This window comes from Rutidosis leptorrhynchoides, unplaced genomic scaffold (genome assembly GCF_046630445.1).
Source record: "Rutidosis leptorrhynchoides isolate AG116_Rl617_1_P2 unplaced genomic scaffold, CSIRO_AGI_Rlap_v1 contig229, whole genome shotgun sequence".
Classification (NCBI taxonomy): domain Eukaryota; kingdom Viridiplantae; phylum Streptophyta; class Magnoliopsida; order Asterales; family Asteraceae; genus Rutidosis; species Rutidosis leptorrhynchoides.
The window spans coordinates 1-71233 of NW_027266478.1; the positions used below are offsets into that span (position 1 = coordinate 1).

General features: G+C 35.3%; 11 protein-coding genes across 11 annotated transcripts; 6 read left to right on the forward strand and 5 right to left on the reverse strand.

The window, feature by feature from the left end:
* The first annotated feature begins 817 nt into the window (after positions 1-817).
* LOC139882109 (calcium-dependent protein kinase 21-like) lies at positions 818-3629 on the forward strand. The gene is made up of 7 exons (XM_071866481.1): positions 818-1553; positions 1881-2024; positions 2108-2260; positions 2719-2825; positions 2985-3152; positions 3238-3465; positions 3546-3629. Exons 1-7 carry the CDS (start codon positions 818-820, stop codon positions 3627-3629), a joined length of 1620 nt encoding a protein of 539 aa, XP_071722582.1.
* A 6302-nt stretch (positions 3630-9931) lies between these two features.
* LOC139882116 (peroxidase 42) lies at positions 9932-11568 on the reverse strand. Its single transcript, XM_071866487.1, has 4 exons — positions 11338-11568; positions 11050-11238; positions 10453-10618; positions 9932-10341 (listed from the first exon to the last, which is right to left on the reverse strand). The coding sequence occupies exons 1-4, from the start codon at positions 11566-11568 to the stop codon at positions 9932-9934; spliced, it is 996 nt and encodes a 331-aa protein (XP_071722588.1).
* A 1906-nt stretch (positions 11569-13474) lies between these two features.
* LOC139882120 (tRNA wybutosine-synthesizing protein 2/3/4-like) lies at positions 13475-17770 on the reverse strand. Its single transcript, XM_071866491.1, is given in 10 exon segments — positions 13475-13575; positions 13657-13763; positions 13896-13972; positions 14056-14191; positions 14359-14594; positions 14701-14830; positions 15039-15819; positions 15822-16219; positions 16453-16852; positions 17032-17770. Coding segments are annotated over 10 exon segments (3105 nt in total).
* Positions 17771-19674: 1904 nt separating this feature from the next.
* LOC139882110 (soluble starch synthase 3, chloroplastic/amyloplastic-like) lies at positions 19675-23963 on the forward strand. Its single transcript, XM_071866482.1, is given in 14 exon segments — positions 19675-20614; positions 20698-20912; positions 21092-21362; positions 21449-21613; positions 21616-21731; positions 21988-22097; positions 22216-22321; positions 22403-22573; positions 22669-22797; positions 22874-23056; positions 23193-23324; positions 23425-23536; positions 23627-23750; positions 23840-23963. Coding segments are annotated over 14 exon segments (2898 nt in total).
* A 1275-nt stretch (positions 23964-25238) lies between these two features.
* Positions 25239-30130, forward strand: LOC139882111 (uncharacterized). The gene is made up of 2 exons (XM_071866483.1): positions 25239-25244; positions 29603-30130. The coding sequence occupies exons 1-2, from the start codon at positions 25239-25241 to the stop codon at positions 30128-30130; spliced, it is 534 nt and encodes a 177-aa protein (XP_071722584.1).
* A 4226-nt stretch (positions 30131-34356) lies between these two features.
* On the forward strand, positions 34357-35973 carry LOC139882115 (autophagy-related protein 8C-like). Its single transcript, XM_071866486.1, has 5 exons — positions 34357-34438; positions 35256-35311; positions 35402-35454; positions 35670-35788; positions 35879-35973. The coding sequence occupies exons 1-5, from the start codon at positions 34402-34404 to the stop codon at positions 35971-35973; spliced, it is 360 nt and encodes a 119-aa protein (XP_071722587.1). The 5' UTR covers positions 34357-34401.
* A 2005-nt stretch (positions 35974-37978) lies between these two features.
* LOC139882112 (RING-H2 finger protein ATL43-like) lies at positions 37979-39272 on the forward strand. The gene is given in 2 exon segments (XM_071866484.1): positions 37979-38962; positions 38964-39272. Coding segments are annotated over 2 exon segments (1293 nt in total).
* An 8145-nt stretch (positions 39273-47417) lies between these two features.
* Positions 47418-50258, reverse strand: LOC139882113 (uncharacterized GPI-anchored protein At1g61900-like). The gene is given in 9 exon segments (XM_071866485.1): positions 47418-47488; positions 47627-47671; positions 47800-47845; positions 47847-47944; positions 48145-48153; positions 48300-48545; positions 48737-49342; positions 49440-49610; positions 50048-50258. Coding segments are annotated over 9 exon segments (1503 nt in total).
* Positions 50259-52312: 2054 nt separating this feature from the next.
* On the forward strand, positions 52313-54978 carry LOC139882118 (metal tolerance protein 11-like). The gene is given in 11 exon segments (XM_071866489.1): positions 52313-52345; positions 52348-52416; positions 52419-52488; positions 53444-53553; positions 53652-53897; positions 54161-54209; positions 54212-54253; positions 54333-54470; positions 54473-54564; positions 54635-54680; positions 54683-54978. Coding segments are annotated over 11 exon segments (1191 nt in total).
* Positions 54789-65061, reverse strand: LOC139882117 (homeobox-leucine zipper protein PROTODERMAL FACTOR 2-like). Its single transcript, XM_071866488.1, has 11 exons — positions 64832-65061; positions 64599-64716; positions 64035-64223; positions 63489-63959; positions 63258-63359; positions 62949-63149; positions 62671-62845; positions 62306-62577; positions 62113-62208; positions 61509-61891; positions 54789-54807 (listed from the first exon to the last, which is right to left on the reverse strand). Exons 1-11 carry the CDS (start codon positions 65059-65061, stop codon positions 54789-54791), a joined length of 2256 nt encoding a protein of 751 aa, XP_071722589.1.
* On the reverse strand, positions 55968-57540 carry LOC139882119 (glucose-6-phosphate/phosphate translocator 2, chloroplastic-like). The gene is given in 5 exon segments (XM_071866490.1): positions 55968-56108; positions 56111-56219; positions 56360-56582; positions 56669-56894; positions 57037-57540. Coding segments are annotated over 5 exon segments (1203 nt in total).
* Positions 65062-71233: the final 6172 nt, after the last annotated feature.

Below are 71233 nucleotides of genomic sequence, written 5' to 3' on the forward strand. Positions count from 1 at the left end.
ACTAAACTTTGATACAAAGTCATTGGAAGTCATTTACATTAATGCAAATACCGATGCAGAAAAACGGAATTCGTATTTTATTCAATGTAGGAAAACGGAATTCATAGTCTATAGAATTCGTAGTTTATCCAATTACTTAAACCTAAAAAGAAGAAAAAAACTTTAAGAAAAGGTCTAACATTTTTTGTTGAAAGAAATTTTGGACTACATAAAATCCTCGTCCGGTCATTCCAAGCAATTTTTTTTATCTAGAACGAGAGCCCACTAGGATAATCACATTATTTTTTCATAAATTTTGTATTATTGTAGTTGACCTTGAAAGTGTCAAGTCAAGCCAATTATTCTCAGCTTATTTCGACTGAAATGTCCAAATCAGTCCCTGTACTCTGATATTTTCCAAATCTGTCCCTGTTTCCGTTCTCATTTATTCCATGCTGTACCTAGTTCAGGAAATAAATATGGTTACGGAAGCATGCAAAAAGGGCAAGATTGGAATCTTAATCCCCAAGGAAAAAAATAAAAATAAATAGAAATTAGCTGAATGAACAGCTTTTTAAGTGAACAGAAAACAACACGGAAACAAATACTGTTAAACCCTCCAATCCAACTACATTTGATTATATATACATTTGATTATATATATACATACACATGATTCCTCTGATAAATTAAAAAAAAAAAAGAATAAAAAAAATCCAAACTTTATCAGGGATTCGTCATCACCACGCAAGTTTTCAGATTCAAACAGGAAGAATCCAATCGGAAAGTCGAGTCCTTTTTCTGAATTCAATCATCTGGGGAACAAAAATTTCAACAAATGGGTTGTTTTAGCAGCAAACACAGGAACGCTCAGTCGGAAGCTAGTAATGGCTACCGATCAACTGGCCCACCTAGACAAATCCAACAACAACAACAACAGCAATACCAAGTTTCGTATACTCCAAAAGTATCAGCTCCCCCGCCTCAAACCAAGCCGCCGCCGCCTCCGCCAGCGCAACAACAAAACCCTACACCGGCAGTTGCTAGACCAGCTCCGCCGGCGCCGGATACAATTCTGGGAAAGCCTTTTGAGGACATCAGACAACATTACAAGCTAGGTAAGGAATTGGGTAGGGGCCAATTCGGTATTACTTATTTGTGTTCGGAGAATTCGACTGGACATACTTATGCTTGTAAGTCTATATTGAAGAGGAAGTTGGTTAGTAAGCAAGATAGAGAGGATGTGAAGAGGGAGATTCATATTATGCAACACTTGTCTGGGCAACAAAATATTGTTGAGTTTAGGGGTGTTTATGAGGATAGGCAATCTGTGCATCTGGTTATGGAGTTGTGTGCTGGTGGAGAGCTTTTCGATAGAATAATTGCACAAGGGCATTACTCGGAGAAAGCTGCTGCTGGGATTTGCAGGGCGATTGTTAGTGTCGTGCATCATTGTCACTTCATGGGTGTGATGCATAGAGATCTTAAACCAGAGAATTTCTTGTTGTCGAGTAAGGATGAAGGGGCAATGTTAAAGGCGACTGATTTTGGACTGTCTGTGTTCATTGAAGAAGGTAATTTCTTATATCTGTATAGTGTGATGATTGAATCTTTGAATGATTGGCTGCTTTTAGTTGGTTAGCTGTGTAGCTGTTGACTCGATTCACCGATTATGAGTCCAATTTTAAGAAGCATTTATTGGTTAATGTTCATGTCGCTTTGAAAAGATCGGCTTACGTGGTTTTAGTTCCTGTAAATCCACATCATGGTATTACAAAAAGAGCCGCACTTTCCATATAGATGCAGTCTCTCTTATATTTTCCTTTATTAATTCACTATGTTGCTCATTATTCAAGTTCTCATACAGATTTTGCTCACTGACGCTGTCCTAATATTTTCAGGAAAGGTATACCGTGATATAGTTGGCAGTGCTTACTATGTCGCTCCTGAAGTGCTCCGACGTAGTTATGGCAAGGAAATAGACATTTGGAGTGCAGGCGTGATTTTGTATATTCTACTGAGTGGCGTGCCTCCATTTTGGGCTGGTGAGGGATTAATTTATAGCTATGTGCTAAAATTTCCAGTATTGACAGGATTCAGTGATAATTCTATTTATATGGTCTTACAGAGAACGAGAAAGGAATATTTGATGCTGTTTTGAAAGGACAGATTGATTTTGAGAGTGATCCATGGCCATCAATCTCAGGTAGTGCGAAGGATCTAGTCAGCAAGATGCTAACACAAGACCCCAAAAAGCGAATTACTCCTGCTGAAGTTCTTGGTATTAAAACTATACTTTTTTCTCTGATAATATGAAATGCTAGTTGATAAGAACATCAAACTAATGTTATGTGAACTAGTCAAAATCATTATTTTGAGTGGACTAGTCCATGGCGTATAACATAGTGCCATAGTTTCTTTATTGTTAGCCTGGAAATTGAACTGCACATAAAGAAAATGTTTTTTTGGACTATGCAATAATTCTGCTAGTCTAGCTCGTTGGATTAATTTTCCTCAAGAGCCCACTCCTTATCCTATCATCACTCACATTCTGTGGCTGACTTGCTTACCGTTTTTCCCCAAAAAATTCTAACGTATCCACCAATTTCCAGATCCTCATAATATCTTACTGTTAATTCAAGGATGAAATTGTACAGTTAATCACGTCTTTGATTTGCACCGGTTCATGGTATATTGGTATATCCTTAGGAAAGTAACATATTATATGTGTGTGAACAGAACATCCATGGATGAAGGTAGCATCAGACAAGCCTATTAATAGTGCAGTTATGTCTAGAATGAAGCAGTTCAGGGCAATGAACAAACTCAAGCAACTAGCACTGAAGGTAAACTGTTACTATTTATAAATAAGCTTGTTGGTTATTATGATTTTTCCAAATTGTCGCTGCCAAACAAAAACGGCGTTGCAATTTTGCTGCTTTTTTTTTTTTTTTTTTTTTTGTTTCTTTCCTTTCTCGTTGCTCAACATATTGCTGTTTTTGCAGGTTATTGCCGAAAATTTGTCTGAAGAAGAAATTAAAGGTCTTAAAGCAATGTTTGCAAACATGGATACTGATAACAGTGGTACAATCACCTACGATGAGCTGAAGAGCGGTTTGGCTCGGCTTGGGTCAAAGCTGTCAGAAACTGAAGTCAAGCAACTTATGGAAGCCGTAAGTAACTGTGGGCCACCAATACCTATTGATCATATCATATGCCTTGCACATCATACTCAATTTATTTTCGTTGATTTTTCAGGCTGATGTGGATGGAAATGGATCAATTGACTACATTGAATTCATCTCTGCTACCATGAACCGACACAGAATAGAGAGAGATGAGTACCTATTCAAAGCATTTAGATATTTTGACAAAGATAACAGCGGACACATCACTATGGATGAATTAGAGACTGCAATGAAAGATTACGGAATGGGAGATGAAGCCACTATCAAGGAAATCATTTCTGAAGTCGACACCGACAATGTAAGTTACCTATAAAACTAACTTGCATTCATCTTTCGTTGATTATAGATAAAGGGACTGATGTTTAATTGAACAAATAGGATGGAAAGATCAACTATGAAGAATTCTGTGCAATGATGAGAAGTGGAACACAACCTGGTGGTCATGCTGGAAAGCTTTTATAGAGTAGCATATCAAGGCAGGAACGGCATAGAGTACTATATCATTGCCTTTTTTCTCTATATTCTTTTGAATTCTCGAGTTAGATTGATGGAATGCTGTTTCGGCAAGAATCTTTTAAGCGCTTTTCCCCATGTAATTCCCGAGTGTATATTGGAAACCAGGAGAGATGATACATCATTTTTTTTCCCATTATAATTTTGGTAAATCTTGTTTTCCCTTGTAATCTAGAGATGGAGGATTTGATTGCGTTAAAGGTGTGTGCCCTTCTTTGTGAAAAAAGTTGCTTTGAGAAAAACCAGGAACCATGTGAACCAAAGCTCTAATGAATCTGTGAAAAACATCAGAAAAGCTATAACTTTTGAAAGGACCTAGACAAAACAAAGCCATAATATTTAAGTGCAACTTGCAATTTCTTCTTAAGCTCTAATGAACGTTTTATGTTTCACCTCAACAAATCCATGTTCCTGCAACGCAATGCTGCCGTTGTCAGCGACTACTTATGAGCATCGGTCTCGTAAAGAAAACGAAGAATGAGATCATCAAGAAATTAATGGCAGGGTCCAATTTGATGCTGGAAGAAAACATCAAGGCTGACTAAGATTACAAAAGAACGTTTGGATCTATCGAAGCAAAACATAGAAACATCGAGGGGGCAAATCGTACGTTTTCCCTGTTTCATTGTCTGACCAGGACAGACAATTAATAGGAAAACTTCATTTCTCTTTTAATACTAAAATTTGAATCCAAGGCAATTGATTTGCAGGTTTCAATTTTCATACATATTCTTTGAAAAACGTATACTTTCGTTCCTCACGTTTCACGTGTAATATTTTTCAGCCCCTCACGTATCTCCGTTAACCTAACAATTTCTCACGTTTCCGAAAATCAGCCAAAAATACCCCACGTTAACTTTGCACATGTGGTACCTAGTAGCACTTAGTCAACTAACGGACCAATATATTTAGGCATATGCACGTGAGGTTGTTCTATAGAAAGTAGTGTTACTGTTAATATATAAATATAAAATGCACGTGTGCATACTCTCTCTTCTCTTGGGAAGAAAGACTTGACAGTGAAGTAATGACTACCACCATAACTCTTCTCTTCTTCGTAGTCATCACTCTTTTTCAAGTAATCTTGTTTATAACCGAGGCTTGTTGGCCAAGCGGTTGGGGTGGGGTATCATCCTGGAGGTCATGGATCGACCCTTCATGGATGCGCACGGGGACTACCTCCTCATGTAGTCCAAAACCAATCAAAAAAGTTATCTTGTTTATAGGATTTAATAATTATGTTTTGTATAACCTAGGATGCTCTTAAAAATAGGGCACATTCCTATACAGCAAGAGGATTCCAAATGCAAGCTATATGTGGTTTGTCATTAGTTAATTAATTAAGCAGTTAGTTGACAATATTAAACCATTTGATAGTATGAGAAATGACAAAGCGTAATGGGTTCTGAAAGGTAATTAACTATATCTTGTGGTTTACTTAAATTGCATTGGCACTAATTCCAATTGTCATTGAAATTAGAATTTTGGTGCCCTCAACTTCAACAACAGAGATGTGCACGTGCTGCTGCATTCCTTTTATTCGTTTTGTATCCCGATAGGCTCCGCCTTGCTCCAAACACCTGTTTGTTTTTTTAACTCTCGTCTCGCCCCTCTCCTTTTTTACTTTACAAGAACAGAAAACCAAACTCTAATTAGCTAGAATCAAAATCTCAGCACTCTTCTCTGATCAGTCTATCTCTAGCTAGAAATTTCAGTTTGAACTGAAGCTGAAGCTCTCTAATATTTCTAAGGTTGTCGTTTTAGCTTTCATAGTGCTGATCACTCGAAAGGATATGAAATGCTAATTAATACTACATGTAATGGCATATTATATCAACTTCTAGTGCAATGTTTGATTTCAATAAGGGCTTTGAATTTGAATGGCGTGCTTTATCCAAAACAAGGCAAACCAAATAAAAAGGACTACATTTTCTTTTTTTTAATCCAAGACTATTCATCTTGTCAATCTTTTCAATTAGCTATTTTTATCATTTTTGTTGTTTCAGATATAAGTATCATATTTCAATGGCGGAAGTTCAATCCGGTGGAAGTGCGATGGGGCATCAAGTAGTGATCGGAGAAGAGAATAGTGTGAATTTGATCCAACAGATATCAGCTGAGTTGCAGAGAGAAAGAGCGAAAAGTGAAACGCTTTCGCAGAGAATATCATTACTTGAAGCTCAACTTCAAGAAAGAGATAACAGAGATTCACTCCTAATCCTTGAAAGTACACAACAAGTATGCTATTTTCTTCATTTTCTTTGTGTATAGCAAAACTCATATCATGTCAGCTTCAACGAAAGTATGCTATTTTCTTCACTTGTTTTCAACCAGTGTTCAATATTGAATGATTTTTTAAACTTGAACTCTTCCAGGGCAGCTATATTCTTAATACATCAGGGACGAAAGTTAAAAAAAAGGAAAGTTGAAACAAGTGGAGATAGAACTGCTGGCAACGTAAATGAAATTGAATATAACGTGTCTGGAAAGCTAAAGCATGATTCCGAGAGCAGACCTGTTACGGATGAAATTCAAAAAGACCGCTTGGTCAACTGGATGAGCATGGATAAATCACTGATTCCGCTTTTCGAAAAAATGAAAGATGGTGACCCTGATAAAGATGCAGATTATAGTGAAGAAGAGTTTCCTGATTATGAGGACAAAGATAAATCATCAAGTCCTGATGAGCTAAAAGAACATATTAACGAAGAATGTGATTTTGACGAGAAGATACTTGTGCCTTGTTTGGAAAGGTTTTCAGGTGGTCCAAATCAGGTAACAGATGAAGATAGCAAGAAAGATTCCATGCTACGTGATACACAGCCAGATTACGATGACAAGATTGATCCACAAAAAGAGGAAAATAGGGAAACAGAAAAGATTGAAGAAATCAAAGCAGCAACGGAGTTTCCTACATCTGGAAACATATTAATGCAGAAAAAGCCAAGAAAGGTGCCTTTCTGTCCAAAAGAAGTAGGAAGAATGCTGGATTCAAAAACCCTGTTCTTGAAGAATGCACAGACTCTTACCATTAGGAAAATCCTAGTTTTCGCTTCTCTCGGTATACGACATGGATGTGAGGATATGTATGAGTTAGACTTTAACCACTTCAGAATCATTAGTAAGGGGAACCATATGTGTCTTCAGAGGATCCCGGGGTAAGCTGTTTAGTTATAAACATATTCCGAATATAATGGAATCTTAGGCTAGAACCAATAAGGCTAAGTTTTGATATTTCATCAGGAACATGTGTTGTATGAGAATCCAGGTGTCCAAAGGAAGGTTTTCTATCCAAACAGACATAATCCAATCTTATGTCCTGTGAAAATACTTGAGGAGGAGAAAGCGATGCGACCATCTGATATCAGCAGCCCACCTTGCTTGTTTTTGTGTATCAAATATGGTGGAAGGACAAGAAATGTACCGCAAAATGAGTAAGAGCTGTTTATCGAACCTATCTCATGTTTTTACTTGTATCTGAAATGTAAGTATTTCAGAATCGTATTTTGCAATCTAATCTGTGTACAGATATGTAAGGCAGCGGATGGGAAGGAATAAGCTAAAGTCATTTGGTCCAGTGATTTGTGAAATGGCAGGGCTTGTTCATATTCGCAGCGGAAGTTTCTTCTTCAAGGCATTGGGCATCACTCTTTTATTCATGGCTGGTTTCCCTGACAGTATGGTTCAAATGGAAACCAAATACAGGAATTTATGCTTGCTACAGAAATATTACAGGTTTGAACTTGTAGAATAGAAAATGCACATGAAACTCGGAAAAGCTCGATAACCAGTCATTTGTAATTTGCAGGAAAAATGAGGATGCTGAAGGGGAGGAACTATTTCTTCCACATCAGATCAGTAGAATGAGTTTTCCGGCGTTGACCGGCAAGACAAGTGAAGCTAAATCAAAGAGTAAGAAACAAGTTAACTGCACAAGTACTAATCTCGATAACCAGCCACAACCTGCAATTCAGCACGCTGCTCAATCTGGACTGAAAGATTATCAAACTCATGGAATGACATCATTTCATTCCTTACAATCTCCTCCAACTTCATCAGATACTCAAAACCCATATTGGCACATGTTCGGACAGGCATCAGCAACAACATGTTTTGTGCCTGTAATGTATTGGCCTTACCAATCATTTCCACATACAATGTCCACTTATTTGCCAATCCAATATCCACAGCAACACCAATTCTACACTAGTAATCATCGTTCTGCTACTTCTCCTACCAAGAACAATGATGTTGCATTGGAGGAAGCTCGTATCGATACTGATAGTAGTTCTAGCAGTACTACTGAGACAAGAAAGGGATAAGCAATCAGGGAACAACAACACACGACACTTCATTTGTATGCAATGTAATGTTTTGGTCACTGTCCAAATAAACTTTGATGAAATAAATACTCCCTCCTTCTCAAATACATGATGTTTTGAGACGGAGGTAGTAATAATTTGTTGCTAGCAGTGCATTTTGAGCCTCCTACAGTTAAGTTTGTTGGATTGTTGGATTGCTTAATCTTTTCTAGTCTGAAGAGGTTTGCATAGAGATATGTAGAAGCGACGACATGATGAGCAAGATAAAGAAAAATACCCAAACCACACATTTCGTCCCTCATGTTTTACTTAGAAGCTCTTTGGTCCCTGTAGTCGTGTTATATTCAGACTTGTGGCCTTGTTTAAGAGTTCCCGAGTTGTAAGCTTATTTAAGTGCTTATTAAAACCGAGTTGTAGTCTTGTTCAAGTGCTTAAAATTTTCACCGACTTGTAGGTTTCTTTAAGATCACCAGAGTTGTAAGCTTGTTTAAGTGCTTACGATCGCCGACTTCTAGCCTTTAAAGAGCTCCGACTTGTAGCCTTATCTAAGAGCTGCCGAGTTATAGGGCTGTTTATCGCTTACCGTCACCGAGTTGTAGCTTTGTTTAAGTTCTGCCAAGTTGTAGTATTGTATAAGTCTTCACCGGTTTGTAGCGTTGTTTAAGTTATCCCGAGTTGTAGTGTTGTTTAACTTCTTACCGACTTGTAGCTTTGTTTATGTGCAGGACTACTATATCCCGAAATTTTATTTCTTCTTGTATATATCAATCCAAACTTCATAGGATTCAGTTAATTTTCGTAATTGATCACCCGGATAATGATCAGCAGTGATAAAGGGACTCATTACTCACTGAACTCATCCTTCCTACTGGTTAGGAAAAATATACCGATGAGTTCAGGAGTCCAAGGAAAAATGAGTTCAAAAATCATGCATCGATAATGATTGTATGAAATTTCCTTGTATTTCGTCCCTTCATTTTAATGATCCATCATCTCTTTTGGCATCATAATCACTTCACGTGCTGTCGGATTGAGAACCAGTGGGGTGCCCTACAAATTAAAAAGCTTTTGTAGGGAAGGTGAAAGAAATACAATAGGACAATGCAAAAAACTAAACTTTAGGGTGGACCACGTTCACTGCACTACACTCCATTGTTTCTTGTCTCAATACATTTAGTTCGGTTCCGTCTCGTCAGTTCAATACAATCGATTTTCAAACTTGGAAATTTTGAATTGTTCGATTTGATTCGGTTTGGTTTGTCGATTTACGCCTCTGCTGGTTTAGGTCCCTGAAAGAAATATCACATTCACGTGAGCTTTAAATCGCTGGATTGTGGTCCTAGTTTGGGTAAGTGGTGAATTTGGTTCGGTTTTCCATTATTTCCACAGAAACCTAACCGGTTTCATTCTAAATTGAAAGTGAGGGAATCTTATCCTTTTTCATTTAAATATCCTTGGCCAGGCAGCCAGCTTTGCATTATTGATATCTTATGTTGGAGCTAACACTGGGGACCAAGAAAGACTTTAGACAAGGACATCGCTATCTTCAAACTGTATTATGAATACATATGAGTAGGGATCGCTCTATCAACTATGTCGAAGAAAGCACAAGTTACTCAAGAATGACTAAAAACTAAGAGCATTTCCAATTAACGGAACATACATACATACACTTTCTCGACCATTCGTACACACATCCATCCCACCATCCACGATGCATAACTGATACAAGATAGAAACATCTGGATAATTCACAAACTTCTCCCACTAGCACTTATTATTACTTCTACCCATTCCATGAAAAGTAATAAAAACATGCAAAACACAACACCATCTTGACTGTCTTTCTGCTATTCTCTTCACAAAGATGAGAGATCGAAAAGAAAAGGCAAGTTGTGCTAGTAGTTGAGCTAAGCTAATGTGTGTTTTCTAGTTGAGCTTGTTGGAGAGATTGCACTGCTTCCTGATCTCTCCCTTAGTGCCAGTGAGAGGGTTGTTCTCAGAGAGTATGGTGATGGCTCTAGAAAACTCCTTAAAGAAGTAATCTTGGCTTTTCGCCATTTTCTTGACGATAGGCCTAGTTCTCTTGTCATGGGCGAGTTGGTGATCGACGAGCAATAAGCCCTTGTCGTCTAATATGTTCCTGTAGTAGTTGTTGTCGAGAATCATGGGCGTGCCTCTGTCGTTTCTCACGTACTGTACAGCTTTAGGGTCTGGAATAGCATCGGGGCATTTGTGGAGCATGTGTGGAATGTGCGCAGGGTTCAGCTTTGGGTCTACCTCAGGGTATAAACGGTGTACCAGCTTCACACAGTGGGTTCTGCCGACACTGTGAGATCCTGTTTAAAAAAATGAACATGAAAACAAAAGCCAGATCAATAAACAGAGAATGTATTGTTGATTGACGATCATGCAGTAAAAGTTTTAACTTGATGGTAAATGGGGATTACCTAACAAGGCAACCAGTCCAGGAGTGTCGATTCCCATGGCTGCGAACTTGTCGAGGACAACAGAGATGCTCTCATTGTGGTCGGGAAGGTATTGCTCCAGAATATCAGCCCTGCTTCTCCTACCGTCTCTTCTTCCGGTTTTCAGAGGGATGTAAGGACCTCCTAGCTGAAAAGAAGAAAAGTTATCCATTGTTATCTTGTTGAAATAAGAAAGAAGAGGAAACTCTATTGCCAATGGATATCGGCTAATTTGCTCCAAACCATAAGTGTGCATTTTCTCTCTTTAATTAACATTATGTGTGTGTTTGGTTTGGATCGGTTGATTTCTCAACAGGATCTGACACTTCAAACTAGTAATAATGACTAAGCGGTAAAGGGTTTTACAGATTCTCAACCAAGCAGTGTTTTGAACTCAATCAAGAGGATCTTTTACTAACGATTATAGAATTAAACTAAACAGGCAAAACAAGACTACAGATTCTCAACCAAGCAGTGTTTGAACTCAAACAAGAGGATCTTTTACTAACGATTATAGAATTAAACTAAACAGGCAAAACAAGACTAGAACGTAAAAGAGCAGCTAGATTTAGAAAGTACCGAAGTGATGCCTTCTCTAGCTGAGAGGACAAGAATATCAGCGCAGGAGACAACACCAGGGCATTCTCTCTCGACAGCCTCTTTGATTGTCTCAATGTACCGAAAATTCCTCAGTCCAAAACTCCTGTCGGTCTCTTTCTCAGACAGAGACCTCCTAGTTGAATCCAAAAGCAGAGAAGCATCACATGACTGCAAACAAACAAACCAACATTAAAAATCACAAATTTAACAGAAACAGAAAAAAGTTACAACATTCACGTTTTTTCACAGAGGTAAAAAGTCGAATACCTCGACTGCACAGTCATGGAAGATGTTTCTAAGCCAAGAGAAAGCAGTGTTCTTGTGGCGCTTGTAAAGAAGCCTGACTTGTTCCTTGATGATATCTTCAGCTTGAGGGCATGAATCTTTGTAAAAGTTCATAACAAGACCTGGGTCTTGTTCTTGTTCATCTGCAAAAGCAATTGCAGAGAATGATACTAAAGCTAGGAAGAAGAAAAAGAAGAGAGCTTTGACCTCCATTTTTTTTCTCTCTCTCTGTAAGTAAAGAAGAGAGCTTGCATTCACTCAATCTGTTGAATGTATCTATAAATAGAAAATAAAGAGTAATGCACACTTGTCCTTCGCCATTATTGTGAAAACAGGATTCCTGCTCACCTTCTTTTGACTACTGTAAAAAAAAATAAAAAATACACTAAATTTCAAGCAGTGGAATTTATTAAATATGAAAATTGACCGTTATTGTCTGCTTCTTAGAATAATTAACTATATATGGGTATCCCTATGTAAAGAGTTATGAAATTAAGATATTGAGATTACAAATTTAGTAATTTACCATACTCAATTTTAACTTCTCTAACATTTATTCAAAAAAAAAAACCTTCTCTAACATTGTTTAAATATAATATAAAAAAAATTGTTTTAAAAAAAGTTTTTAACTTTAAAGTTTAGAGTTAAAATAAAGTTGTTAACTTTATACCACAAAATAAAAAAATAAAAATTGAGACTTTTATTTATTTGTTACTCACTCAAGCTAAACTCAATTTAACTTCTCTAACATTGTTTTAAAAAAAATTTAAACTTTAAAGTTTAGATTTAAAATAAAGTTGTTAACTTTATACCATTTAAAAAAAAAAAAAAAGAGAGACTTCTTTCTCACTCCACTTCTCAATTATCAATTGCAAAAAGAAAAAAACATCATTTTTAAATTGCATAACATTAAGATCCCCTTCTCCTAATATAATAAGCTTACATTCATAATTAATCGCACTGCTAAAGCCTATGTAATTATGTTTAATAAAGCTTATACGTATTAAATTCAAATCACTTTAAATTGGAAGCCAAGTTGATTAATATAGCTTGTCTTGACGCAATGAGCAACAAAATCCATCCACCGACACTTTCAGATTCACAAAATAAAAGGATATTAAAATAAAATAATTGCAAATGGGTCCCTCCGAGTGATGACTCACTCACTTAATTGGTAGCAGTGACAAGTGACACTGACGAAGACTTTTCTCAACCCGAGTTAGAGTTTGGGTTACTTCTTAGTGACGCTCCTTGATTATCGATAAGGGTTTATTTGAAAAACCATCTTGATATTAAAAAATTGTGTAATTATACAGTTTAATGTGTTTGGACACCCATATAATTATATGAAATTATGTAATTACGTGTAATTCGAAAAGTATAATTATACAATTTCAATTACGACATTTCCACAGAAATAGAAATTGGTATAATTACACGATATAATTACACAATTAAAATTTTTTTTCTTATTATATTATTTATATTTTATAATTATAAATATCAACTATACAACCAAACATAACATTTAAAATTACAACGTAATTGTACAATATTAACCAAACAACATAAAAAAAAATTACTTCAAAGAAACCTCAAGTGAAGAGCTATGCTTGGAGTACAATCTATATTATACGTAGAGGGTACAACGTCCGGGAATTGACGGTCGAGCCCTTTTCCTTGTTAAAAATTACATTTGGTTTGAACTCCAAGTTCCTATCTTTTTTTTTTTTATTATTATTATTATTATTATTATTATTTTCTTATAATAGTTCCTATCCATTTTAATTCCTAATTCAATCCTAGAATCATCCAAATCGAATCATTTTTCGAACCAATAATTTTCAGTTAACTAATCCTATCACTAAAATTAAACAAAATATTTTATGTTTATGTTCAGTGGTGGATGCATCATGCATGCATGTCTATCTATGTTGTAGAAAGTCATAGTCAGAAAGAACTATAAGAAGATTACAAGTTGATGAATTTGTTCTATCTATAGTAGCCTTAGTTCAATCATATAAGAGGAGAACACTAAACATTTCAGAGCAACAATTCAGCAACAAAAGAATGTCACACACTCACCAAACAACAGATTGAGCCCAACAGAATTTCATCTCTAAATTTGTCGACATCTAACATCGGCAACAAGATGGCGGATATGTGGGGCATACCATTTTACTCTCTCTATATGTTGTACTGAAACTTCCCAACAGTGGCCTGCAAAGAACAAACATAGTGCGATAAGATTATCCTGGCCTAGCATGGCCTATGTATTCTCGAAATTTAAGGACAAGGTACCTTCTGATTTAGCTATTTCTTGAAATGATTTCGAGACGTGCTCTCTCCAGGCATCCTCCTCTGCATCTTTAACATTTCCATGCACATGCAACATTCCACCTTCACCCCTGAATCATTCCCACACCAAAAATTTATAAGACAACAGTAGAGATGATTATTGAAGATTGGTATCAGTTAAAGAATCATTAAAAGAAAGTCAAGGCCATGTAAAATTTTTTATTGGTGTTCAGATAAAGTACCTTAACGCTCTAATGGCTGTAACCCAGCTCCCTTCACTTGTTGGGATTAAACCGAGACACACTCGATTGGCTACTCCCTGTCAGAATAAATAGAGTAGGTAAACTACAGTACTTTTCTGTTCAAAGAAAAGGAGGGAAATACAGAAGCATGCTACTGTACTTTAGGTGCCATGACTCGATTATCTCCTTCCAGTACGATACACTTATCAGAAACAGAATTTGCCTGAAGATTATGGCGGAGTGCTGCAACAGCATGAGGATTCCATTCACAAGCATAAACCAATTTTGCTTTTGCCCTGATCCATTAAAAAACCAATTACAAACCAGAACCAACAGAAAACATACTAGAAACGCAACCCAGCTGGACAAGAAACGTTAATCACAAGTACTTGAGACCACTATGTACATAGTATTATTAAGAAATATATACAAAAGAGAACAAAGTGAGATAAATATAACATACCCCACGAGAAATGGCAACACAAAGTATCCAATCCCTGCAAACAAATCCACCACAACCTCATCTGTACAATCCATATTGGACATTCGAAGCTTTTCAGAAAGATTGCCCCAGGAAAACATGCACTTAGTTGAATCGAAAGAATATAGAATTCCATTCTCACGATGATAAACCCAACCATCATCTCCTACAAGAATCTCCAGAGTACTATCTCTTGTACCAGTTGGTGCAACTCGGCCCTAAAATAGCACAACACTCGTGTAAGGAAGACACCACTAACAAAATGCATTATAAACCTCACTATCAAGTATCACCAGAAACTACATAACTGCATGTATGGCTGACCTGACGAGCAAGGCGGCGAGTATTCAGTGCTCTAGCTACAGCAGGCCAAAGCTCCTTCTGAATAAGGTCCCATTCTGGATCCTTGAAAGAAGTCACTGGGAGCACAGTAATATCCCCTAGTTTATCCCATCTGAAGTAACCATAAGAGAATGTCACTTTGAAAACAGCCAAATATAAAGGATCATTTGCATCCACACATAAATGTTTTAGACCGAAATTGTACATAATCTCTAGATGAATACATTATCATCACACTCACATTGCAGAAACAGCCAAGTACAAACCAAACGCTGAAAAGTAAAACCAATCTAATATCTAAAGACATTCAAAGCGCACACCTGGTAGGTAATTGCTCCAAAAGCTTTGAAGGCAGGCCTCTACTTTCGATCAAGGCAGCTACGGCTTCTGTCATCATGAGTAAGGGAGATTTAGCCGTTTTTCTGACTTCAGCAATCTCATCTACAATTTTGGTAGCACCCCGCTCTTTTAGAAGACTTAAGGCTGTTGAATAGGATATTTCATTTATGGGAATTCCTTCTACGGTCACAGGTTTTGCAACATCATTATCATCCTGGCTAACAGATGCATCTCCCAATTGATGGCAGAAAACGTCACAAAATTTCCGAGTCACTGGGAAACAAATATGCATTCCATCTTCACGTGAATACACCTTCCTTCCAAGATCCAACCATCCAAACTTCTTCAGTATGTCCTTCCCTAATTTTGCGTATTTTCTTTCAAGTTGTAATACCCAATGAGAAGATACATGATGTCCAGTTACACCTGGTGTTTCAGCCTGAAAATTGATGTCAGGACTCTGAACTGAAGAATTTGAGCATTCACATCGTGGAACTAGGATATTTTCATTGTTTTTTCCATTCATCTTTTCACATTGCTGAGAAACAATCCTTTCTCCATTTTGCAGTGACATACAACTGCTTTCTGAAGAAACTAATGGTGCCAGGTTGATCTTCAATGGCTCACTGAACTTTGTTCCAAATGCATAACAAGCTGCTCCTCCACCGAGCATAACTAGATCATCATGAATCACACTGGATGTAGAACGCACAAATAATTCTTTACCTATAAAGCTAAGTGTTACATGCTTCCACACAGAAGCTGTATGTCAAGTAAAGCCAACTCTTGCAAATTGTGTCTCACAGGACAACCCCCAATGACTCCAAGATAGTTTTTGTAAACAAACATCGAATGGGAGAACCTTGCATGTGGACATCTTCCCGCTGGATTCTCCTTCTTCCAAAGTAGTGTTTTGACATCGAAACTATACAAATCCCCAAGTGTCATCTCCTCGTTATAGCCCCCGAACAGATATAAACGAGACCCATATGCCACCATTGAGTGAGAATGTCGAGCACATGGCCATTCCCCCATTGCCGAAAACTCTTTCCAATACAGATTGTCTGTGTTGAGGACAAGCAAAGATGAAAGTATCATATCATTGTTAAGTCCACCAAATACAAAGATGTCTTTATTTATGGTCGCCGCTGCATGTCGATGTCTGTGCAGAAAACATATGGGTTTAGCAATAAGTTGCCATCAGTTAACTCTCTCAAGAGAGCTATGAAAGTAAAAACACAAAAGGAATGCTGGAACAACCAAAATGAGCGACATAAAACACGATGAGTGAAAGATGATGTGATTTAGCTGTTTTAAAGTATAGTAGCTAGGTGAAAAAATAATGAAAAATAATACAATTACAATGGTAAAAGCATAGATGCACACTAACATTACCTGTTAAGAAAACCACTACCAGAACATTCTGCTAACTTCCATTCATTCTTGGAAGTACTGAGGATCCACACGTCACTCAGGATGTTCAAAGGATCAGTTCTACCGCCGATCACAAATATACTATCTCCAACCAAAGAAGATGTGTGGCCCAAGCGTGGAGATGGGGCGCTCTTAGTGCAGATCACTTTTAATGTTCCAAGTGATGGATCAAGAAGGAAAGAATCATTTCTTCGTTCATGTCTTCCCATTCCCCCAAAACCACCAAAAACAAAAATTTCATTGCGCTCAGTGTCATCCAGTGTGCAGGCCGAGTGACCCCAAAGGAAAAGCTTCTCCACTGGTTCACCAGCAATCACCAATGGCGTAATAGATAGACTGCAAACAGAAAGTCCCTTAGGCCCTGCCAACGATTTAAAGACTCAAACTTGCTGTGAATGTGATATTAAAGGGAAATTACCCTGCAATTGCACATGAAAATGCAGGCTAGGCTGCAATTATTTGAGAACATTTCTTACGCAAATGTGAAACTTAACCCAGCAAGTGTAATCTATAAATAATAGACTGGTCAAGGAAAATTACCACAATGGTCAGCTCTATCTCCGTTCAAATTGCCATTAGCGTCGCCTGATTTGGGATTATCATCATGGGTGCACACTGAATCTTCATTTTCAGCAATCATGGGCGGGGGCCCTGCACATTGAGGCTTCGCTCTTATCAAAGTCTGATGAAACCCCTCAGTTCGCAGCCTATTCGCCTCCATCTTCTGATTAGCAGTATTTACGAGAAACCTCATATACTCCTTCGACACAAGCACATTTCCCCTATCCCCCAATGGCACCTCTAATCGAATGGAGCACCGTACCCCAACAATTACTCTTTTCCCATTAGCACTTGTAATCCCCGACTCTCTAAACCCGCAAGAAATCGCCAAAGCCACCAGACTCTGCGCCGAATCCAAGTCCCTACACTCTACGGCCACAATAAGCGGCTCGAAACGGAACACCAATTCACCATCATCGTCAACAGAGGAAGACTCGAACAGAAGGGAAATCACCGAGTCAACATCAGCAGGGTCGTGAGTGATGTAGAGCCAGGAACCACCTCTAGCTTTCTTTTTAGATTTAGGGTTAAGGTTTTTGGGTTGGGAAAGGATAGAGACGCGACCTGAGCAGGAACTGGTTGTGAAGTAATTAGGGTTTTGATTAATTGTGTTGATTAGAGGGATTATGGGTTCGTCCAATGAGCCTTTTGGTGATTTGTCAGTTACAGATGATGACAATGATAATAGCGTCGCTGATTTTCTCTTGTCGAACTCCATTTTTGAGTGAGTTCGAGCTCAGCTATGGCCGCTGGTATAAAGCCCTTATTAAAACCTCACCCCAACTATGGAGGGAAATCTGATTTTGGGTAAAAAGGACTTTAGGTATTTAAACTTTTGTAACATTGATGCTTAGGTCCCTGAACTTCTTTTCTTCACGCTCAGGTCTTTGAACATTATAATAGCTTTCATAATCCTGAGTTGTAGCCTTGATTAATATCTTTCATAAGCCCGGGTTCTAGGCTTGTTCATGTGATCCCGAGTTGTAGACTTGCTTATGTGATCCCGAGTTGTAGCCTTGTTTAATAGCTTTCATAATCCCTAGTTGTAGCCTTGTTTAATAGCATTTTAATCCCGAGTTGCAGGCTTGTTCAAGTTATTCCGCGTTGTAGGCTTGTTTATCTTCTCCCGAGTTGTAGGCTCGTTTAAGAGCTTTTATATTCCCGAGTTGTAGGCTTGTTTATATGATCCCGAGTTGTAGGCTTGTTTAAGAGCATTCTGAATCCCTAGTTGTAGGCTTGTTTATGTAATCCCTTGTAAGCTTGTTTAAGAGCTTTCCGAACCCGAGTTATAGGCTTGTTTAAATTTTCACCGACTTGTAGGCTTGTTTAAATGCTCAGTTGTCCACCTACTTGTAGGCTTGTTTAACTCAGTTGCTTGCGGACTTTGTAGACTTCAGATCATACTCATCATCATGGACAAGCAGAACCAACGATTGAAATTTGACGATCTCATATACGCTCAATTAAGGAGCGGAAACGCTAACGTCTCTGAACTCTGAATCCAAACATTAGACACTATAATATTTAAGGGGCCAAAATGATACTTTTACTATATTTTTACAATAATAATGTTGGAAACAGCCGGCTAAAATACCTATTCTTCCTGAATCAAATCATGGTCAATTCAGCATTCTTCCTTACATCTAGCTTAGATAACAAACTAACTGCCTTTTAAAATCCTATTTTCCATGTATTCTAATAAAAATATCTGGGTGTCAAATATTCCGTGTCAGCAAAATTGAATTATTCAATAAACTTTGACTCCTGGACTTGGAACTTGGAAGTTTGCTGTTCTATTATTAAGCTTCTGATCTGATCAATGAACTTGTAGTTGATGTTGAAGAAATCCCATAAAACGAAATAAAACCTAGAGATTCGTGAAGCGAGGAAAGAACGAAAATAAATGGAGGTCTCTTTGAAAATGCAGAAACCTCTGATGAGTTGCAGAGATTCCTTCAATCTTAAACCTCATCAATTTCTGGGTTCTTTTCCTTTTCCTAAAACTTCATTTGTAAGTTTCTACAAATCCTGACACAATGAGTCTAACATTATTTGTAATCATCTCTAACTTTATGTGTTTGCTTTCAGTTTAAGTCTCCGACTCGTGGGGTTTTGCTGACAGTCAATGCAGGCACAGGTTGGTTAATTTAATTGCTTGTAATGTACTCCTCAGATTAGGACTTAGTCAGATTTTTAGTTTTTATTCTTGTTTTCTTCGTTCGGGAAATCATATTTTGAAGGATTTTCAAAGAGGAAACAAAGAACGCGGATTTCCAGTCCTAAGAGAAGTAGACCAAAAGGTTTTTCACCAAAAGTACCTCGGAAGAGAGATCAAACAAGGAAAAGTGAATCTACTGGGACTGACAAGAAACAACTTCTCTTGGAGTTTCCAGAAAATGAATTTAAAGAAGAACGAGTTGATGAAGAAAATGAAGATAAGTTGACTACTACTAATACCGTAAAAAGTCTGATGGTGGGAAATACTACCTCCGTCCCAAAATAGATGCAACTTTTTACATATAATTTGCATTGAAAAAATTGTATTTATTTTGGGACGGAGGAAGTACATAACAACAACAACAACAACAACCAGCCTTAATTCCACTCGGTGGAGTCGGCTATATGAATGGTAGGGTAAATTATGAGGAAGCGTCTTTTCAGGAGGTAGGCTCGGCTCCTAATAGTAATATAATTATGGATTCTAAACAAGGATTCGTGACATTAGAGGAAAATACCACATTGGGAATCATAGATAAAAGCATTAAGGAGGATGATGAGAAGAAAAAGGAGATGGAAGCAAACTTGCGTAAACAAGAAATTGAAAGACTTGCTGCAGAGAATTCCTCAAAGGGTAACAAATTGTTTTTTCATCCTCCAACAGTAAAACCTGACGGAGACATACAACTTTTTGTTAATAGGAATGTAACCACCCTCCAAAATGAACCAGATGTTTTAATCATGGGAGCATTTAATGGCTGGCGATGGAAATCTTTTACTATTAGTTTAAACAAGTCCAATCTGATCAATGGAGATTGGTGGTCTTGTCAGCTTGTTCCCAAGGAAGTATTTCATATAGACTTTGTATTCTACAACGGAAGGACTTTATATGAAATCAATGATGAGAATGATTTCTTCATACTCGTTGAAGAGGGGATGACCTTGTCTGAATTCGTGGTGGAAGAAAAATGTAGGGAACACGATAGACTTATTACGGAGCAAAGTGAAAGAAGAAGACAAGAAGAAGAGTTAAGGAAACTAGAAGCAGAGAAAGCATCAATAGAAGCTGATAAAGCACAAGCAAAAGTTGATATTCAAAGGAGAAAACAGATGTCTGAACAGATTCTGAAACATGCTGTAAGGTCTGTTGAATGTGTTTAGCACATTGAACCAAAAGAGTTTAAAGGGGCTGGCTCGGTTCGGCTATACTATATCAAAAGTTCTGGCCCTCTTTCTCAAGCCAAGGAAATTTGGTTTCATGGAGGCTATAATAATTGGAAAGATAGATTGTCCATGGCTATAAGGCTTTTTCAATCAGATAATGGTGATTGGTGGTATGCTAATGGTATATCTCAACTTTATAATTCATTTCCTTGATTTGATTTGATGTGTCATTTGGTAAGTATGGGATTTTTGTGCAATGTACAGATGTTGTGTCTGATGAAGCCATTGTACTGGATTGGGTATTTGCCGATGGACCACCTCAGAGCGCTATTGTATATGACAACAATAACCACCAAGATTTTCATGCTATTGTCCCACTAAGCATGCCTAAAGAAATATACTGGGTCGAGGAAGAAGATCGGATATATCAAAAACTCCAGGAGGATAGAAGATCGAGAGATGTAGCTATACGTGCCAAGGTCGGTTAATTTGCTGTAAATTTTACGCGTGCGATAAGGCTCCCCACCTCTAGGCCACAAAGGAGAAACCTTAATCGGTCGCTCCAAGGCTCGCCCTCACATAGGAACAACCATCTACAAAATAGAAGTGGATTAACTCAAGTTCTGTTACTTGAAAACTTTTTCTTGTTTGGTTACAGGCTGAAAAGACAGCAATAATGAAAGCTGAGACAAAAGAGAAAACCTTGGAAGCTTTTCTGCTATCTCAAAGGGATATTGTATATACCGATCCTCTTGATGTCAAAGCAGGCAGCAGTGCGACGATTTTCTATAAACCTGCAAACACAATTCTGAAAGGAAAATCTCAAATTTGGTTGAGATGTTCATTTAACCGGTGGACTCACAGCAAGGGCCCATTACCACCGCAAAAGATGTTCCGTGCAGAGAAAGCTTCTCATTTTACAACTACCGGTATGTTATATTAGACGCCTAATGATTGTTTGGTCGGAACTGTTGACTGTACTCTGACTTTGTTATATGCGTGCCTGGCTTTGCAGTGGAGGTTCCATTAGATGCATACATGCTAGACTTTGTATTCTCTGAGAGAGAAGAAGATGGTGTATTTGATAACAGGAATGGGATGGACTACCATTTGCCGGTCTCTGGAGGACTCGAAAAGGAGTCGCCTTTGCATATCGTGCATATTGCCGTCGAAATGGCTCCATTGCGAAGGTTGGAGGCATGGCTGATGTTGTTACTAGTCTGTCTCGTGCTGTTCAAGAATTAAACCATAAAGTTGACATCATCCTTCCAAAGTATAATTCTATGGACCTTACTAATGTAAGTTTCATAGCTCCTTAAACCATACTTAATAAATTTGACATGTTGCATTAAAAAAGAAAAGATCACGACCAATCTGTCAAAACAGATAAACTTTAGGGACTAAAGTGCTAATTCCGAATTCCGAATTTAGGCTCTAATTCGAATTTACAGCAAATCAGCAATTGTGAACCCCTAATCAAGAACCCTAAAATTGAATTGGGGATTCTCGCTCTTTGATGAACTTTAAATTGCTGATCCGGGTGTTTTTGAACAGGCGAAAGACTTCCATTTTCAGAGATCCTATTCCTGGAGTGGAACTGAAATAAAAGTTTGGTTTGGAAAAGTGGAAGGACTTTCAGTCTACTTTCTAGAACCTCTGAACGGGTAAAGGTCCTGCCTTTTTGTCTGCCTGCTGCGAATCTGAAAAAATCATATTAGGGTTGTGGAAGAATTCTCTGTGAAAGTATTTCCAGAGCTTTTGCTAAAAAATCAATTTTTGCAGATTCTGTTCGACAGGATGCATATATGGCTGTAGGAATGATGGACAGAGATTTGGTTTCTTCTGCCATGCTGCACTCGAATTCCTTTTCCAGAGTGGATTTCAGCCTGTAAGTTGACTATTTTACCCTATCTTACACAATATATTTCTTGAACTGATGCTTACATTACATATACATACAACTGGGCAGGATATTCTCCATTGTCATGATTGGTCTAGTGCTCCTGTTACATGGCTGTTTAAGGATCATTGCATGCATCATAGTCTTAGTGAAACCCGAGTTGTCTCCACAATTCATAACCTTGAATTTGGGGCGAACGAAATCGGAAAAGCGATGGCATACACAGACAAGGCTTCAACTGTACGTGTTTTTAATTTTGAATTCTTGGTCAAGCTGGAAAATGATCTTGGTGATGTTTTCGCTTATTAATGGTTCTTGGTTATGTATGTATGTAGTTATCTCCCAAGTATGCGAATGAGGTTTCTTCAAATCCTGCGATTGCTCCTCATTTATCCAAGTTTCATGGCATTCTTAATGGAATTGACCCAGATATATGGGATCCGTATAATGATAACTTCATTCCCGTGAGTATTAGTTACATCGTATGAAATGGATTACTGCATTCTATCCATTTTCTGATTTTTTTTTTTCTTCGTCCAGGTATCTTATACAGCTGAAAATGTAGTTGACGGCAAGCGAGCTGCAAAGGAAGCTTTGCAAGACAAACTTTTTTTGGAAAAGGCAGATATTCCTTTGGTAGGAATTATCACTCGTTTGACACAACAAAAAGGCATCCATCTGATCAAGCATGCCATTTGGCGCACTTTAGAATGCAATGGACAGGTAAAGTTTCTTCCACATTTACCAACAATTTTTTTCTTTCTTTCTAACATCTTGACTTGCATGCGAATAATATTTTGTGACTTATATACGGCAATCTTCACTGCTAAGTGCTAACTGATGGAATTTTGGATGGTAGGTTGTTTTGCTTGGTTCGGCTCCCGATCCTCGTATCCAAAATGATTTTGTAAACTTAGCCAACGAGTTGCATTCTTCTCATGCTGATCGTTCCCGTCTTTGCTTAAATTATGACGAGCCTCTTTCACATCTGGTATGTCCTTGAGAAAACTTGGAAATTTTCTTCAGAATGTTTATGTATGTATGACTAGCTAGCAATTCGATCCATATTTGACTCGGTTTAATTCTTATAGATATATGCTGGTGCTGATTTCATCCTGATCCCTTCCATTTTTGAGCCATGTGGATTGACACAACTTACAGCAATGAGATACGGTTCAATACCTGTTGTTCGAAAAACTGGAGGTACACTCATACCTTCTGAATTCTAGCATAGACTATGAAGTATGAATTCAATGGACCTTTCATTTTGTTATGGTTTGTTTGATTGTTTAGGACTCTTTGACGCAGTATTTGATGCTGACCATGATAAAGAGAGAGCTAAAGTGCAGGGTCTTGAACCAAATGGTTTTAACTTCGACGTTGCTGATACAGCTGGTCTCGATTATCCTCTAAACAGGTGAATTATCCTAAATGTACTGCATTATGTTTTTCCTAAACAATCTTCGTTTGTTTATAACTTATTTGAGAGTGGGGTTTTCGACTCAGGGTAATCTCTGCTTGGTATGATGCTCGGGAATGGTTTAACACTTTATGCAAGAAGGTGATGGAACAAGACTGGTTTTGGAACAAGACTGCTCTTGACTGCATAGAACTTTACCATGCTGCATGAAAGTAAACAGTTAAAAGTTAGAATTCACATTCACGCGGCTTGTACACGTTATCGTTTCACTTCGAGTTAAGTCCTTAGGACCAGTTTTGCGTGGCTTGTAACTTAGGTCCATTTTTTATCGATATTTTCTAGTAAAGTATCTAACTTTCCATTGATCGGAAACATAATTTATGTTGTTTGGATGTGATGTGACAGACATTTACCAAGTACTGAGTTACAAAAGAATATGCCATCTTTGTCCAAGTTGGACGATTCTATTTTTCGCTAACAAACCATTGCAAGTTGCTAGAACTGAAGAAAGAGATCAGCAACTTGTTTGAATATTTTTTTATTTTTTTTAGGTTGTTTGAATAATATTTCTTCTAATACATATTTTTTTAATTTTTTTCATACCTTTAAAAGAATATTTCATCCGTCTCAAATTAGATGTTAATATAAACATAATTTTTAATCTCAAATTAGAACAAAAATTTGACAAATTTAAGGAACATTAATTATGTTTATCCATTATACTTTTACCAACTTCACCTTCATGTACTCCATGCACTATTTCTCACAAACTTCACCATTTTATCCTGGTTTTTTAGTATATATAATCATAATTATGTTAGAAAATGAATTTATAAATTTTTTTTTTTTTTGAAATCACAAATATTAACATTTAATTTGGGACAAAAAATATATATTTAATTAATATTAATATATATGTATATTTTTTTGAATATATTTAAAAAATTAAAAAAATATGTATTTGTAGATGGAGATAATATTTTTAAGTTTTGAAACCGAAAGCTACATTATTTGGTGGTGGGTGCTTCATATATAGTACTCCCCACTAATTTTTGCTACAGATCTTCTTACTATAGTATACTACTCGTACTTCAAACTATTTCTGCTTTTGGATGGAAACTGTTAAAGTAGGTTTTCATTTATCCAATGATTAAAGTTAATTAAAAAGTACTCAGTGGATTTCAAAAAAAAAAAGTACTCAGTTCATTAGTAACACTTCTTTCTTATAAAATTTCAAGACCCCCACATCATTATTTCGGAAAGGAAGTGTGTTTATCTCATAGTTGGAAAATACTCGAGTATTATGTTCCAAATTATTTTAAAAATTATATTTTTTTTGTTAATTTTAATAGAAATATTTTTTTAAGACGGTTTAAAAATATGCTCGAATATCTCCCAAATCATGGAACGAATACACTGGAAGTAGTATTGAGTAATCGAAAATTTTAAAAGGTAAATAAACACACATGCCCAAGAAATAACAAAATGGCTGTAATTTAGTAGTGAGAATTCCACGTGGCCGTGGAGAGCTGGCTCGGATCCCAGCAGCCACACTTTTTTTTTTCAAATTGATTTACAACATCTCCTTTTAAAAAAATGGCAATAACTAATTCGGAAAATGCTTAAGAATTCTAATTTTCTTTTTTTGGAAGATTATAATAAGTTAACTTTATCTCGAAATAGAAAAATTAATAAGTACTAGAGCTGTAGAAGTAACAAAATTCTTTTCAATCACGCATACCATCATTGAAGTTTGTAGTATTCGTGTAAAAATACAGTAATAAAGACGTCATAAATAAAGAAGAACTAAAAGGAAATAATTTTGCATTAGTTATGATATATGCACGCTAATGTTTTATATTTACACTCCAAATTAGGATATGATCGCATCTCTGACTAGACTTTGAAAAGCAAAAGCGTTGACCCACACTGAGCACTTCGCCTTTCCTTCTTCTCTCAATCAACTTGGAGGTTATTGAAAAGCTCCCATCGCCACCCCACTTTCTACTAACTGCACTCTTGACAGGACGGGGAGCGACCCTTTCTGTGAGCTTGCATTTCAATGGGCGACGACATTTGTTTAATTTATCTTATTTTAGGTAAAATATTTTAGTAGTAGTCATCTTTTTTTTAAGCAAGCAGTCGATATCAATCTCGATAATTTTTTTTCGAAAAATTATTTTATTCCAAAGTTGTCATTCTCAATAAATATTACCGTCAAAGTATAGATTTTCCGAAATCTTCTATAATGTAACATGTTTATATGGACACATCCAATATCATATAGTTTTATACATATAGAAATCATCATAAGGACTACTAAATTCAATACAAAATTAAGATATAATCCTAAAAAAAATTCAAAACAAAATTAAAATACAATATATTTTTTTATATTCGATTTTAAATAGATGTAATTTTTTCTTTAAGTTCATTAAAAGTTTATGAATCTAGGTGTAGATACATAAATTTTTAGATGAAATTTGAAAAAGACAAAAAAAAATTATGAGGTTAGAAGACATAAACGATAGTATTCATGAAAATTACATTTTAATCTCTAATTCCTACTGAACACAACACATTTCATAAAAACTCATCAACAACACATGCCATCATTTCTCAAGAACAATTAAATCCTAATTGGATCATATAGATTGATTCAATAACCTACTTTTAATATGATATGATCCCCAAACACAGGAAGACAAAAACATTGAAGAAAGGGAAGTAAGTAAGTAAAAACGAATAGTAGAAAAGTTTGCAGTGCGAGTTTAAATCAAATCTAAATGCAAAGATATGTGTGTATAAGTTGTATTGATAAATGGCCAATCTCCAATGTCTGGTTTAATAGTAATTAGTCCAATGTCAGGATCGAGGATGGTCACCCTATCCTAAGAAAAAAAATTAAAGGGCTGTTTAGTTGGGGAAAACTTTTTATTTTTTCGGAAAATTTTCTTCAATTTTCTTTTTTTCGTTAAAATTCGTTTAGTTGAATAAAATTTTCAATGAGAAACGGAAAAGTTTCAAATTGGAGTTTTCCAAATTAGGAAAAAGGAAAATTAGGCATGCGGGGACAATTTTGTCCCTGAATATATAAAGCCATTATCAGTTGAACTTGTCTTTCTCTCCGAATGAACTCGACTTCTCTCCTTCTTCTCCTTCTTTTTTCTGTTCATTGAGATTTATGTGTGCATATATGAGTAACGATAAATTAAAGCTTGAAATTTCCATAATTTTCTACTTCTGAAACTATCTGGAAGTTTGAATTGAATTGATTCACTCTGCATTTAAAAGCCCCAAATCGATTTCTACATATATTTCAAGAACCCTAACTTCAGTTCTTCAATTTCAATTCGTCTTCTAAGCTAGCTGCAGAAGTATCAGCGAAATAGCTGCGATGGTAGTGCATATGTGATATTAAGGAGCGATTAATTAAAAAAATCCCCTTTTTCCTTCTTTTGAGTCTACGCACTTCTGCTTTCTCTTCTCTGCAATTTTTTTTTGGTCGAAGGAGACCTCTTCTCTTCTCTTCTCTTCTCTTCTCTTCAATTCAATTTGATTACTAGAGTTTGAGTTAATTAATCTAAACTTTGGTGATTTGTGTGGGTATCGAAATTTCTGGTTGATTCGAATGTTTGACCTAAGAAATTAGGGATTTTGGTTTAGAAAAAGGCAAAAGAAAAGGCTACTAAACAGCATTTTTTTGTTTTTTTTTCTAAAAAACCTTTCAGTGGAACAACTGCGAATTTTCCGTGAAAATTTTCCCACACTAAACTGGGCCTAAATTATCTTACCGATATCAACGTTCTTTGTTTCTTTTTTTTTTTATAATCGTTCTTTGTTTCTTTACTGTCAACATCCAGCAATCGTTTTAATCCACCCTTTACCCTTATTTAATTAATGAAATTTTAACGTAAATTTCTTTTCTATTAAAATATTAATTGTATGTGTGTAAAGTTAGTTGAGCGATAAAAATAAAAATATTGATATTTTCAAAACGTCGATTATTTAAAGATAAAAGAATCTTCAAAAACGTCATCTATTTATATACGGAGGGAGTAGTAAATTTCAAGAAAATCAATCCCCCGTCAATAATCAACTCCATTATACTTTGTTAGTTGATTAGATTTGGATATATTCATGGTGTATCAGGAATAAGACGAAATATGCTCTAAATATACAGTAAAGCGTGTTTTTAAATTAAAAAAAATATTTTTTCCGTTTATTATATATTTTTTATTTTTTTTCCATACATTAAAAAAAGATGTATTTAATCGTGAATATATACATATTTTTTAAATGTATCTAAAAAAATTTTAAAATATATATATTAACAGACAAAAAAAATAAAAAATATGATCATTTAAAATATATAAAATAAGATGAAACATAAGACATATCAATAAATCCTAGACTTGAAAATGTGTTTTATATCTAAAATACGGTTTGGGTGTGTCCGTCATACTCCTTACATATAATGAAGCGTGTTTTCCATTAATATAGTGAAAAGAACATTATCTTAAAAATATATATAATAAGATGGAATATAATCCAACCTACCCTTAATTTCAAGAAAATATGATCTAAAATAAAACGATTTTTCCGTTTTTCATATCTAAGATACGTTTTATCTCATAAGTTTTGAAAATAAAACTTTACTTTTATTAGGAAGTGTATTTATTAGGAGGCATAGAGTGCTCCACAGAAGATTTGATAATAAGAGTGTCTTTTTCTGGAAATTAGTTTTTGTCTTTTTATTTTATGTGGCAATAATCATTATAAAAATTTATCATTTAATTTTTTTTAAAAAAAAATTTCTTTTCAATCTCAATTCTTATTTAATTAATAAAAAAATATAACTATATTTATAAATCAAACACTATTCTCCATATTTATATTTACATTATAATAACAAAGAAACTTCATAATTAGAATTTTATAAGGGAATAAAATTTTACAAATTTCAAATTTTTTTTCTTTCTATCTAAGTTATATGGTCGAAATCAAAACTAGCAGTATGGATGCTCTAAAAACCGGCCGCAGACTCTATATCTATAACACACAGGTTTTATTTACTAAAACATTATTTTGATTTTAGCTCAATAATAGCGACCTTTTGTTTGTTTTGGTAACTCAATGATACTCCTTCCACAGCCAATCTATCAACTATTATTATAGCGACACCCCCACCCCAAAAAAATTCTCATTTAAGCACAAAAGTCCAGTTAGCTTCAAGGTTTTACTTAACAGATTGTTGAAACAAGTATTTTGATTATGATCTTGTTTTAGTTATTTAGCTCTAACACATTAAAAGCAAAGCAAGAAAACAGCTACCAAACACTTCTATCGTCTCGTACATATATACTTTAATTTCTTCTCGATCGACATCTCTCTCTCTTTCTCTCTCTGTATAGGAGTAGTACTAAAACCCCAATTTTTGAGGTCTAGAAATATGTGATCTTATTTGAAAGTATTCAGATATACCAACAGAGCACATTTAAAAGGGAAAGCCCCAGAGAGAGTAGCTAGTGTTGTGTAGTGTCTTGATCAGAATCACTCTCTTGATTTATTTTTGGACTTATTCAAATTTCAGTTGAAAAAAGGCTCTGTATGCTGTTTTTAATCTTGGACCGAATTTCAAACAAAGTGGGTAAAGGTAGATTCCTGCAATTATTCTCTTCTTTTAACTTTCTTTAAAAAAAAAAAAAAACTTTTTTTTAGATGAAGGCTTCTCCTTTTTCCTACCCTTTTGTTTATATAGTCACATAATTGCTCTCCTCTGGCTAAAATCGAAATCAAAATCAAAACTTTTTTAATACCCCTTTTTTTGTTTCTTGGTTTTGTATCAGATTGTGATGGCGGATTGGAGTTTCAAGGGTGGGTATACGAGAAAAGATGAAGATTTTGAAGAAAAAGATGTATGGTCAGTCATTGAGAGAGATGATGATGATTCATTATCAAGTCTCCAAAGTCTAGAAATTGTCATAAAGATCCTTTTGCATGGCGCCGTTTCTCCAAAACCCCACCGAGAAAAAATTATCTCTAATGATAACAAAGTGGTGGTGCCGGCGGTGCCACGTCCTCATCATCAGTCATCTGCTCCGGTCAACATCCCTGATTGGTCAAAGATTTATGGCAATGGTGAAAATCTCAATAATGGTACTTCTTATGATGATGATGGACATGGCCATGGCCATGATGATGATGATGATGGGGATGGCATGGTGGTGCCACCACATGAATGGATTGCTAGAAGGTTAGCAAGGAGTCAGATTTCATCATTTTCTGTTTGTGAAGGAGTTGGTAGGACACTCAAAGGAAGAGATCTTAGCAGAGTAAGGAATGCCATTTTGACTAAAACTGGTTTCCTAGAGTAATTAGTGATTAATTAGTAAACCCTAATTAATTTCGTTTCAAGTCATCCTTTCTTTTTGATTTTGGCTGCTGAGTCGGTCCTAATATTATGGTCCGTTCGTTTTGGGGTTTACGGATGCTCGAGCATGCTCTAAATTGTCTCGAAAAACGTGTTTTTTACTAAAAATTGCAAAAAAAACACGTTTTTCGAGACAATTTGGAGCAAATTTAAGCATGCTCGAGCATCAGTAAACCGCAAAACGAACGTAATTTTAATGTAGTTGTCGAAATTAAGAAATGTTACTACTGAAGTCAGAGAACTGCTCTTTATTGGGATTTAAACATAGGCAACTGAACTTTTTTGGCAGTCTCTGAAATTTTGTCTGTTATTAGTCTTTGTAGTAAGTTCTTATCTTTTGGTAATTGAAATTTCACTTGTAGTAGTTTGTAACGAGAGAGAGGGCATGTGAAATGAAAAGAGAGCTTTCGATAATTATCAATTTTCTTTCTCATTGCTTGAAAATTATGACGATCTCCGTCCCTAATTATTTATCATTATTCAATTCATCAGAAACGGAGAGAGTAGCAGTTTTGTTCTTGTGAGTATGTAGAGATTTGAATGTCAATCGTGCATATTTTAATTTATTAATAATTAAATGTATCTAAACATTATTTAAATTTAAATACATTCGACAATTATTCACGTAAAGGAAGGGGTATTATAGAAGGCATATACTTGAGTTTAAAGTGAAATCCTTTTTATGTGCAAACTATCTGAAATCCTTTAGAATACAAACTGAATGGAGTAATGGAACACACTATCAGTTTGATTGGGTTCTTCCGCTCTAATCTCTTTTGATTCGGTTTTGATTTTAAGAGAAACGGTTCTTTCTCTCTCGCCAAACATACACAAAACCACTTCTTCTTCGTCGATTCATCGCAGCTCCTGCACCAAATCGACTTCTCAATGGCCTTTGACGTGATGATCTAAGCAGCTACGTCTCGATTTCGTTCGATTTCACTTTCGTTTTTCGATTCGTAGCTCAGTTCTCCGATTTCTGTTCTTCGTCAATTTACAGTTCGCCATCTCTTGACGTTTGATTTCAACCAGGGAGGATGCAAACAGCTAAATCATCTGATGATTTTGATTCTCACGATCTCATCCTTGATCTGACAACAACACTCTGAACAAACATAGTCTATTTCGATCTTCTCTTCTGTGCCGCGATCGACATCATCTACTTTCGATTGAGCTTCTACAACCTTCGCATCAGTCAGAGCTGCAGCGACTACTCCTGGCGTTCGATTTCGACTACAGAATGATTCTGTTTCAGTCGATTTATACAGACTGCTTCCATTCGAATCTGATCTGCCATTGTTTGTTCGAAGCGACCACGCCGGCAGCAAGCTCAGCACTAGCACTGTCTATTTCTGGTTTCCTTTATCCAACATTCTTTCTGATGATGATCGCAGGTCTCTGATGCGATTCTGACTAAATGTTGTTGCTCTAGTATATCTGGTAACATCTCTTCCGATAAGTTGGCGAGCTGAACTGACGCATTCTCTGTTTGTTTAGTGGTTTTCTGCATATTAGCTGTTTTAATTTGCCTATTGTTTTTCTGAAAATGCAAAAACAGTGTTAGTGTTTAGTTTTATGCAGAAAACACAAAAATAGTTAAGTATACTTAGTATATGCTACTATTAGCCTTGTGTTTAGGCATAGTGTGTTTTGATCGGATAGTATGGCTAGCTAGTATGAAGGATAGGTTGCTTTTAGTCTCGGATTGGGATTAGCTGCCTTGAAGACTGGTTCAATTGTCGTTTTCCATGCGTTTGGATCCAATTACCATGTTTGGAGCTCTGTTGCTATCCTGTGTTCATGAGGTCTTCACCTTGCTATTGCATTCTGGTTGGTGGCTTTGTTTGGGACTGCTACAACAATGCTTCTTGTTTGTAGACAACATCTCAGGCCCTTCTTCAGCTTGGAGCTTCTGCCAGTTCTCCCAATTCATGCGTTTGAGTTGTTTTTTGCTGGTTCAAGTCTTCTACAATGCATCAGCACCTTCATTGCAGCCTTACTACCTGTTATGCTCTGTTTTGAGCCTTTCTTAGACCTCCAAGCTTCACAATTGTCGCGTGAACAATTGTTAGCTTGCGGGGAAATATTAGGAATATTATAGTTCAGTCCTTGTCTTTAAAAACCGACTCTACTCAAGTCCTTATACTTTCAGTATGCTCTATGTTGTCCCTATTGCAAGTCTATAAATAGACTGCATATTGTACTGGTTCAATACTATCAATAATATAGAAAATTAACCCAATCTGATTTATTACCACAATGGCTTTGAATAAGAGAATCATTGTGTTTCTTCTATCGGGACAATCTCTTTTATTTGTTCAATGTCTATATAACCTACTATTTCCGTTTGTTAATACATGTTTTTTTATTCTTCTAGATATATTTAAGAAGAGATGTACATATTCACTAATATTAACTAAATACATCTCTTATTGAATGTATGAAGAAAAGTTAAAAAAACATGTATTAACATACGGAAGGAATATGTCCTAAACATTTTTTTTCTTTGTGCCAACAGTCTTCAATACTAAATCCCGACTTTCGTTTTCTCGATCCAAATTCGTGTATTGATTAATATGGAAAGAAGATTTGTAGGAGTCACGACTGATTCCGACTCTTAGACACACAACAAACACACATTTACGTATCGATCCACTCTATATTCATCCATTTCCGTTATTTTATAGAAGAAATAGACTGGGACGGGAAAAAAATCCTCTTTTAGTTATTTTAAATGTGATCTCAATTCTCAAGTATTCATAAAAGTATAGATAATTAGATATGGTTTGCCGTTTCCTGAGTTTAAAGAACGTTAAGGATGTATCAGACCAAAAATATATATTAGGGTAACGTTAGGCGAAATCTTAAAAAGTTGAGGACTAAAGTTGATTTGTTTATTGTTGCCCCGTTAATTAAATTATGTACAATACATTATGAATTATCCAAAAAGGATAAGGCAATCAAAACGGCACCGTTGGGTTTATTGTTTGAAAACAACCTTAGGTCCCGTTCAGTAGCAAAATTTTTAGTTTTGTTTCCGAAATTCGAAAACTACCAATTTTCATCCCATTTTCATTTTTATTTTTCATTTTAAAAACTTGTTCAGTGCCCAATTTTCATTTCGTTTTCACTAATTTTGGTCAAAATCCCTAATTTTGGTCAAAATCAATTTTCGAAGCCTCCACCATCTTGCTGCCGGCGTTCGTCGGCTCCGTCGTCAGTCAAAGTCAAAATCCCTAATGATCATGTGAGAGCCTCCGTCATGAGTCAAAGTGAACCCAACCCGAAGCCGCCGGAAACCAGTTCCTCCACCCAATCCTCCATTCCTCCACCACACCTCCTCCCACAAACGTCCTCCCAAAAACCTCCGTTCCTCGTCCCACAAACGTCCTCCCACTGGAACTTCGTGCTCACCCAGTCAGCCAATTAAGATTACGAACACGATTCCATGTCTGTTGGTGATGCTGATGGGATGAGCGGCGGAGGGAGTCTGTTGGTGATGCTGAGAAGATCTCAGCGACGGCGACACCATCGACAGCGACGGCGACAGACGGATCGGAGGGAGGCGACGACATGAACAGAGCCAAACAGGTCGGACGACGACGATGATGAGCTGATTTTGGGGTAAAATCGTTTTGTGATAATATACTTTGACCCCTAATGTTTTCTTTTGTTTTCATTCCAATCCTTTGAGAATTCTGAAAATTACAAATTTATCTATCTCTGTTTTTCGAAAATTTTTCGAAAATTTTCCGAAAATTTGAAAACGAAAACTCACTATCGAACGTGTTTTCAAAAGAAAAATGATAAATGATAAATTTTCGAAAAATTTCCGAAAATTGGCCTCTACTGAACCGGCCCTACGCAAACGAAAAGAAAGCGAAGATGACACGGACACACAGCTTTTTACTTATCTTGTAAACAAAGACAAAAACTCCATCAAAAGAATCAAGTTTATATGTTTCAGTTTCGTGTTGGTTTCTATTATCGAACCCTCTAAAGTTTTCTTCTCGAATTGTTCTTCCTCGTGACTGATCAATCAATCAATCAATTCTTTGAAGCGTAAACCTTGTTACGTGTGTTAAAGTTTCAACCTTTCGTGGTATGGTCTGTTTAGATCTTGTTATTGAATTTGTTTTATTGGATTTTGCTGTTGGGGGGTTTGTGATGTTTCGATGTTTGAAACTTGCAGAAAGTAATAATCGACGCACCAACATGACCAAAAGTTCATTCAAGCTTGAACATCCTATGGGTTCGCTCGCTTTCTTTATCCAAGTTTCTTTGATATCTTTTTCTGTACCCGATTGGTTTGTTATAGTTGTTCTTTCTTCTTCGTTAGGTTTTTCTTTTTGATTGAAAGTTTGCTGCCTAAATCGATGTATCATTCAATGTATTTTAGAGGGTTCAATTTCTTCTACCCAGCTTTAATCGACAGTGATAACATTTCAGTTGACTTATCTTTCAAATTTGTTTGATGAGTGATAATTTTGCGATGTTTTATTGATTAAATTCCCGATCCATTGATTTAGCCCTCTCTATTATGGCTTAATTACATTTGTGTTATTTTATGTGTGATATTTGTAGATTAAAGAGCACTTGAGTTGAAACAGTTACGATCAAATTGTTAGACTTTTCCGGACATGTGATTCCTTGGCAAGAAATGAATTATTGTTGCTTGTAAGTCGTATGTTGGAGTGCGACCTACGAGACGTCTCCGAAACTTGTAACTCTGATATTGGCTTGAATTAGAGATTGTTGATGGTTAAACTTTGATGTTGTTGCTAGGCTCATTCTTTTGTTTTGAAGGTCCATCTTTTATATGAAGCAACTATCGAAGGAAGGCCTTTATTTGACCTTTACATCAGATTGCGCAGTTTTATTGTTTCTTAATTTGATAAAAATCATGTCTGGAATCTATATGCTATGCCAGAGAACTTGGGTCTCATGAGGGACCCGAAACCATTGTTTCTTTTCTTTGTGTGATTTTCGTGTGTTAATTATCTGAACGTTGCACTTTGATTTTGGTTGATCATCTCGTATTTAAATCTTTCCTGTTTTTGACACCTCAGAGAGGAGACAGGCAGAAGCTGGTCGCATCAGGGAGAAGTATCCTGATAGAATTCCTGTGAGAAATTTGTCAATCAATTTATGGAACAAACAATTCTTGCTGCTGTTTATCGAATGATTGTATATTAACTTGTTTACCACCATACAGGTGATTGTGGAGAAAGCGGAAAAGAGTGATGTTCCTGACATTGATAAGAAAAAGTCAGTTCCCATATCCTAACTAGTTTTATCGCATCAGTGCATTGTTTTACTTTCTACTTCCACCATTTTAGTTTTGGACTATGAACTATGAGCCATTGTACATCACATGATGAAAGATATGTTTATTAGCTGGGAATTTGATCTGGCCTTTGTTTTATTAAACTGTGTTCTTATCTTCTATATCTGTTTTTGATTGAATGATTTTTACCCCGTAGATATCTTGTTCCGGCTGATTTGACATTGGGGCAGTTTGTTTATGTTGTTCGAAAAAGGATCAAGCTCAGTGCTGAAAAGGCTATTTTTGTTTTTGTCAAGAACACATTGCCACCAACAGGTTAGTCCTCTCCTCTCTCCGGCAAGCAATAATTTTTTCACGAGGATTTTGCAGTTGTGCGAATGTTTAATACTCGTTCAATTATCGCAGCTGCATTGATGTCTGCCATTTATGAAGAGAACAAAGATGAAGATGGTTTTCTTTACATGACGTACAGTGGAGAGAACACCTTTGGATCCCTGTGAAAGCATGCATAATGGTGATCTATCTGAGTAAATAGAGAAGCTTAATTCCAATCCAAGGTGTATATTCCCACTCCAGCAGTACTCTTTCATTCAAGTGTTTTATCTTCTTACAGTATTGGATTACTAGCAGTACCATTTCCTTTTTATATTCAAATCAAATTATGAAATGAACGTATTATTAACTTTGCATTTACCTTTCTTTGACCCTTCATTTCTTCTCTGATAGCTTTGTCAGTTTAGACGTTGAGTCTCAACTATTTCTGTGTGAAATGCCCAACTTTTACAAAGTCTACATATAGGTCCTCGTATATTCGATCCAATGCAGTACATAACATTTATGACACATATATATAGATCCTTGTACTCTAATCACATACTGTCTGGACCTCCATACCATCATCGCAGCTACACGATGTGCTTAGTCAGCATATACATTGACTTGTCCATGCCATCAAAATAGCAATTGCTGGAGTGCCTCAAGTTTTCCAAACTTACATATAGGTCCTCCTATTTTTCTCCATATATATGAGATGAAAATGCATATTTTTTTTTTTTTTTCGCCCCATGGGAGTAGCCCAGTGGTGGTGGTCCCTTCCTCAAATAGTGAGGTCAAGGTTTCGAGTCGCGCTGTCCGCGCACTAACGATGTAACTATTAAAAAAAATGCACATTTTTTACCAGTGTTCTAGTAAAGCCCAAGCAGGGCCAATCTATTTTTCTTGGGTGATAAAAAGCAAGTGAGAGCAATCGTACTTTTCATATATTTTGTAGGGTCTAATACACTGAAATCAGTTAAATGCATTTGCTATTTGGCTATTTCACATGATTTTGCTTTGGTTAATCGGAGAAAGTATATCAACGTCAAGTTGCATTCCTCCCCCGGGTCTACCACGTTTTTAATACTTACTAAAGTATTATACAGTACAACTGTACCTGGATTTGTATGTACAAAGTGCAATTTCATCCGATCTCACATGGAACTATCAACGTCATTCTTATATTCATACATTAAAGTCCCTTCATTGCAAAAATTCAAATATATTTGAATCTTATCTAGGTTGGAAAATGTTATAATTCTTCTCTGAGAATCGATTCTTGAGCTCTCTTAGATAACTTATCATCAGAATCATTTTAATTACTACTACTTCCGTACTTAATTAAAACAGTTACATTTCTTATGCAATTATCAATTAGAAATTGAATCCGCCAATTATGAGTTGGGCGTTTTAACCATTCAAACCGTGAATACTTAGCAGGGATTCTCGTACATGATGAATAACCAAATTCCAATTGAATTTAAATCAATTACATAGAAAATATGACGGTTAATTAAAGATCGAGGAAGTAGATATTTTAAATATTTCATCGCATGAACCTATTGAAATCATTTGAGTCTAAGTGTGTTTGTCAGTGTATTTTCAGAATGTGCTCTGTTTGTATAGAAAATATGACGGTTAATTAGAGATAGAGACAGTAGATATTTTAAATATTTCACTACATGAATTGATTGAAATCCTCCGAGTTAAGCGTGTTTGTCATGTATTTTTAGAGTGTGTTCTGTGATACTGCAAACACTTTTAAAAATTATATTTTTTAACTAAAATTGTAGAAAGATCTATAAACGCTCTGTACACACCACAAGCGCGTATATGAATTACATAGAACGGCATGTGAGTCCAAAGAAGGGTAAAACAAAATAGGCCATTTTGTAACAGAAGAAACAAAAGGATAATGAGTGCATAGAAAATTAGAAAGGGACCCATAGCCAAAATGCTCGTGTGGGCTTTTGTGCCAAAATATGGGTCACGTGGGTTTTGGGTCCAGAAATAAAAATTAATTAATTAATTAAATGCTCTCTCGCTCAAGTAAATAAATATTTATTTCAAAATTGTGAGTTTCCATTTCACTTTCCTGTCAAATCTAACACTCTGCTCTGCTTCTGCAACTACCAGAACTTTCATTTTCTCCGATCCAACAGAGAGAGAGAGAGAGAGAGATATTCATTCATGGCTTTCAACATTCCTCAATCAACTCTCTCCTTCTTCTTTTGTCTCCTTCTCTTTCGATTCGTGTTTGCCGACGATGATTCCAGAAATACAGAACCGCCGGACGCTTCTCAACCGTCGGATTTGCCTCCCTTCAAACCAACGGTCACCGTGATTAGTGCTGTTCTCATCGCGATGTTCTCAATCACGTTCCTCCTTCTCCTCTACGTCACACATTGTAAATCCTCCGCCGCCGCTACAGGCGGCGGAGGAGTTTATATGCACGGCGTAGGTTCGGCGGCCACACGGAAGAATTCGGGAATCGACAGGTCAGTAATCGAGACACTTCCATTGTTCCGGTTCAGTTCACTTAGAGGTGAGAAAGACGGTTTAGAATGTGCGGTCTGTTTGAACCGATTCGAACCGACGGAAGTCTTGAGATTGTTACCCAAATGTAAGCATGCTTTCCACGTGGAGTGTGTGGACACGTGGCTAGACGCACACTCTACTTGCCCGCTTTGTCGGTACCGGGTCGACCCGGAAGACGTCCTTCTAATAGATGAACGGAAAATCCTCCACCTAAATCAGCCGGATTCTGTAAAGGCTCCACCAAACGACGTCGTATTGGACCTGGGGATGACGTCAGCGGAAACAAAACGAGTCGTCGGGAGGCATTCGTCGGCCGGCGAGAGACGAACCGGCTTTTTTTCGGCTTCGTCGTTTAGGCGCTCTTTTGATAATATGAAAAGGAAAAGCCAAAACAATCCTGATCAATCCGTAGCCGTTGGATGCTTTGACCGTCGAAAAGACGGTCTCTTGTTGACCAGGGCTAATATAGTAAATGTCAATAGTCAAACAACAGCTCCTCCATCATCGGAGAAGCATTGTGACGACGTGTCAAATAGATCGAGTTCTGGCCGTCGATTAGAGCATCGGATCATCGTAGGGATGAGAACAGGACAGATGTCATCTAATGGTGGGGTCCACTTTCAGAGGTGGAGCGACCGTACAGCCGTCAGATCTTTTATACCTACGGTCAGAGATGATAATAAGCGAAAACCGTAGATTGTTCTCATCAAATCTAAGGCAGCAGAAACGACGAGGAGGAGGAAGTAGTGGCAGGAACGTAATTAATGAGAGAAGTATGTCGGAAATCACAGGACTTGATAGGTTCTCTTCCAGTGAAACTAAGAATTGTATCAATAATAACAGTAGAGAAGAAGAAGTAAAGGCAGGGGTATTGTCAAGATGGACGGCTTGGATTTCACCATCACAGCCAGCTGTACAATCGGAGGAGGGTACAACTACCAATTGAATTCTGGTGGTGCCAGTTCAGTAATGTATGTAGTCTAGTGTAGTGTGTTAGTATTATTATGTTGTTATGTAGGCCAAACGACAAGTTAATAATGGAAAAAGAGTATTAAATTAGAGTCAGACAATTTATGTGATTGGATTTTTTATTTATTTATTTTCTTTTCTAAAAAATTAAATTGATTATCAAATCACCGTATGGTCGACTGTACAATCCTACAATTATATTTCCCGAAAATATATACACGTGTGGCTAAAATCAGTGTCAGTACGAACTGCATACATAATGAAATTATAGATATGATTATGATTTATGAGTTAGCTAGTTTATATAGCTAATACAATAATCTATATAATTCATAGTTTTTTTAGGACGGAAACGTTTTAATCATTTATCCATACGTTGATTTGCATGTATGAATTGATCTTGAGAGTAATGTCAAATGCAGTTTATATTTTTTGGTTGAAACATGAACTATAATAATCCTGCTAGATTTCCAGTCTAATGAGAGAAGAATATTGCAGACACGTGCAGGGAGTAATTAATTAATTATTTTGTAATACGGGGAGTAGTATTTTTATATTTGGCCCTGGGTGGTGTTAATTATCGTGTTCTTAGTTTTCTTGGCGGGTATGTGTCATGTGATATGCATTCGGTGCACTGTGTAATAAAAGTTTGAAATATTCGGAAAATGTCAAGTAGGGCGTAACTCACGTTATTTTATGTGTGAGGTTATGATTTCGATTTTTGAGGAATGGATTTTGGTGTAATTATTGTATTATTAGAAAGAAATAGAAAAAATAATTAATTTAATTGAAATAATGATTTGTATGTTTTTAAAATTTGTTAGGTTAAATCATCTCCGCTGAAAGGTCAAATGAACTTTTGGGTTGTAAATTAGATTTTAATTCATATTGAAATAAACATTTTAGTTGATATCATGTCATCTAAAAACTTAAAATTTTAGCTCGTCTTTTTTCTATCAAAAATTTTCGATTAAAAATGACACACAATAATTAACGGTAATATTATTTCCGTCTTAAAATAGATGTAAATTTTTACATGTAATTTATATTAAAAAATTTGCATCTTTTTTGAGACGGAGAGAGTAACATTTAAAACACCTTCAAGACTTCAACGGTTCATTACAAATTTACATTATAAATTTCACAATTCTTTCAGATTTTACCGTTCATTCAATCAAATTAGAAAAAGAAAAAAAAAAAAAAATGAGGCCAAATCATTTCAATCCAAATTCATGGTTTCACTCGCAAAATTCTCAGCAGCCAAATTTCCAGAATTTCAAAACAGAGTGCGAGTTCGAGATAGACTCCGACATCGACAACTACAAAAAGATTTGGTTGAACATATATATATGGCACTTCCATAATTCACAATGACTATTACTTATATCGCATTATAAAATTGGTTGTTTATTTAGTTATTTATGTAATATGTAATTTCAATCTCTAATGTATTTCTTTAATGTACTTTTTCTAACGTATTCCTATTGTAGAATATATTCTAGTGTATTTCCAATAATTAATATTTAAATATATATTGAAGATTTCTTAAAGAAATACGATTAGAATTTCTAGTAATCATATTATATTATAATTTATAAATACAAGTATAGTTTATAATTACATATCATCAAAATTTAAATAATAATATATATATTTTCTTTTGGGATTTAGAAGTTTAGAATATGTAATGGAGTATATAAGCTCAAGTTTGAAGAATCTTAATTTTTTTATTTTTCTGTTTAGATGTCGTTGATGTGGTATAATTTGGGTTCTAAAGTTGAGTTCAGCAGTGTGTTCTTATATATTCTCTTCGGTCTACTTCAAATTTTTCGTAATGAAAGTTGAGAATTTTAAAGACATAATAAATGATAGGAAAAATTATTTGTTTGTCCATAATTTATTATTTAAAAGATTAATTGAAATAAATACAGGAGTAATATTAAAAAAAATATTTAAATATATATTGATTTCATAAAGAGATATTTGAAAAAATAAATTAAAATAAATTTTATATGTTTTAATGTTAATGGAATGAGTTAAAGGAATGGTATGATCGGAAAAATTAGATAAATATGTATCAATGTATGGGCAACTGTAAAGGCTTTAATAATTTATTACTATTATTAATATTAATATGCATGCAAAACAGGGATGTCTTAAATGGGAGATGTTGATTTCACCTAGGAAAATGTTGTAGCCTAGATTAGATATGCTTTCTTTTGCATATATGGCTATCATCAATTAACCTTCTTCTTCAAATGTAGTAAAATCACGTACCCATAATAAATATATGTTTCATCAATGTACGTAATTAGTATTATTACTATGAAATGCAAGAAATATTAATTGTAAATTTTAATGTGAAAAATGGTATTACTTCAAAAGAAAAAAAAAATTGTGAAAAATATTTACCTAAAAGCTTACATTAGAGAGAGCAAGTCATGCAGATGAGAGGTTAGCAAAAGGTAGATGTATATATATATAATATGAGATTGTGTATTTAAGCTGATTATGGGTAATGGAAGTTGATGGAGGCTCTACGATCACATGATGTGTCATATTTATTTGATCGTCATTATATATCGATTTCAAGAGGTGGCGATTGATCAGAGAATTAATTTGATTGAAGCTTATCAGAGAGGAAAAAAACTTAGGTACGCTTCCTTACGTACGCTACGTACGTTTCTCTGTTTTAAACGGTTGTACGTTTGACCAACAGTACAACTGTTTAAAGCAGAGAAGCGTACGTAGCGTACGTAAAGAAGCGTACGTAAGTCTTGCCCTATCAGAGATATGTAATGTGGCAAATTGAAAGCAACATAACATGGGAAAGTAAAGAGCTGCAAAAAGGAAAAAATTTATGTGTTGATGTGATATATTGTTTCTTTCCAAATCAAACAAACTAGTGGTGAAGACAAAACATAAGTTTAAATGTAGTAAAGTTTTAGGAGAAATTCTTCTTCCGCCGCCTCATTATTTAGACATGACATTCAATGTTTGATATGTGCATGTAATTATAGTAATCCCTTATAACACATAGATAATTAATTAACTTTTTCAAGAATATTGAATATTAGTTATTTAATTTTATATTTAACTACAACTTTGTTACTGCATATATCACAAAATCATCGTGATTTCAACTAAACTAATTGTAATAGTCCCTAATTTGTATTCTATGAACCATAATTTTTCAATCTTCAAAATTACTCCAAATCTTCATCATACATCACATGTTAAATTGAATATCTTCCAAATCTGGAAACATGTTGACGTTTCTTTTGTGCTATTTAATTATCAAAAATCTGGAAAACATCATGATCTACACATCCTCTTTCTCATTTTCAAAAAACGGACTTCAATCGATCGATGACGTCTGGAAATCAAAACCCTCATCGATGATCCGGGAAATCAACACCCATCTTACTGTGTTTTATATCAATCAGAATATATTAATTTTCTATCAAGCTTTTGTATTGCGTATTATCATGGAGTGATGAAGATCCACCATTCCCAAATAGAGAAGAGATCTGAAATTACACATGTTAAAATACGTTACACGTCGAACATTAAATGGCATGCCTAAATGATGAGGTGGTGGAACTAATAATTTCTCAAATTTTAGATATGTATAATAGGAATATGTGGTTTGGATTATTATCATAGCATTGCATATGCTTAATTTTCTCTTTTATACTTATATTTTTTCAGATGATTAAGATTATAATCTAAGAAGATCATTTGAACAAACAAACACAGAAAGATTAATCTAGTGCGGTTATGACGCGTTTTGGAGTATATTCTGTCGTGCCGCAGACACTCTCAAAGAGCGATTTCTAAATCACGAACGAGTGAATTTATGTCATACCATAAAACCATCAACGGGTAACCATGCATAACCTCCAAGAAAAACAAAATTAAATCGATACCATTCATTATTCACGATTCAGATAGTATATAAATTATATCTAAAGGATGATATAGTCAATTTTACTATCCACAATTCAACTCAAAATAGTAAAAGAGTCTCATTATTTGTAAAGAGTTGAACAAGGAAGCCAAATAATTGAGATTTATAAATAAGTAAAAAAACAAACTATTTGTGATATGATTGTGAGTTACATATAACATTACGCTTAATCGTTGATGATTCATATAACCAACTTTCACGGTGCGTAACCGATCGACTCTTTGTTGTTGTTGATTTTTGTGAAAGCGATAACCGTGTTCTAGGGCTCTAGGCTAACTAATAAGATACCCTGTTGCCTCTTGGTGCAAGTGCCTGAAAAACTCTCTTCACAAGAGAATTTACTTTTGTCCTTTCCCAACTGATATCTCTAATCCATTGTTCAATGTATATTTCAACTGTTGAGATTTAACTGAATCACGTGAAATAAATCAGGAGAAGTTCTTTTTTCGAGATCCTTTTGAGAGTACTGGAAACTGGAAAGTATATATGTACGAAATGGATCATGATGATGATGGTGCTAGGGAATTGAAGTCTGGTTAAAAATTCTAGTGGAAGAATGGGGTGGGGACTTTTTTTTGCAGAACAGTTTTCAGACTCTGAGAAAAACATAAGCAAAATGCAGGAAAGTGAATGGTAACAGACAATCAATCACATGCAATGATTAACCATTTATATAAAGGACATTAAATAATGTATCAGAATTTAATTCACCACATTTAAATTTTTAGAATCTTGTGCCTTTGCTTCCTCTGCAGCCAACAAATTACTTGCTAATATTATCCCTTTCTTATGAATTATTATTACCACTATATGAGCTAGAAATATTAGTATCAACTGAAATCGTCATTCACTTCAAGTAATTTTGTTTTTACTAAGGGAGAGGGGGAAATCGATTGGTTCACTCGTTGCAAATCTTCAGACTAATGGGGTTGTTCGATTACCGCCCTCGCTAAACCTTGTAGCCGTAAATAGTTAAGCTAATGAAATCCCTTTTATTCTTCTAAAAAAAGTTCAGAAATTGAATATTTTTGTCAAAATTGAACCAAGTTTGGACCGAGTTGAACGGTTTAGAAAATTCGAAAGGAAAAAAAATGCTTTTGTATTTTTCTAGACGTCGAAATTCAACTTCTACGATCCCAAGGGATGCAGTAATTGTGGGCTTTGACGTACGTAGACACGGCCCAAATATTATTTGGCCCATTATCATATTTCTCTTCATTGTATGGGTGGGTCCCCTTTATTTGCCATCTCGGCAAACATCTACCGGTTAACGGCGCCGTTACTATCACGTAAGCACGAATTAACGGCGCGGACCCAGATGGCCAGATGTTAGATGACACATAACTTAAGTAGCTAAATGTTGCGTTAATTAGTTTAGGGACTCAAAGGTTAGTTGAGTCAAGTTTAAGGTACATATTGTAATAACCCCGAAAATTATTTAATACTTCCTCATCTCTCGATACACGTCTCTTTTAAATTATTGGCGAAAAAAATAAAGATTAAAAAAGAAATTTAACATATTTTGGAGGAAAATTTAGGGATAATTGCATTTTTCCTACCTCAAGTCTCAAATTTTTAACAAGTTCCTACCTCGAAAAAGTCAACGTCAAAATTCATACCTCTCCGTTAAGTTTCCTAACAAAATCATACTTTCGTCAAAAAATTACCTACGTGGCAGCAAATATTCTGTTAAGTGTACACAGTCAGCGCCACGTAAACAACATGTCACCTGCTTACTCAGCAAAAATGACACGTCATCATCTTCAACCTTTATCCAAAAAATTTGCAGATTCCGGCGACCACCACTTTGGGCGGAGCCGCGGGTCAGTAGTGGCCGGATTCAAAAAATTTTCATGTGGTTGGACTCGCTTCAATGAGGTGAACGTCCTGATGGTGTCGGATTTTTCAAATTTCGAACCATTTGGTGTAGATCTAAGCTTAAAGGTTCGGTCACCGAACCTTTAAGCTTAGATCTACACCAAACGGTTCGAAATTTGAAAAATTCGACACCACCACGATGTTCAGTTCGTCGAAACGAGTCCATCCATCTAAAAATTTCTAAATCCGACGATTACCCACCCATGGCCACCAACACCGCCACTTTTGGCAGAGCCGCCGGTCGATAGTTGCCGGTTTTTAAAAATTTTTAGATGGAAAGACTCGCTTCGACGAGCTGAACGTCGTGGTGGTGTCGAATTTTTCAAATTTTGAACCGTTTGGTGTAGATCTAAGCTTAAATGTTCGGTCACCGCACCTTTAACCTTAGATCTACACCAAACGGTTCGAAATTTGAAATATCCAACACCACGACGACGTTCACCTCGTCTAAACGAGTCTGGCCATATGAAATTTTTTGAAATGTGGCGACTACCGACCGGTTTTTTGGACAAAGGTTGAAGATGATGACGTGTCATTTTTGCTAAGTAAGCAGGTGACATGTCGCTTACGTGGCGCTGACTGTGCACACTTAACAGAATATTTACTGCCACGTATGCAATTTTTTGACGGAAATATGATTTTGTTAGGAAACTTAACGGAGAGGTATGAATTTTGACGTTGACTTTTTCGAAGTAGTAATTTGTTAAAAATTAGGGACTTGAGGTAGGAAAAATACAATTATCCGAAAAACTTATCGTAAAAGGAAAAGGCACGTAATAATAATGAAATGAAATTAGTGACACTTCGTGCAGAGCCTCTCCATGCAACGATGCAAACGAGTAATGCCTTCCATGTCTGTAGACGCCAGCTTTGCAAATTACAATTCTTTTTTTTTCCCTATTACAGACCAATGAAAATTTAATTAAGCCAGTAGAATAAGAAAAAATATATATACATTATTCTTAATTCAAAGGTAATATAGTCAAAAAAATAATAATATCTACATACACAAACTCAATTGTACGATTTTTTTTTTTAAAAAAAATAATATATTGAAAAGACTATAACATATATTTTATTTTAAAATAAATGAAAAGAAAATAACAAAGCAAATATGAGAGGAAAACGTTAATATTAAAATATAATCTACCGTAACCCCCGTACCAACCAAACATTACTTTGGAATACATGCCAAGCTCACAGATTGTCAATTTATAAACTAATGGGTTTTTTGAGGAGAGGTCAGTTTAATGGATACACAAAGGTGTATAAAGAAGACCCAGAAGAAGTCTTTCATAGAAGAGCAAAGTTTTTGATATACAAGACGTTAGACAGAGCCGATTCGCCACGTCAATGGAGGCGAATATCGGCGTTCAAGGTCAGATTCTGCAAGCTGAATGTCAGATTAGTTAAGAAGATGAAGAAGCTAGCATGGTGGTCAACGTTTACAAACAAATTTTGACTCAATTGAAGACGTACTTCTTGTTTAAACATAAGTAATATTGCTAATCAAGGTTCTAATTAGTCCAAATTGTTTTTCCATTCTGTCTTTGCCATTTTTCTTTCTTAGCTTGCAAGAGAAGCTACCTCAACATATGAAATGGGTGTATATATAAGCTATCTAGTCTTTTATTTTTTATTTTTTTTATAACTTCATAGTTACTCTACTCTATAATTAAGCTATCTAAATTCCTTAATCCAAATCTAATATTCCCTCCGATGTATTGACACAAAATAAAATGAGAAAAAATTTGACATATTTTGATCTAAATTAGATATGAAAGTCGTTTAATTTGAGACAAAATAAAAAGTCTAAAAAAATATGTATTACGAGACGGAGGTGAGGGAGTACCTCATTATAGCATCCAGTTGCATATAAAGGTGCCATAAATCATATATTGATCATATAAAGTTTGAACCACCAAATCACAAATCTTTCAATCCATAATGTCCATAATAGACTTGTATTGTATGGTTTCCAGACATAAACAGTATTATGGTACAACGAGATATACTTACAACATTCATTTGCCTTAACTTTCCTAATTACTTACTTTACAAAACATTCTATTACACTGACTTCCAAGAATGATTCATAAATATGACGAGAAACTCAAAACTTGATTCCTTTCTCTCTCCCACGTTATGTATGCTTCAAGTAAACGGTTCAAGTCCAGAGCACCGTCACAGTCTTTGGTACAGTTTTCTGCATTCTTATATGAGCTTAGCTGGAAGATGATGGTGAATTGAGGATAGTACCGGGTAGAGTCGAAACTACAACAGCATCATCAGTGTAATTGACAAAGCAGAGACTAAATAGTATATCATCCTTTGGTTGATTAGACCTGCCGACAGATAAGAACAAAATAGACAGCTTATCAAAACTTCTCTTTTGACGGGTTCAAACTCATTTTACTCGATGATAATTCAAATACATATCTAAGCGATTTACAGATATGGTAGATTAATGTACAGAGACTCACCATTCTGTGCAGATGCTACCGCAGGAAGAGCAGGAATTCTGATAGCTGCATCACGACAATATAACAAAACCACTCAAAACCTTATTCCAACATAAGCACTAAGACTAGAGACGAATAGTAGTCGATCAATCATTCTATCCCTCTTATGAATTTATTTACAGAGTAGAACTTACTTTTATTGCACGATGAAGCTGGTGCCTGATCCATTGATGGCCATGGGGGCTGCAATGTTGTCATTCAAATCACAAATGAAGCTAAGCCCTGACAACTTGTCAAATGTTGCATCTGAAGGCAAGCTTGGCAGGAGGCATCCCGAATCTATTAGAAAATACAACACACAAGGATTACATTATTACAACCAAAAAAGGTTGAAAGGATAGATGAATCATTGTAATAAAAAGTAACAATTGGCATAAAGCACGAGGATAGAAGAAAGAAAATGCACATATTCCGAATTCATAAACAACGAAATTAAGGATAACCATAGCAATCTAAATTACTAGAATGTTGTTATATACCTTGAGTTCCTCCAGCTTCATTGATCCAGATAGCATACAGAAGCAGCAACCAAAAAAAAAAAAGTATCAGTCGTAGTTTTAACTTTTAAAGATAAAAGGTTAAGAAAGGGAAAAGGAAAAGTAAGTTGGAAAATAGTTAATTTTGCTCAACTAACCTAGTAGGGAGAAACTCTGAAGACTTATATGACACAGAGAATACACATTTCTGGTGACATTCAATTTTTGTAACTTCTTGCCTAGTGATGTTGCACAGTCTAGCGCTTGCAAATTTGTGATAAATTTCTGTCCTTGCAAGTGAGACTTATAGCTTGCCATGGAATTGCAGCAGGCTGTCTGATTACTTATATTATTTCCACAGCTCTTTGCAACATGCTCCATGTCAGGGAATGCTAAAGGGCAAACTGAAGCATATAGAAGAATAAGATAAAGATCAATGAGGTTGGTTGAAGAAACTAGGACCAGAATATAGCAATAACATGAAAATCCATTGAGCATGTTGGTAACAGTTAAAAAATAAGAATTAGCATACATGTAGACGACAAATATGGATAATATTGGTACTATTCATTATAAGATTTCTGCTAAGAATTACCTTTATTAATATTGCAGTTGGATATCCCTCTAAGAACTTCCTTCGCATCAGAAGGATCAAGTTTACTTGCTAGCCATCGGTGGACTATCATTTTACAATCATTAACCCTAGTCGAGGGCTCAGGCAGAATACGTTGCCCACCCACCGTTAAGATTTCAGAAGCTTTCAGTGCAAGTTTGGTTGCAGCTTCTGAAATGGCATTCTGACAAACTTGGTCACAGCATTCTTTCACAGGATCAATCTTTTGGCAGGCATCAAGAAGCTTCGATGTCTCCACTGCATTCTCAAACTCACTGACATTTCTAACCGGACAAGTTGCTTCCGTGAGGTTGGATGAATTAACCGAACATATCCTCCTGAGACTAGCACTAGCACCTTGGCCTACCAAAATTTGGTCGATATCTGAAAGGCAATGCCTTGCAACAGTTCTGTTTATAGCAAGTATGTTGGTGGCTTTACTTGATTGACCAACAAGAATGGCCAAAGTGGCCTCCAACTGAGGACAACACATTACATTAGAAAGCATTGGAGCAAACGGCGAAAAGCAGTCAAGTGAAGTTGTTGTCATTATACTTTCTGCAGCATCGAAATTTAATCTACAGAGACCTGTAAAGAGGAAAGTGTTCCAAAGTGCAGAGTATTATTAACAACAAGAAGAGACGTGGATTTGCTATTCGAACATCAGAATACCATATAAACAAACCTGATAATTTAGGAACAGTAGTATTCGTGAAGGGTACCAATGGTGAGGACGCATTTATAGGAATAAATGGATGAGGAGACCCGCTAGGGGTAATCTGAGGTACCATATCATCTGAACTGATTAAGGAACCATTAGAATAATCCAGTGGATTGGAACAAGCTTCATGCAAACCTGTTAAGATACACACATCCATGGAAAGTCAGGAAAATGACATTGTGCCAGAACCGAATTTTGCAAAAGACTAGCACTCTCTATTTAGATATTTCAGAAACATAGAGACCAATGATAATCATACCAATGATAATCATCAAATTCGATTAGTAGTAATTCGTGTTCTAAAACTATAGAAGCATGGTAGCATACATGAGGTAATCATGAGTGACTATGTAAAAAATGTGACCAAAATCAAGCTAAATGGAAAGGAGGTACTCCTACAGTCCTACTCCGATAACTAGATTAGGGTTTGGTGATAGTAGTACAAATTGAGCTAAAAAGGAATTGAAATTTGTCCCCAAAGGAAGCTAGTAATTCAAAGATCAGTCAATTGAATGAAGCCACAATGCAGATCACACCAAGTAAATTAAAAAGAAGTAAGTTTTTACACTTACATAGAAACAAGAGGAACGCCATTAAAGGAACCATGCTGAGACTGAGCTTGAGAGAGACACCTTCACTCATGGGAAAAAAAAAAACTTGGTAATTCAGTTTAAAAGCGACAGTAGTAGAAGTGGGTAAGTGATTAAACAGAGAAGGAGTAGGAAGGAAAGAGGAATGAATAGTGGAGAGAGAATTAAGTTGTAGAGAAGAAGAAGAAGCCATGAATGAGCTGCATTCTTCAAAGTTCAAACTTGTGGGGTCGAAAAAGCAGACAGATGTAGTAAGCAATAGCTGTAGCTGAGCGAGAGAGAAAAGAGTGCGTGTGTTAATAAGTGTAGAGAGACCGACCCTACAAAAAACAATGTCATTAAAAAGCTCAGAAAAAGGATTTCCAACAGCATTGCACCGGTGAATGTATTAATTGCTCGGAAAGATTGATACTTTACACACTAGACAAGGTCAAAGTTCAATTTTATTATAAATCAGCTACACAGAGACACAGACTAGTACTTATTTTAATCTTGGTTCATTCTTATGCAAAAGAAAAATCATAAAATCCATATCTTTAGATGTGGGGTTGGCTGGTTATGAGGAAGAGGGCTGGGTTGGTGGTTGGTTGGTTGCTCAAATTGTGGTGGATGATTTTTTGAACAAGAATTAATGTTTATCTGCTGCATTTTTTCAATTAACTACATTCAATTTCATAGCTGTACTATTGCTGTTACTATACATCTTATTTTCTCTTAATTCTAATTCTTAATATTCAAAATATTTTTAATTTTTTTTATAGATTAAAGAAATAAATTTTGAAAGTAATAATTTAACAACATAATATTAATAATTATTAATATATGAGTGATGTATGTATAATATTAAAATATATTATATAATTGGTGATGAATAAAATAGGAAAATATGATTTTTTAATCTTAAATTTATAAATTTATATGTATTTTGAGAAAAAAAATATGTCTTTTTAATTTGAGATTAGTAAAATATATTTTATTTTATGGCCATTGCTTAAGCAAACAGCAAGGGAAAAGTTGCTCTTCCATTGAAAACAAGATGCTTATTTTTTTTAATAGTTACAAGTTAGTGCGCGGACTACGCGACTCGAAACCCTGACCTCACTATTTGAGGTGGGAGCACACCACTACTGAGCTATTCTCATATGGGGCCAAGGTGCTTATTATTATTTATTATTATGATGATTATTTTGACTAACTATGAACTTTGACTATGAGTCCAATTTTGGATCAATCCTGAATTGAAACCAAGTCTAATCAAATGCGAGTCCTAATAATCGGTAAATTCTGGTTAGACAAATTTAAGAATGGGTCATAATTGGTTCTAGTGTTTTATTTTTTGTTGAAAAAGAAAAAAATCCATCTAGCTAGAATTAATTTATTTAATATATAAATATTAAAAATATTTAAAAAACATATATTTAATTGAACCGATTCATGCCAACAACTCGAATCTAGTTGGGCCCAAATTCTGTCTAATGGGCCTAAAATGGTCATGTAATCAGACAAAAACCTTGTTTCAAGCCCAGTGGAGAGGAACTGGTCTGGTCTGAACTTGACTAGGCCAACAAGACCTGCTCACGGGCCATTTTGGTCTGTTCTGATTCAATAAACCGACGGTTCAGGGACATATTTTCAATGATCCAAACAGATTCTTTGACGGACCGCTTCGATGAACCTGAGTTAAGAAGGTTACAGATAGTTTCGGTTCGTAAAAATTTAAACCGCACATGAAACCATTGACATAGATTCGATTTAGGACCCGTTCAGTATCCGCTCATAATCCCTGATGAAAACCAGTTCTGAGCCGGTTTATTGAACCGTTCCAAAATTGATCAATTGGATTCTAAATTTAACAGTGTCGGTTCCGATTCAGGGTTCGAATCGGTTCACGAGCAGGTCCAAGACTACACATGGATTGGTGATTGTGTTCTTAACTTTCAAATACACTGCTCTTGGTCAATTTGTTAGCGCCTAATTTTCCTTTTATTCAATCCGATTATGCCACGTGTACAATCACTAATTATTATTACCGCAAACTCTGTACTGTCTTCATCCAATATTTGACACAACATTATCAAATGGCTTAATATACCCTTAGCTTGTCTTGAAAATTTCCATTCCTACCATTTCCTTACATTAGCTCTAGACACTATTAGTGTAAAAAGCAGTCACGTTACTAAGATTGCGGAGCTACTTCTAACTTCATAATAGGAAAGAAAATTTTGAATCTGAAACGGTGACCGGAAAATGGTTGAGCCGTTAACGACCGATCAAGAGGAGGAGCAACAGTCACTATTGAAACCAACACCAATAATGGCGACGTCTCGTGGCGGCTTAACTTGATGGGTTTCAACAATTATCTAATGAACACAGAGATAAAGTTTCTACTAGCAGTCTCCATGACTGTCTTGGTGGGGTTTTAGGTAAAAAACAATGGCTTTGGAAATCTTGATTTGGTCTGTTTCTTTGCATCTTTGATTTCGTTTGTTTGTTCTCGGCTGATAATATTCCCATCTCTTTGTTGAAAAACTATAATTCCTTTTTGATGTTTAGGTTTACTTTTTCTAAAGTTGTGTTGAGATTTATTATGCACCATTGAAAAATATTCCTGCTTACTGTTGTCAGATTGATATGAATAGCCATAGAGACAGTTGTGGTGGGTTTTGAGTTTTGACAGCTTTGTTGTTTATGCTTATCTGTTGATGAATTTTCATGTTTTCGGTTTGCTTTCGCTAAGTTGTGTTGAGATTTAAACATGCACCATTGAGAACTTACTGATCTGATAATATTCCTGACTAAGACATAGAGTGTTGTCGGCTTGCAGCTCTGTTATATATGCGTGCGTATATGTTGATGAATTTTTCATATTTTGATATACAATTACTTCAAGCACTCTGATCACTGTCTTTTAAATTTTGGTTTTGAAGTCGGTTCAAGCACAGAGAGTTATAACAAGTAAAGTTTCTCGATTTCAAGGAAAAATTTCTGCTTGCTTCCCTGGTTTTATACTATCTGTCAAACTGTTTTGTCCCTTGATTTACATCTGGCTCTGGAATCTGTTTGTATCTTCAGAGGTTCAGATGATGTTCTCTCTAAAACTTGACCTTTTTAATGCTCTATGAAAATTTACTCCGTTGCTGTTTTTGAAATCTTGTTATATTCTCATCTTCATGTTATTTTGCAATCCTATGGAGTTTAGTTTTAATTTCTTTTAAGATAATGACAGCCTTTGTTTTTAAGAATTATAATTCTACTAAAAAATCTTTTAATTTTCTTAAATGAAAAATAGAAGAAAAAAGTCGCATGTGGAATTTCGATTCGCTGCAATTGGACCAACGCAATGTAGTTATTCTTATCGTCTTATAGATTATTGCCCAGGCCCAGAAGATAACGTGGCTGAGTACTATCAGCAGCAGGTTGAAATGCTGGAGGGTTTTAATGAAATGGATGCCTTAACTGAGCGAGGATTTGTTCCTGGATTGTCAAAGGTTTGAATAATATTCTTATGTCTTGACTCGTGAATTGTTTATCAGTATGAGTGTGCAGTTTAAGACCAGCTGATATTGATGTTTGCTTAATATTGTAGGAAGAACAGGAAAAGCTGGCCAGAAGTGAGACCATGGCCATAAGGATATCTAATGTCGCAAACATGATTCTATTTGTTGCCAAAGTCTATGCATCCGTCAGAAGCGGCTCATTAGCCATCATTGCATCAACTCTTGACTCTCTTCTGGATCTCTTATCTGGCTTCATCCTCTGGTTTACTGCATTTTCGATGCAAGACGCCAACCCATATCAGTATCCCATCGGCAAGAAGCGGATGCAGCCGCTGGTCAGTCCTTTTTTTCCTACCTAACTTGGCTATTTTGTTTTTACATCTGTTTCTGTGTGTTATTTGTGCAATATGCATTCAATTTCCGAAGATTTATGCAGTACCCAGTCAATTTTATTCTTTTGCCTCATTTATTTTGTTTGATTTTGATCCTTTATCAATGAAGCCATCTGTAGATTGTCTAATATTTTTCTGCGCGCAAGCGCAACATTGTCTCGAAGTCAAAGGTTGCTAATGTTCAGACCATTTCCTTCTTTTTTCAGGGAATTCTTGTCTTTGCTTCCGTCATGGCAACTTTGGGTCTGCAAATAATTTTGAATCATTGCGTACACTGTTCTCTGCTGTAAAAAACTATAGTTCAGCACCCTCACTCCTGTTGTCGTAATTGGATGTCCTGACAAGAATCTCACGTTTTTGTAAAAATATTTGTGCTAGGATATGAGTTTGACCTCAGCAAAGAGCAGGAGCAGTGGGTTGTTGGCATAATGCTGTCAGTAACAATGGTAAAGCTGGCACTGGTTTTCTATTGTCGAACGTTTACTAATGAAATTGTCAAAGCTTATGCACAAGACCACTTTTCGATGTCATCACCAATATCATTGGGCTTATTGCGGCACTTCTTGCCAACTACTTTGATGATTGGATGGACCCTGTCGGAGCTATCATTGTGAGTAGAATTTTCCATCTTTCCCCTTTTTATGTACTGTTTGTAGCTGTTAACAGGAATTTATATGCAGTTGGCCCTGTACACCATCCGCACGTGGTCTGTCACAGTCTTGGAAAACGTAACTCACTCGTGGGGAAGTCAGCTACTCCTGAATTCTTACAGAAGCTGACATACCTTTGCTGGAATCATCACAAGGCTATACGTCAAATTGATACTGTACGAGCTTATACATTTGGATCACATTACTTTGTCGAAGTCGACATTGTGTTGCCGTCAGACATGCCCTTGCAAGAGGCTCACGACATTGGGGAATCGTTGCAGGAGAAGCTTGAGCTTTTGCCGGAAATTGAGCGAGCTTTCGTTCATCTTGATTATGAGTACACCCACAAACCTGAGCACGCTCATGCACGCTAGAAGAACCTATTTCCATATCTTATGTAGTCAGTCCCAAATTTTTCCGTTATAGCCACCTTTGAAATTTCGTTTATTGCTTTTTGGAAGACTTAGTACTGTGGACCGTAGGATAGGTTATGAAATTGTTTCTCTGTTTTGTAACAGACCGGATCTATATAAGAAAATGTTAAATGAGAATGGAATCTTATTTTCAACATGCTTTTATCTTGTAATTTTTTTTACATTTAGTGGTATGGTGAAAAAGGGTTGATCGAGTGAGGTGTATTGTTTGACTATGTTTAGAATAACTTCACTGGATAACAGACAGCTGCTTATATTTGATTTGACAAGATTAAATTAGATATTACTCTCGTTTTTTAAGGTATTGACACACAAAACAAGATAACAATGCTAATGCAACATATTTTGATCAAAATTAAGTATGAAAGTTGTCCTTATTGAGACAAAATAAAAAGTTTAAAAAATCATGTTTTGAGAGACGGAAGGAATAAATAAAAAGATTTCATCTTTATTGGACTCAAAAGCTACCAAAATTGGATTTCTCTAAAAACTACAAAGTGCATTTTAACTTGCAAGAGCAGAAAGAAAAAAAGGAACTACATTGAACAATCTACTTTGCTACTCTTGTTTTACATTCGATGAAGAAGTCCCAGCTCTGCCCATTGTTAAGCAAATCTTTATGGTCTAGCAAGACTTGCTTCTCACGCAATAGATCAAATCCCTCAAGTCTTCGTGCTTCCTTCACTTCTTTGCCTGTTCAAGTTTAATTATGAATATGTCTCAAACACTATACATCGAAACAAAACGAAAGTTAAAAGTAAAAACTGAACAGACAAGGAAATTTTGGATATTCCTATTAGATTCTCATTTTATGTCAGATGAGCTCTACCACCATTATCTTTCTATTCTTATTTACAATTGTGGTCCATTTGCAGTGGGAACAATTGAGAACCAGAAAAGTACAAACAAAAAGCGATTTTTTTTGGTGTCTAAATCAGATTCTGAGATTGATTTGTAGGACTCACTTGTGAATATAGAAAGGTGCCAAAAATTGCAATGGCAGCTCCTAGGGCATTGATTGGTTGGACAGGAGTATGGAAGATGATGATCGAGGAAACTATGACGGATATCCCGCTTCATTGTGTTTTCCAATGCTAAATGTTAAGGGAGAGATCTGATCAAGAGACATATATGAAACTTGATTGTATAAGTGATAGAACACACTCTGAGCCACCACCCACCTGATACAGTAAAGAAAAAAGAAAGCGGAACAAAGGAAACCATCAGCATCAAGATGTTTAGAAAACAAAACAGACAAACATTGAATTTCATACGTAAATGTCGAAATCGTCATACTTTTCATAATATAGTAGTTTCTTACCATACGAAATTGGGTCCAATTTGGGAGAGAGCTTTGTTCCAGCCAGCAGTCCACAGCTGAGGTCCCTCTATAGCAATTGCGAAGGGAATGAGAATCAAAAGAGACATCATCGAAAGACAAGCATAGTAATTCATCCCACTAACTGACTGCCCTTTCATTCCTTTCTTTGAGAAAATGTTTCGGAACACGAATGCTAAGTTTGATATCATTGCCCCAACAAATCCTACACACAGATCAACCACAATAAGAACTCAGTTCAACAACAATGAAGACACTTGAGTGGAAGTAAAACTGAATTATGATTCTTACCGGTCATGTTGAAATTGAGCTCAGTGGCAGCAGAGAGAGCACAGCCTCCGATAATCGGCACGAGAGACAAGTAAACGGGAAGAGGAAATGCCTCGCCTAATAGAAACCTTTGAACCAAGACACTGAAAGCTGGCTCACTGCTCTTAATGATGTGTGTAAATGAAACTGCTACCTTTGACATACTTACTGTAGCAGCCACGTGGCCGATTGTATGAGCCACAGCAACCTACATTCTCACACGAAATTTTATTGATTCAAATTACAAGAACAAGAAAACAGAACTGCAAAATGATACAAATCTCAATCTATCAACAAAGTTTATAAACACTCATTTCAAAAAAATTGAAACAAATGGTCTTTGAATTTACCGGGAATAGAGTCTTCCAGAACCCGGAATCGGTTTTAGGGGCATCAGCAATTCTCGTAGCCCAAGAGACCAACATCATAAGAGAGCCACAAGCAAGACATAGGGTTGAAGTGAGCCAAGGGTAAGGAAAAACATTCAACACCTTCTTATTATAGATGTTGAAAACCACATTCAGAGCCCACCATGTAGCAAAATAAATCCCAATTTTTATTTTACTAGCAGCCTCACACTGAGAATGCAAGTTAACGTCCAAAGGCTGTGATCTGTCAGCCTCATACGCATTGCACTTAACTCCATCTCTTTTTGCCGTCAAAAGTTTCAAACTTCCAACCATGGCGATATGAAGCGGCTTTTGAGATGAAATAGAGAGGCCGTCAACATTATTCAGCTGATTTCTGATAATGGGTAATGCGTAGAATTGCGTTTTGAGAGATGGTCTTGTCTTAAACAAGAAATCAGTGGGTGGAGAGAGAAAAGAAGTTGTGTGCTTCATTGAAGAGATCATTTTGAGCTAGACTGGCGTGAGAATGGAAAAACGCCAATCTGGGAAATGGAGAAGATGGTTTTGAGAGAAGGGGGTTTGGAAATGTGAGAGGAATTTATAGAAAGGAGTGATGATGTGCTATAAAAATGTCGGTTTTTTCGGTGTGTAAATTGCGATCTCTGATTGTTTCTGTTGTGAAGGAAGAAGAAGAAGAGAGCTGCTGATTTGTTCATTTTCGCGGTTAACACGGTGATTACAAATCTCTAACCATTAAATTTAATTACACGTGTAATTATTTCTTAATTAGTATTTCCTAGGAATGTGCCTTAAGAAAATTATTTTCTAAATTTGCCCCCCAAGTTTTAATGTTTGCCTCAATGAACCCTCTTATTTTTCAGTTATCTCAGTTAAGCTTTAATTTTTCATCAAATTAGACCCTGCGGTTAACTTCTTGCTGAGCTATTGAATACTGCTAGACTGCTAGTCAAATGTATACACGTTTATTTCAGAAAATTCAACGGAACCGTCTAATCCTGGGAAAAAAATGAAAACGTTGAAGATGATGACGGAGGAACGATGAGATCCTAAGGGCTAGTTGAGATGAATAAAATGTTGGGGGGCAAATGATGGGTTTACGAGATTACCAAATATGCAAGATTTTTCTTTTCTCTCTCCAAATAATGCTAGATTTTACAAGTTCTTCTGATTCTGATTTTTGATTTTCACTTAAAATTGTAACGGACTCGGTCAGCTATATAACGACTTTAGTTACAGTCTCTCTTACAATAATCATGTGCGTTTTGTCTAATTCCATCATATTCTGAGCTTAAGATTAATGGTTAGAACTTAGAATCTAACTGTAAATATTGCTCAATACAGCAGTAAAATAATAGAGTAAGTTTTAATCGAGAAAGGTTTTTAGGTAGAAACTTACTACTTTAGACATGACGATTAACTTTCGACACCCATGCATGGTCACCAATCGCACATAGACAAATATATCCACTCTCGCAAATCTCTATACTTCAATGTGAGGCATGATTTTTGGTCTTATTATTTTATGGACTCATTGAACTCATTGTACTTTGTGACGTTTTTAAAACACCACAAAATACAATGAGTTTAAGAAATCCACATTTAGATGAGTCCATTTAGCATAGCCGATACTTCAATTACATTATCTTTTATTCTACTGTCGCAAGAATATTGTTTGCTCCCAATGAAATTCATAATTCATTCATTTCCAAATTCCAACAATATAAGATTAAGATTGGTGTAATAATTCATTTCCTGCAAAACTCACCCCGCTAATTTCCTGCGAACCAAACATTAAAAGACAACATGTTGAGTTAGCTCAATTGTCTGTCTCTGCAAATAATCGTTACTCATCAAAGGGGCCCTTGAATTATTACTTATGAGCATAATTTCTTTTTATATCGGGACAGGGCGACAAATTTTTCAATGAATCCAATGGAAAAACCACATGGGAATGCAAAATAAAAGAATTGCCTTGTAATTGTATTTAAAATCCATTCCCGGAGAAAAGGGGGTGTCAAAGTTTTGATTTTTACCGTCAATTCAAGCAAAGCTGCAATTTTTATAAATAAGCATGTGTTGTAACTAGGGATGGGTGATAGATTATGAGTCATGTTAGCAAAACTTAAATGAAGGCATGCCATAACTTAAATCAAGGATCTAGATCCAAATCTGAAAGTTTTCATACAAAAAAGTGTGTGAAACTAGCACATTTGCAACAAGCAAACTACTTATATATCTCTGCTTCGTCTAAAACAATTGCCTTCTTCAGCAAATGCTGCATCACGAATAACTCTTCCTCTTCTCCTTTAAATTCTCGAACTTTAAGGGTCTTGAGATGTGATAAGAAACTTGTAATCTCTGGAGGAAGTGTCCAATCAAATTCATTGGGCTGGCTGATTCCCTGAAGGTTATCACAGTAACATGATTGATCAAGCATGGAAGCAGCTAAAACACAGAGCAATCAAAATAAAAATAAAAACTTTTATTTACCTCGGTAAGAATGAGAGTTTCAACACATGGACAACTCTGTAGAAAACTTTTATTTACTCATTTTTTCCTTTTCTTATTGGGCCAATCAAATTCTTTAGGCCCATGTACAATTAGCTATCGAGTCCCAGACTGCCTGGCCCACCTCTCAGCTTCAAATTCGCATTTCTGCTCCAATTATTTTATTTATTTTTTATTAATTTTTTAAAATAGCTCCAATTCTTTTATGTTTGTTTAAATATGCTAAATTTAATTTAATTAATTTATTTTATTTTATTTCTTCTTGCTTTATGTCTGCTCTGATTATGTATCTTATTATGTCAGCTTACATTTTCGAGACATGAAAATAAACTATAATTGTAATAAATATATTTAATTAGTGGTAGTTTGTGTACCGATTTTAAACATTAATTTAGAATTGTATTTTTAGTACTGTATTTAATATCTGAGACTACGAACATACAGAGTTGTGTAGGTGTATCATACAATAATTCAACAAACGTCGGAAACCCTACATCGACAATTAAGTTGACAGGCATTTATCCATATCAACCACCCTATTGGACAATGGATGAAGGCACCAAAAACTGGACGTATAAGAATTGGATCGAGTTGGCCAAATTACAGTATATTTTAATTTGGTTTTCAATTAAAACATTTTTTTAGGAGAATCAACAATCAATTGAATGAATATATATGTATATATATGTGCCTCCAACTTATGTAAATTGAAAAAGATCGAGGAATAATTATTTCAAATTAATTAGTTTCAACTATTCATTTGCTTCAGTATTGTATAAAATCTAAAATTTTCTTTCAAAAAAAGAAAAACTACAATTTTAAATTGGACTGTTATTAAAAGTAGGCCAGGTTTCAATTTTTATAAAATGAAACTGTTAATTATTTTCTCCGTCTCAAAATACATGACGTAGTACATAAAAAAAAGTCATGTATTTTATAGTTGGAGAATCACTATGCTTTTGAGTCCATAATGGTTGGTCTAGTAGCAGCGTACAACAACTAACAATCAAGGTTAAGTGAGGTTAATTACTGCTAGTTGTTATTACTATTATTAGTACTGTGCTTAGTTAGCTTCCAATCTCATTATTGATGGGCAAGACTTACGTACGCTTCTTTACGTACGCTACGTACGCTTCTCTGCTTTAAACAGTTGTACTGTTGGTCAAACGTACAACCGTTTAAAGCAGAGAAGCGTACGTAGCGTACGTAAGGAAGCGTACCTAAGTTTTTTCCATTATTGATTGTACCTTCCAATCTCATGCTGTCAAGCCTGCAAAAGTAAAATCTAAGCGCTAGCTTGAGTAATTTCAAAAAAAAAGCGCTGGCTTGAGTAATTAAACCACAGTACGTTGAATCATCCGAATGTACGTTGGATATGGAGTAATTAAGGGTTCGTTTGGATTGAAGGATGGAGGAGTGGATAGGATTCACGAATCCGGTTAAAGCTCATTGATAAACCTCTATCAAATGAGCAGAGGAAGAGCAGCATGCCAATTGCCAAAAATGATCGATAACTAAGAACAACTCATTGTTAATTAAAACTACAAAAACATTTAATACATATATATAGTCCACATTTAAACGGTTGATCCAACTAATTACTGACTCTCTAAATTAAAAAAAAAAAAAAAAAAAAAAAAAAGTTACATCTCTTGCAGGAATTACTCTATCCCTAACACTGAGTTAATGGGAAAAAGTTACTACATTAATTAAATTAACCAACTAACTAATTAACAATAAGATTACTACTTAATTATATAGCTAGGCATTGTTTGGCAAGTCAATACCCGAACCTGTCTTTCCTTCACAAGCACGCCACAGTTGCTCGAGGATATATAATATATAGGTGCGTTCTTCACTTTTCAATTCCTCCCGATGCTACCCTTTTAGTAGTAATACGCTCTTTTATGATGAAGCTAATTAGGCAGGGGTATCTTGATCATATAACAGCAGCCTTGATTCTCTCAACGGTACACTTGATCAAGCTGTTAACAGTGGCGACGGAGCCTAGAGAAAGTTTAGCAGTCGGCACTGAGTCGATGAGAATTTGGAATGCAACGGTCAGTAGAGAACCGCCGGAACCGACTTGATCTATTTGTTGATCATGGAGTAATAATCCTGATGATCCATTATTATTATTAGGTGGTGCCCCGTCGGGGAGTATAGCAAAACCTGATGGCAAAAGTGCAACGTAATCAGGGTCGCCTCCGCTTAACACCACGTTCATCGCAACAATATCTACCGGGGCATAGATCACGTATGACCCTGTCGAATCGGTACAACTCTCTTGTAGGATTAGCATGTTGCTTTGATTTGAATTTGAGCTCTGCAAACATACATTAATATTATTATTAAATATACATATCATGAGTAATGCAGAGCAAGGAATTAATTCTTCATGAACTATTCCCTCGGTCCATCAATAATCGACGCAATACATTGAAATTTAGATGTATTAAGACAAATGAATGTCCGGATACATTCAATTATCAATGGACGAAAAAAAATGCGTCAATTATTTGTGGACGAAGTGAGTAATAAACTTACGTTTACACGAAGCAGAGAAACGCAATTCCCTGGATCACGGCCGTTAGCTATGTGAGCCATTTCTTGTACTAGACCATTGTTTGACAGTATATCCCACTACAAAATTAAAGCCATGTATAATTAAATCCAAACTGCAAAATGAGTATTGTCCAAAAACAGAACACACATATATATAGTTGACTTGTAGTTGTACCTCACTCCGGGAATTTTCATCACGAAGGAAATCAAAAACCTTCTTGGGTGGAACAGGAATCCAGAAAGAAGTAGCAGCACTGAGCACAATTCCTGGAGGCCTGCCTGGATCATCCATACTTTTCCTTGTCATCACCCTGACATCATCAGAGCCCGTCGCTGATAGTGTGGTCCAAGCGTGTGCAGTCGACGCTCCGACACCTGTGCAGAAACTGGTCACCATCCTTTCAGCTAGCTTCAGCATACTCTTCCTTCCTTCTGGGCATGTTATTACTACGAAACAACAATAACAACAACTTAATCTTTAATATACTGCTCCCTTCTTCGTCCCATCTTAGTTGTCGATATAAACATATTTTTACATACCGTAAAGGTCCCCAGCTGGAATGTTATTGGCCATAGAACTTGCTAGCCTTTCACATTGTCGGTCTAATGTGGCTACCCATCGTTTTGCTCCGAAAGCAAGTCCTGAAGCAACTAATGGCTTGTATATATTGTGAACAGATCTGTCATCAGCTTCAACATGTTCCACCCAAGTAACCTATATATACATGAATATTCAAGTTATTGATTCATAATCATTAAACAATTGAAATAATTAAGGCTAGCGCTAGGAATATTTATATATATATATATATATGTACCTTTGAGTATCCATTGGGAAGTTCTTGGATCAAACAGCCAGATGGCCTTCTTCGGCTCTTTGAAACTAAGCTAGGGGTCAAATTGTCCAAAGAAACATCAACCACTGCCCAAATACCATCACTGTGTTTCTTGCAATACCTTACAAAGTAATTCTCACGAGTTGGAACAAGTGGTGATGGGAGCTGGAACTCTGCTGTCATCTGAAAATTAAGATTGAATCATTCCTTGCTTTACAAGCTAACTTCAATATTGGGGCAAATTTACAAGCATATATTAGGCATAATATATGTAATTAAATCTTTAATTACCACTTGCAAGGCTCCATTGTAGTTCCCTGCTACGCCAGTTGATAGAACTTCAAGGGTCATAGCTCTTGATACAATGCCACAGAACACTCTTGACCATTGATTCTGAAAAACAAACATATACAGATAAGTCATATAATTAATAGTTTGTAAATATATATATATATATGTGTGTATATATATCATTAACTTGAAATAGACTAGCAAGGCTTGCAATATGATGTGAAATCTTACCACATCCATGAGTATCTCAACAAGAGTCATGTGATTCATGATGACAAGAGCGGATTCCCTTGAAGCTTCAGATCTTAGCCCTAGAGGCTTCGGTTCGATTCTTCTAGGGAAGGTTCTGGCATATTCATCTTCACTTAGGATCACCTGGTCATCAGTAGTTGTAGAACTGGAAATGTTATTCTCTCCGGTTGAAACCAACAAGGGTTCTCCAGCTTGTGCCATTTTGAAAAGCTCTTCCATAGCTGAAACAGCTAGTTCCACGATCATAGGCTTATCGGCCTCAGTAGGCCCTGAGACAGATCTCAGAAGGTCTCCGGCTCCATAGGCGTTCATTTCACCTACCAAGCCAGTTGAGTTTGCTCTGAAATTTCTGGATCCGAGCTGATCGAGTGAACGAGAAGGTAGATGATGAGCAAGTGAAGACAAGGACTTGCCGGCATATTTAGAAGAAGTGGTAGATATCCTATCAATCTATCACACAAAATGTTAATTATAGAGAATATCCAATTAGTTATTTAAATATTTTGGGATTTAATATCAGTGTACCTCTTCTTTAAGTCGAGCATTTTCGATCCGAAGATGTTGTTCATCAAAAGACATTTCACCAAGAGCAGCTGGTCCTCCACAATTTGGGCAGGAAGCATTCTTAAGAGCTTCCTTGTACCTGTTGTTTTCTGCTCGGAGTTTCTCATTCTCAGCCTTCAATATTTGGTTCTCACTCCTTTCATGCTGAGCCTGAATAATTAAACAACACAAACATCAGGGTCAAAAATTTATTTATTACTACACTTAAAATAATTAATAAAAACAAAAAATCCATCAATATTTAACTTGAAATTAATGTGCTTTCTTTACAATGATTACAATTTCAAATAACTGAGTAGGTAATTAATGAAGCTGTTCCAATAGCTTGATGACATTCAACTGAGGTAGATTTAGATTTATTCCAAAATGACCTACATGTATATATATGGTACAGTATACTTATGAATGTTTTTTGTGGGGGGTTAAAAATCCTATATGGATATATACTCACTCACAATCTATAGGGAAATAAATTCTCATGGGCGTATTTTATTGCCTAATATCTATACATCAAAGAAGAATTACCTTGATTTGTGTACGCTTATTTTGGAACCAAAATTTGATTTGTAAGGGCTCTAACCCTAGCTCACGGCCGAGTTCCTTCCTTTGCTTATCATCCGGATGGGGGCATTCCTTGAAAAAACTGAGATAAACCAAAAGGGTTCTTATTAATAACTCTTTATTATACAATATATCAATATTAAAATTAATAAATACACATTTAAAGTTGAAAGATCCAAGAAATATATGTATCTTACGCTTCCATCTCTTGAATTTGGTGCTGGGTATGGCGTTGGTGACGCTTCTTTTTAGGGTGTTTGTTGGGATCTTGATCATCACCGCCGGATAGGACATCGATGTTTTCAGTGCCGGATTTCGTCTCGTAATATTCTTCATCTCTCATCAGCTCCCCAAATTGATCATTGTCTGAGTCTCTACCCATACTGAACATATTTTGAGGACTATCAAAAATGTTTGGCTGAAACATGTTTCTTAATATCCTGATTAATTAGTTAAGACTGTTCTTATTCTAGTAATAGATTTTACTGTCTATGGCTACTTCCGTTCCTAAAAAGACAGAAAAAAAAAACAATGCAGCTCATTAGTATAAAAACATGATGAAAAAATTGTTTTTTAAAAAATAAAATAAACCCAAATTGTTTTAAAAAATTGAATTCAGCTCAGATGGAAATTTTATCTCTATTTTTTACTTTGATGTGTCTCTCTCGCTGAGTAAAAAGGGTAACTAAGAGAAATGCAACTGTCACGTCTGATCTCATTAATAAGTCGAAGTTTATTAGGGTATTAACACTGGATATGCAGAATGACAATATGTTTAATTATATATACCTAGATTTATCAGGGAGGTGACCACTTGGAATCTTTTGACATGGAGTAATAACATTTCAGTGAACCTCAAAACCCTAGCCAGCAATATATACTCTTTTTATTTTATATTTCTTCTGGAAAGATGCTCTTTTTGCAACCGGTGTTAATGGGAGTTTACTAAGTAAAAGTACACTATTAAGTAATGTTATGGGTTCTAACAAAAAGTCTATAAGCATATTTCTCTCGAGTTAAGTGCCAAAACAAAACGATTGTATTAGAAAATGGGAAAAAAAAGGGTTGACTAAATGAGAATGCATATGCCTTTCTTGACAAATTAATTTCAACACCTTTTTAAGAATGAATGTAACGCCTAACGAAGATCACGCAAGCTGTCTTCTTCTTCTTCTCCCCCTCTTCCCATTCTTTAAATATATTTCTGCAAAATAATAAGATTAAAAAGGAAAAAACGTGCACGACAAAAAGTAAGTACATATATTCAAAGAGCTCTCAAAATGAATTAAGGAGATGGAGTTTTTTCTGTGTTTGAAATAAAACTTACATCAAATTAACCCTATTGAAGTTGTTAAATAAAGAGGTGAAACAAACAAGTTAACGTCTACCTATAATACCAATTGGGTTTTAAATTTAAGTGGTTTCTCTTCAGAGGAACTTTGAAAAGAGAGAGTGATGGTAGGGAGGAAATGAGCAGGTGGAGAGAGGAATTGGCAGATGGTGAAGAGAGTAATTAATTTCATATAGCTTGCTACAGGGGAAGAGTATTGAGATTTGAGAAGATACAAAAGCATTTATGAAGGTTTGTGAGCAGTTAATGCACTATGTGTTAATATGAGAGAGAAGGATGATATATATATAATATTATATATTTCTTTCATTTTAAAATAATTGATGTTTTAAATTTTGGTGGCATGTATAATTAATAGATGTAATGAAAATATTTATTTTAAAATAAAATACTTGTTAAATTATGTATTGTTCAATTTAAATTTTTTTTTCTTTGAAAAAATATTATTAATCAACCTAATTAATTATAAGTATCACTAAAACTCAAAACATCAACTATATTTTAAAATGGAAATAATATCATACATAGCTATAGCTAGCTCTGTTTGAACTTCGAATTTCTACTATTTTTTTTTATACGTTGAATTTCTACTACCTTTGCTACAGCTGTAGAGCATATATTCAATCTTTTTAGCACTGATTATTTAGTTGACTTTATTCAATTTAACAATTCGCTATTTGAAGCATCTGTCTGGTATAACGTGATAAACGAATTTACTTTTCGATAAATTCATTGTAAAATTTGTTGTCTATTAAATTATTAATAGCGTCTATATATTTCATTGGATAAGTTCAACGAGTCTGAATAGAAAAATGAGTAAAAAAATCAGGTGTCATTGTATATATATCAAGATATTACTTAAAAAAATTATTTCTTTCGTTCTAAATTAGATGTTAATTTAGAGGATTTCATATAAATCAATAAAATATGTTTTTTAGTTGATTTTTCAATATAATTGTGATTGTATGCATTAAAAAATCTTGATGGGAATATATGGATGAAGATGGTAAAATTGGTGAGGGAGAATACATGGGGAGATGAGGGTGAAGATGATAAAAGTAGTGAGTGTATAATGGAAAAATATAATTAATATTTCTTAAATTTGTCAAAATTTGCATCTATTTTGAGACAAAAAATTATGTTCATATTAACATTTAATTTGGGACGGAAGGAATATTTTATTAGGATATGTGTGCATTTCTATGATCCTAATTTTGGTTTGATTAATGATGTAAATGTAATTACTTTTAGACCGGAGATATTATAGATTAAGAATTAAAATCAAACTTCTCTAGAGGAACGTGCTTGATGAAAAATCACAAGCGTCCTGTGTCGTAGAAATATAGAAATTTATTATGAAGTGATTAATAAGAACTATAGGCATGTTAACTAAAAAAAAAAAAAAAGAACTGTAGGCATGTTTGTTAAAAAAGAATATATGATATGATCCCGATGAATATGCGTTACATTTCAACAAATTAATGTAGTAGTTAAACTTTGATTTTACCTATTACACATTTTAACTCATATTTAAATGTCTCTGACAATGTAGGCTGATCTTCTCGTTCGTTGGCAGTTGGCGAATTACTGACCTGACCGATAAATTCTATCCAATTAAGAAAAGTTGGCATTGGGAAGAGCCTAGCTTACACCATATACAGTATATCTATCAAGTTCAACAATGATATTTTGATGGAGGAGATCACCAAAGATTCAGAAAGTAACAATATCAAAACTTCAACACTGATAGGATGATTTTGTATGTATAATGTTTTCATGATGCTTGTATACATTTGACTATGTTTTGTTTTTAAGACTCCCGATAATTCTTCCGCGTAAAGAATGATATTATTGATAATTGTACCAACGGTTATTTATTAAGCTATTTATTAAGCTAGAGTTTTATATGGAGATTATTAAAAATTGACTCGATTCGAATAAATCATTTTATTTATAATAAAATTTCAACTTTTTTTTTATAATAATTAAAAGATATTAAAAAAATAAAACCGTTTATATATATAATATTTAAATTTATTTTCAGTGTGTGCAACTCTAAATTTCAATCCAATTAGAAAATATATTCATGAAAACTAATGTTTATAATGAGCAGGACGATGAAACTTTTACGAGAATATTATAATCAATTAGCAACTCTAAATTGCATTCGTTATTTTGCATGATGTACTTCGATCATACTTTTTATTACTGTGTGAAGATCAATATCATCAATTTACTAGGGGGGTAAAAAAACATAGGATAAGAGTTATTGCGAAGTTAATTGTCCGTTTGAAAAGTTTACTTTTGTGCAGTTGATTAGTTGACCCTAATTACTTCTCGTCTAAATTCTCGTAAGTGCGTAATGATGCAAAGCCTTTTTTATCTGAACATAGCAATTGCTGACCTTACTTACCTCCCACATCTAGCCACAAACGAGGAAGTATCACCATGACTGCTGTTAATTGTACTGAAGAAAGTAGCTTCAGTTTTATTCAATGAATCAATCGAATACAAATGAAACCATATTTATAGTATACAGTACAGTAATAGAAATTGAATTGAAAATTATCAATACAAGAAGAATAGCGATATGAAGAAGAGACCAACTAGGAGGAGTTTTCTATAGAAGAGTCAAGTTGAATGTTGACTTTAGCATTATCTCTAACAAGTGCGATTAAAGATCACCTAGAAACATCCAAAAACTGTCCTCATCCGTCGACAACTACTATACATGCAATATTTCAATTTATATATAACTGCATCAATCTCAAAAGTACGTACATGATGATGATGATGCTTTTGAATTATACACAAAGATTCATGAATTAAGGATACAATTAATACTTGATCATCATTACGTAATACTAATAAGCGATATTGGTGAATAAAGTGCATGTACGTATATGACTATGTTATCCTAATTCTAATTTCAGACTTTCATTGTAATTCACTCCTTGAGAATGATATTTTCTGATAATTCAACAGTTTTACTTAATTTAGAGGGTTAGGGTTTTATTATGAAAATGCTCAAATTTAAATATATATTTTGAAATGGCGGCAATGTATATTTTGATATATCATAATTCAAAAAGGGCGACTACAAAAAATAATTCAAAAAGGGTGCTACTAATTATAAGTACTCGATTAAGTAAGGTATAAATCATTACTCGCTCCATTGAAATTGAGAGGTGCATACATTTAATACGGCAATTTATTAATTAACCAATATTCTAATTGCAAGGAAACCCTTGAATTTCAAGTTTCATTTAATCGACTCCTTTCCTTTTCTTTGTACCCTCTTATATCGAAACATTAAACGATTATATATCCTTATGCACGTAAATATTAATAGCTTTCGCCGTTAAACGTGTACATTTTAACAAATAAACGACTGACACGTGTATATTATCTATGGCTTCATCAATAATTAAATTGCTCTGAATAGTTGAGGTTAGTTTTGGCCATATATACATGGTAAGATGATCTGGTTATAAATGAATCAGTCCAAGAGTATTACTATCCTTGACTAAATGTCAATTGCAATATTTTTCTCTCACACTTGCGACAAGTGGGCCGGGCTTACACCAATGTATCGCAATCATCTTGTTTACAGCCATAAATTATCACTCGCTATCAAAAGATCTATATTGTCGTCGTCATCCAACATACATATCCGTACGACGTGAAGAGACAAATGAAATTATTTGCATTTACACCAGCTAGCTAGATTTGTATATAGTTTGACCGTTGCATCAAGGGGAAAAAAAAAAGATTTTCATCAAAAAAAAAAAAGGGGGAAAAAAGATTTATAGTTTGACCTTGAATTTCTTAATCTAACTGACATATAAACTTCAAAATTTGTAATTCCACACTGCCCTAATTGGATTTAAGTGATTTTGTTCCATTTCCTTAACAATACTAATATAGTCAATCAAGACAGGGTTTTCATATTGCATATCAAGAAGTTTAATGATCGAATTTCGTTGAAAGGAAAAAAAAAATGGAAACCACTACATCGATATTAAAATATATCGATATTAAAATATATGATGTTTAACAATTTTATATGCATTCAAATGAATTTATATCTAATGAAGACTATTTATTAAATATGTATTTATTTGGACAAAACTAAAAATACAAATAATCTTATATTTTAAGACGTGAAATAATTTTTTATTAATGTCTTTCGAAATTTCTGAATAATGCAACGCCACTTTAACTGCTACGATTTCAATAAAAAAAAAAAAAAACTGCTACTAGATGCATTAATAAAATTATATACGATCGATATTCGTATATACATCGAAATTCGAAATTGCATTTCCAATGATTCATCATCAATACTACGTTTCAGAAAAGAAAAATAAAATAAAATTCACCCCGTCCCCGTTCCCTTAAACTTTAGTGCTCTTTAGTTTTAAACTATGGGAAAGTATTAGTTAGGATTTTATAAATACACACCGTCCCCTTAAACTATAGTAAACATAGCAATTGGACACTTGAACTATCAAAACTGTCATCTGGCCACTTAATCTATGGTTCCATCTAGCATTCGGGTCGGGTCCGTTAGTTTGTGCTTACGTATCAATAAAGGCTCCGTTAACTAGAAAATTTATAGTCTAATCGATCATGTAATTAATAACATTATGTGGCCCCTTTATCTATAGCAAAAATAACATCTAGGCACTTGAACTATTTGGGTCCGATCCGTTAGGTTGTGCTGATAATAAAGTCTTATAAGGCGCCAGCTGATGTTCGCTGAGATGGCTAACTATATATTGGGCGGGCCTACTCTTCGAACAAATAGAAGTTAGGGATCAAATTGTCAAAAAAGTTAAACTGTGGACACCAAACTTCATCTCCTTTCTCTAGAATTGGACTCAGAATCTCAGATATTTGCAACATTATTTAGACAGGCCACATGATGTTACATAAACAGATACTGAAAATAAATAATGTGGTGCGGCTGGTGCCTCTTGGTTCGAGTGAAGTGTCTCGATTTATGGAGAAAATGGGAGCACTATTTTTTTAGTCTGTTGCACGTCTGACCGGAAATATATTAATCAATCCAATTCGTATTAGTACTCTTTTTTAAAATTTAATTATATATGCTTATAGTCATTACTCTTAATCCTCTAATTGTTGAAAATATTATCAGAAAAAGTAGAAGAAATTTGAGAAAATTTAAAACATTTGTAGAATATTACTCCCTCATCCTCTTCAAATATCGCGTAATATTTAATTT

What these genes read in the sequence shown, in the direction of transcription:
- LOC139882109 (XM_071866481.1), top strand. Translation starts at nt 818, where the DNA reads ATGGGTTGTTTTAGCAGCAAACACAGGAACGCTCAGTCGGAAGCTAGT. An exon ending in GTCTGTGTTCATTGAAGAAG is followed by an intron (nt 1,554 to 1,880) that starts GTAATTTCTTAT and finishes TAATATTTTCAG; the next exon opens with GAAAGGTATACCGTGATATA. An exon ending in CGTGCCTCCATTTTGGGCTG is followed by an intron (nt 2,025 to 2,107) that starts GTGAGGGATTAA and finishes ATGGTCTTACAG; the next exon opens with AGAACGAGAAAGGAATATTT.
- LOC139882116 (XM_071866487.1), bottom strand. Translation starts at nt 11,568, where the DNA reads ATGGAGGTCAAAGCTCTCTTCTTTTTCTTCTTCCTAGCTTTAGTATCA. An exon ending in TCCATGACTGTGCAGTCGAG is followed by an intron (nt 11,239 to 11,337) that starts GTATTCGACTTT and finishes GTTTGTTTGCAG; the next exon opens with TCATGTGATGCTTCTCTGCT. An exon ending in CTAGAGAAGGCATCACTTCG is followed by an intron (nt 10,619 to 11,049) that starts GTACTTTCTAAA and finishes TCTTCTTTTCAG; the next exon opens with CTAGGAGGTCCTTACATCCC.
- LOC139882115 (XM_071866486.1), top strand. Translation starts at nt 34,402, where the DNA reads ATGACCAAAAGTTCATTCAAGCTTGAACATCCTATGG. An exon ending in CCTGACATTGATAAGAAAAA is followed by an intron (nt 35,455 to 35,669) that starts GTCAGTTCCCAT and finishes TTTACCCCGTAG; the next exon opens with ATATCTTGTTCCGGCTGATT. An exon ending in GAACACATTGCCACCAACAG is followed by an intron (nt 35,789 to 35,878) that starts GTTAGTCCTCTC and finishes CAATTATCGCAG; the next exon opens with CTGCATTGATGTCTGCCATT.
- LOC139882117 (XM_071866488.1), bottom strand. Translation starts at nt 65,061, where the DNA reads ATGTTTCAGCCAAACATTTTTGATAGTCCTCAAAATATGTTCAGTATG. An exon ending in ATGCTCGACTTAAAGAAGAG is followed by an intron (nt 63,960 to 64,034) that starts GTACACTGATAT and finishes TTTGTGTGATAG; the next exon opens with ATTGATAGGATATCTACCAC. An exon ending in ATGAAAATTCCCGGAGTGAG is followed by an intron (nt 62,209 to 62,305) that starts GTACAACTACAA and finishes TTAATTTTGTAG; the next exon opens with TGGGATATACTGTCAAACAA.